At 40.1% G+C, this 72,089-nt stretch overlaps 3 protein-coding genes and 2 long non-coding RNA genes across 5 annotated transcripts; 3 read left to right on the top strand and 2 right to left on the bottom strand.

Moving 5' to 3' along the window:
• The first annotated feature begins 6,937 nt into the window (after positions 1–6,937).
• LOC130736271 (uncharacterized) lies at positions 6,938–9,759 on the top strand. The gene is made up of 4 exons (XM_057588112.1): positions 6,938–8,089; positions 8,231–8,336; positions 8,659–9,667; positions 9,741–9,759. Exons 1-4 carry the CDS (start codon positions 6,938–6,940, stop codon positions 9,757–9,759), a joined length of 2,286 nt encoding a protein of 761 aa, XP_057444095.1.
• Positions 9,760–17,826: 8,067 nt separating this feature from the next.
• LOC130737830 (uncharacterized protein At3g27210-like) lies at positions 17,827–26,667 on the top strand. Its single transcript, XM_057589685.1, has 3 exons — positions 17,827–18,278; positions 25,210–25,290; positions 25,904–26,667. The coding sequence occupies exons 1-3, from the start codon at positions 18,104–18,106 to the stop codon at positions 26,302–26,304; spliced, it is 657 nt and encodes a 218-aa protein (XP_057445668.1). The 5' UTR covers positions 17,827–18,103; the 3' UTR covers positions 26,305–26,667.
• A 17,103-nt stretch (positions 26,668–43,770) lies between these two features.
• LOC130737831 (triacylglycerol lipase 2-like) lies at positions 43,771–47,972 on the top strand. The gene is made up of 9 exons (XM_057589686.1): positions 43,771–44,014; positions 44,915–45,031; positions 45,590–45,730; positions 45,830–45,940; positions 46,176–46,319; positions 46,431–46,471; positions 46,557–46,636; positions 46,918–47,013; positions 47,350–47,972. Exons 1-9 carry the CDS (start codon positions 43,829–43,831, stop codon positions 47,670–47,672), a joined length of 1,239 nt encoding a protein of 412 aa, XP_057445669.1. The 5' UTR covers positions 43,771–43,828; the 3' UTR covers positions 47,673–47,972.
• Positions 47,973–55,979: 8,007 nt separating this feature from the next.
• On the bottom strand, positions 55,980–60,060 carry LOC130737832 (uncharacterized). Its single transcript, XR_009018972.1, has 3 exons — positions 59,446–60,060; positions 57,725–57,803; positions 55,980–56,151 (listed from the first exon to the last, which is right to left on the bottom strand). It is a non-coding gene; the product is annotated as an uncharacterized LOC130737832 (long non-coding RNA).
• Positions 60,061–66,281: 6,221 nt separating this feature from the next.
• Positions 66,282–70,046, bottom strand: LOC130735319 (uncharacterized). Its single transcript, XR_009018387.1, has 3 exons — positions 68,846–70,046; positions 68,427–68,543; positions 66,282–66,772 (listed from the first exon to the last, which is right to left on the bottom strand). It is a non-coding gene; the product is annotated as an uncharacterized LOC130735319 (long non-coding RNA).
• Between the last annotated feature and the right edge of the window lie 2,043 nt (positions 70,047–72,089).

Raw genomic sequence — 72,089 nt, forward strand, 5'->3', positions numbered from 1 at the left:
TCCAATATTTCTAGAAATAACAAAAACAAACGTCCAATGTAACACCCCGATTTCGGTGGCGTCACTTTAGTAACCAAAAGAAACTTAAAGCGGAAAAACGTAAATAAATTTTTTTTTATAATAGCACCAAAGACTGAAAGAAATAAAACTCTACAACAAAAGCTAACAGAACTAATGTACATAATATAAATACAGCCCCCGCTGTAAGTAGTAAACCACGTCACGAGTAAACCTCCAGTGACGGGAAGTAAGAAAAGGTAATGCCCGTAGGCAAAAAGTACAAACCAAAAGAAAGGTCAAGTGTCCGCAAAAGAAAGGTCAAGGCCCAGATGGCCTAACACAGGACCTCCTAGCCCAACCAACTCTCTGTAATTCCAGTAGAGGAACCACACAAAAAGCTATAGGCGGGAAACTACCCTATCCCCAAAGAAACAAATGACGGTCAGAGCTAAGACTCTACTCCTACACTAATCCCATCTCGAGGAGCTCACACCAGCACTAAAACCTACATGCTAGCATGATTGTCGTCCGAATCTGAATCTAGAACGACCCAGTCTATGTACACCATCCGTCCTCCTCTCGCAACCGCGAAGCGCTCCTGTTCCAGCATCTCAACCCTAGTTTCCCCCGAAGGGTGAACCATCGTGAATCAGTCCGCCATGGACATCTGACAAAGGGCGTAGTCCGCCAAAGCACACACAGAGGACGCGAGGGTCAACTCCAAAGAATTATGTAAATAATAAATCCAATAGGTAAAGATAAGGAGTAGCCACTTAGGCTTATAAGTTAGAGATAGCATCCTAGGGTTGTATATTTCACAATGAATATAAACGATAATAATGACAATTAGCATGCATCAAATAGGTTTAACAAGTATCAATCACACTCAACGACTAAGTTAGTATGCGTGTTGCATGAAATGCAATGCCGGTTAACCAAATGCATTCCGGAACGGATGGGCATCAACGAGTCAATCCTAGCACCAGCAACGGTGGGACCATTTCCGCTCGCGTGTCTCTTACACCACACAAAGTGTAGTCAGATCAGCAGTGAACCCGAAGGTCTGCCATTTCCGTCTGCTACTAAGAATCACCGCAGTGTTCTTATATGGAAATCCGGGTCTTATGACCATTTTGGAATCCACCGAGGTCCGAAGTTCGTCTCATGTTAATACCTCAAAATGAGTGCATGAATGCAAAGTGATTAGCCAAACAACGTCTCCAACCTCACTCGACACGTCGCCACGTGTTCTAACTAACTTATTTGTCTCTAAAAAGAATACCCTAAGGTAAAAGTCGATTCTGCGACAAAATACAATTAATCGTAAAATGAGTGCAAACACTCACGATAACTCTTCGAGTCATCAATGCTCTCACAAAGTCTCACACTTCAGTGGAGGCTTATACAATCACGAAGTCTCACGCTCCAGTGAAGTTTTATGCTTTCACAAGGTCTCACGCCTCAGTGAATTTACACACTTACACGAAGTCTCACGCTTCAATGAAGTTTCATGCTGTTCACGAGGTCTCACGCCTCAATGACGATCCATGCTTTCCACGAGGTCTCACACCTCAGTGAAGATTCACGCTTTCACAAGGTCTCACGCCTCAGTGAAGCTTCTCGGCTCATCCCTAGGATGGCTAAACAAACTGCTCAAAGAGCGAAGGAGTATCAACATACTCAGAACTTACAGTTTCCCTAAAACTTGGACTCGACGACAATTCTCATTTTCCAAAACTGATATTCAATCCTAAGCTTGCATCCGAGATTGTTATCATTATTTAAAGGTTTAGAGGTTGTTTAATATCTTATGAATTTTCCTTGTAAAAATAGTTTCCTTTTAGTCTTATCGTATTTCCTATAAGTTTTCAAAGATCCCATAATCCCAATGTAATCCCCAGAGAATGTCTCGGTCCACTAAAACAATAACAAGGCCCGAACTCCGTTCGTCCCGTCAAACTTTCTCAAAATCTCATAAAAATTTGGCATGACCTGGCCGTAATCCTCACTCTCCAGTACCACAGATATAGGTGCAATAGCATAGTTAAATTAGCACAATACAACAATCATAATCCATGCATCAACACATCCTAAATTAACCACGTAGCACTTAGCATATATAGCAGATATCACACATCCTAGATTAACCATTTAGCACATAACATGTAAGTCAGTCTCAAAAACAATTAATAGATGACTAATCATCATTGTCAGCCGAAGCCTCAGAAAACATTTTTCCCAATCAAACACAAACAAGTGCATAAACAGTAAATCAAGTCGAATTCGTCGACACCTAAAGCATTAACTAATAGTTCAGTGAGAAGCCCTCCCCTGTAGATTCTCCAGGATTCTCTTCGAATGCTCCTACACAATCAGCTCCTTGTTCTTCAGGGAATTCCTCAAAATAACCTTAGAGTAAAAACCACAGAATTCCATCAAAATCTATCAGAAACTCAGCAATCAATACTCACTAAGGTTACACGAAGTTGCATATACTCCGAGGTACGATAATCTAGCGCGAAAGGACAAGTTTTCGAAAAAGAATTTTCTTCCTCCTCCTAGGGTAGCTCTCGGCCACACATGGTAATTGTGTGTGTCGATTTTTCTTCGATCAAACTTGGTTCCTAGGTTATCATTAGCCGTAACTAAGGTTAATCTAAACTCGAAAAAATTATCGGATCGAAAACTGTCGCATGGGTATTTTGGTCATTATTTTCAGCTCAGAATTTCAAAATCAGAATTTCGAAAAACAAATTAGATGGGGTTGATACTAACGACGATTATGACGACTAATCTTACTAACGCTAAGCTCAGCCGAGGGTTTTAAGCCCAAAGGTTGGAACTTTAGCCAAAAATGGGTATTATGAGCAGAATTGAAACTCGGCGGCAATTCGGCGAGAATCGGCGAAATGTAATCCGCTAAACATGCTCAGGGGTATGCAGGGAATAAGTTTAGATAGAAAGATGAAGTTATTTGGATAGTTTTGCAAAAAGCTCAAAATTTAGAGTATAGAAAAGTATAGAGAAAAGCGACAGAATTTACGATCAGAAGAAAGGATTAGCATCAGTACCTTGAGGCCTACGCGTAGCAACGAACTATGGAACGATCAAGCAAGAATCGGCGAAAAACTCTTCTCCTCCTTCTCCTCTTGTGGCCGCGGGTTTGGGTGGGTTTTTGGGTGAGATTTTTGTTTCAAGCAACAACATATATATAGGGAATGAAATGGAAGATATTTATCAAAGATTGGATAAGGATGAAGAGATATTTATCAAAGATCGGATAAGGATGAATAGATATTTATCAAAGATATTTTGAGAAGATATTTTGTGAAGATATTTTTGAGAAGATATTTTGTAAATCGGTACAGATTTGTTTAGATATCGGAGGATTTAACTCATAGAGTTAAGATAAAAATATAAGAGTGATTCCGATTCTTTCCTACTGATTCCAACGTATTTTAGACACGATATTCTCCCCGTTGAATCTTCCAATTCTTCAAAGAAATATCAGTATGATTTTTGGTTTTCGAGGCTTGTTTTTAATGCTTACCGGCTTCAAATGCACTTTATGGTTTTGACCTCGGATGCAGAAACTTCCTTCTGAAGAAAGATTTGGAACGTCGATTAGAGTGGGCTGGCGCGGATGAAATCCTTATTTGAAGCCCCGAACAGAAAAAGTCTTCATCGTCGGTTGATTTTAGGCTTCTTGAACTATCAGGGTTTTAGTTTCGGCAAACTTCCGAGGATTGGAATCGGACGTTCGTACATGCTAGGGTTTCACCTTGAAACGATTGTCATATAAGGATTAAGAGAAGTTCTAACATTTCTCTGAAGATTTTTTTTGGAATTAATTTCCATCGTGACTTTAAGTTGAAACTAGCTATTTACTAGGGTTTCTGCCCTAGGTTTAAGCGTATATCGATCGTGTTATACCTTTTATCGACTTTGATGAAATCCTTAGACTTTTCCTGAACTTTCTCCTTCATAAATTTATTCCATTCGATAAACTCTTGTTCAGGTTTTCCTTCACGATACGTCAAGCCTAATCGTAAATGGAGATCTCTTCCACTAATTCTAAGCTTAAAAACTTGGGTCTTACATCCAAATACACAACAGTAATGATTTAACAAAGCCTGCATGGAACTTAGCAGGCAACATGTAAAAAAAATTCAAAAACCTCCTCTCATATTTGTTTTTATTTACCATATGTCTTTTCTTTCCTTCTAGAATAAACTCTCCATACTTTTAGTACATGGCTTAATTGATCCAACAAATGGTCTATATCTTCTTCGGACATGCCTTCTTGGGCTCTATCATTTTCAAAAGCTATATCATGGAATCCCATGAGAGTGACACACATACCAAAATAATAATATATGGCATGTCACAGTGAAGAGCTTGATCTTGTCCAGGAGCTAACTAGCATAAAAATGTCAAATGCATACTAGCTCTTTCAGCATTTGACATCTTAATGTCGTTGGTTTTATCTTGATATATGTTAAGAATCTTTTGTCTTTACACCCTCAATCAAGATATCAAAAAAGTATTAGTAATATAAGTGTATCTGTATGCCTCAGTGTGGCTTCTTTATGAAAGATGGTAGAGTATAGTATATAGATATATGAGGCAATGAAACCTGAAGATCCCTTTGCTGAGCAAGAAGCTTCATTTCAACCAACCTGTACTGCTGAAGTCTGCAACAAATATATGCCCGGTTCATCATTCACACAAAAAATTATGCATAAAAGTTAAATTCCCCTGAAAGCGTGATATATATATTCACACATAAGTGCATCTTAATCCTTAAAAGTAAGAATGAAATTTTGGTTTCTCAATGTCAATGCAACACAGTAAATTGTGAAACCTAGTTTCTCTGTAAAATTAACACATGATTACAATGCAAGGAGTTCCGTACGCATAAAATTCCATATTAAGAATATAAACAAGAAATGACTTAATTATACATATAGTACAACTAATGAGTCTAAAGAAGGACAACTAAAGCATGAAACTTTCCAGAGACTTAACAAAGGAATCACATCAATGGTGATCTAATAGTCACACTCAAAGCTACCCCATTCATTAATACTCCCTCCGGTCCTATTTATAAGCAACAAAAAAAAATTCACATAGTTTAAGAAATGTAGTTAAACTAGGTAAAATGCATTAAATATGTCTTGAATCAAAATAAACTTCCAAAATTACCCTTTGTTATTAATGTTGGAAAGTGAGAAAGAGAGAGAATAATTAATGAGACACATTTTACAAGTTAGAATTAATAAGGGCATCATTGGAAAAAAATAATTAATATAGCTCAAACTTTCATTTGGTTCTTATAAAAAGGACCAAGATTTTTCTTCTCTTTCATGCTTATAAATAGGACCGGAGGGAGTAGTTGTTGTTCGAACAATCATAGAACAACGTCAAAGATATCAGGCATCGAAATCACATGTACTGAAGGTTGAATTGAAAGTTCTTATTACATTATGATAAATAGAATTTTATGAGGTTGGACAATACCTTCCCTAAAGTCCAATCAGCAGAATCAAAATAAGCACGTTCATGATCCTGCCAAAAGTTAAAACTTAAAATTATTCATAAAGAAAAATCAGTTTTGGAAGAACATTTCACATTAACGTATAAACAATTAGAGAATGGAGGAAATGAAGCAACAGAGCATCGAAGAAGCAAGATCAGATAGGGAAATGACCTTGGATATTAGTGGAGGCTTCTTTGGCAACATCCCTCCATACTTCTTCATCACAGCTTCTTCCTATAGAAACACATTTACAGCAAATGATACCACAACCATAACATAGTAACATAAGCCTATTCTATGTTATTTTATATCAAGGATAGCCATAAAATTTGCAAAAAAATTTAAGAAACCGCCCCCCCACCCCACCCCCCCCAAACCATGATGGGAATGCCTTCAAAATATGCTCAAGTGATTTCAGTAATATCTAAGCCCACTTAAAAACAACTCATTTTCACATGTAAATGAAATAGTAATGTCATGAACTGATACATGAACTTACAACCTTATACTTTTCATATCAATCATACTTTTATGTAAATAAGAATATAAAGCACTCAGATTTTATTCATAAACTAGGGTTGGTAATATTCTACACCAATCACGCTAAATTAACATTCCCAAATTGCAAACTCATTCTTCTAAATGCAATTTTTCTTGTTCAAAAGCAATTCATATTCTTACAAAATACATTCTAAATGGAGAATCAGAAAAAGCAGTTTCCTCCTGCTGAGGTGAGGGCATGGGGCTTTCACCATTTTGATCTTTATCTGATTCTTTCGGATCATCCCCAGAATCATGAGAGATAGCTTCACCTTCAGGTGAATTCTTCAAATCCTCAACATCTTTAGCCTCTGACATTGCTCTGCACAGCAAACCAATTGCAAGGTTGAAGCAACAAAAAATAATGATACATGATAATAAGAATCTTGTTGATTTCAATCTTCATAACATGGATCAATTCAATCGCAATTGAGTTTGAAATCAAACCTATTTTGTTGATGAGCGGAATCAAGAGAACAAGATATGGAATGAATCGTACCGTAACGCAAGAAGAATGAACCAACCTTTAAGCAGTGAAGCCATGAAACAGTTGAGCAGTGAATCGAACTCAATCGCTCTTCAAGAATCGATTCTGCACTCAAAAACAAAAATCTGTGAGAGAAGAGAGTGAACGATCAGTAAGAGAAGAGAGTGGAGAAACAACGATTGGTTGCTAGATCTAGGGTTCCATGGAGAGATAGAGAGAGGTGAGAGTGGTGAGTTGCAGAGAGATGAGAGGTGTGAGTCGTGAGAATTTACCAGGAAAAAGGATCTGAAATTAGAAAAATTCCGCGAGTTAATTATGGGGTTTAGTAAAACCCCCCTTAACGAGTAAAAATTAACGACATTTGGAGCGACATGGAGGTTGAGAGCGAACATGACGGCGACGGCAACCCTAGTGGCAAGCCGCCGGAGCCCACACGACGGCCAACGTTTAAGGAAAAAGTTCTCGGGAAAGCTACAATAAAGAAGAGAAAGAAAGTATGCAATCTGGTGGATGTCGGCATCATGAAGAAAGACCTGATTGATGGGAGCAGTTTCTTCCCGATGTTTGACTTTAAGGACGATCGTTCTTATGAGGAAATCTACAAGCCTTGGGAGGATTGTTTGGTTGTGAAACTTCTAGGAAGGCACATAGGCTACAAGGCACTGTGTGATCGTCTAAAGCTGTTACGGAAACCATCAGGATGTATCGAGGTCCGAGATATTCTCCATGGTTACTTTCTGATGCAATTTGACTTGAAGGAGGATCGTGAACGTGCGATGGTGGGTGTCCCCTGGATGATCTATGATCATTACCTTGCTGTCAAGCCATGGACGCCAGATTTTGTGGCTGCGAATTCAGAGATCAGTACTACTGCTGTATGGATACGCATCCCGGGCCTAGGTTTTCAGTTCTATGATGAGAGTATTCTATTGACCCTAGCGTCTGCGGTTGGAACCCTTATTCGAGTTGACATGAACACAGTCGATATGCAGCGCGGGAAGTATGCTCGGGTCTGTGTAGAGATCGATTTGAATAGCCCCGTCTTGGGGAGGGTAGGGTTACATGGAGTATGGTACAACATTGAATACGAGGGACTACACTTGTTATGCGCCAAGTGTGGTTGCTATGGTCACCTTGCCCGACAGTGCACCAGAGAAAGGGTTCCCCAACCTAGCACGCAGCCGGAGACAACCGTGAAAGAGCCTAATGAGCCCCCAACGGCGGCAGTCGACACTCAGCAGGAGGTTAGCCCTACTGAAACCCTAGAAACGAGCCAAACAATGATGGAAGACGCGACTGCCGGCGCGAAACGCGCACCCATTAATTGCCCCGATTCTGCACATGGGGAATGGCAATCAGTTACGCGTAAAGCATGGAAAAATTCAAGTTCTAACCAAAAGAAGCAGGTTGCGGGAAATCAGCACGTAACGCATGCAAATAGCGGATTCCAAGCGGGGAAGAAAGGAAAGGAGCAACAAAATACTCAATTTGCCATTCAAAATATCTCAAGTGGGGCCACTCAGGTGAGTTTGGATAATTCGAAGGCAATAGTTTTGGGAGATATACACAAGGGACGTAAACGAGTCAGAAAGGATGCGAACTTCTAGGGCACACGTCTGGACAACAATGGAGCTTCCTCATCTGCAATTACTGCTTCGATTCAGAAGCCTGGCAGCCAGGGAACACCAAACACCAGGATGATTGGTAACAAAAAGATCTTTGTGTTTGGCGATGGGACAATGTCAACTCTCAATCTGCAACATAAAGAAGGTAACAGATATGCTTTGCTAGAAGATGAAGATGGGACACAAGGACAGATAAATGGTGGTGCAGCACAACCCACTTCTGGGACTGAGCCTCATGACCCGGGAGCGTGCAACATGGACACAACCCAGTTGGGCGGGACGTAGTCTCTTGCCCACTTGGTACTCTTCTTCTTGACCTGTTATGGATAGTACACCATTCAATATCATAGCGTGAAATATTAGAGGAGGAGCGGGAGCTCGGGGTCAACGACGAGTCCGAGACTTGATAAAATCTTTCCGGCCGGCGTTATTTATTCTTGTGGAAACTCACTGTTGCTTTGCGACAGTCGCCTCCTTTTGGAGGAGTGTGGGTTATGAATTGTGTGGTTGCTCTGAAGCAACTGGGCATCGTGGTGGCATCTGGGTTCTTGCTTCCATAGAAAGATCCTTTGCTGTCCAGATTGTGGATATTCACTCACAAGTGGTGTCTGTCTCTATTATTGTTAATAATAGAGCTTGGGTCTGTTCGGCCGTGTATGCAAGCCCTAACCCCTTGAGGGAGGAACTATGGGCACATTTAACCACTCTTCGACAACAAGTTCTTCAATCGTGGCTTGCTGCAGGAGACTTCAATGAGATTATATCTCCGGCAGAGGTTACTGGTGGGGAATTCTGTCAGATGAGGGCCAATCGTATGCTGGCTATGTTAGAGGCCTGCGAGTTTATTGATTTAGGAGCGACTGGAAATCAATTCACATGGGAGAGGAGACATAATGGACGACGTATTGTTGCAAAACACTTGGACAGGGCCATTGGCGATGTTTCATGGCGCCATACATTTCCTGAGGCCTATGTTGAGCACTTAGAACGGGTATATTCTGATCACTGTCCCATTCTAATTCGTTGTAATGCTCCAATTGGGGATCGTTCACACCGGCCGTTCCGGTTCCTAGCGGCTTGGTCCACACATCCGTCTTATGAGCCCTTGATACGTGATACTTGGAGGAAGCCACCTCCTACTTTAATGGGGAAATTGGAGAACATTCGGGTTGCTTCTCTAAATTTCAATACCAACGTTTTTGGCAACATTATTAGGAGGAAGAAGCTTGTAGAGCGCCGCTTGCAAGGCCTGCAACGTGAGCTGGAGGCCCAAGAGACGGAATCCTTCCTCCGGTTAGAGAAAGAATTACAGGATGAGTATGAACAGATCCTCATTCAAGAAGAGTTAACATGGTATCAGAAATCCCGAGAGCGGTGGGTGAAGCTTGGTGATCGTAATACTAAATTCTTCCACCTTCAAACTGTGATACGTCGGAAGAGAAATAAGATCCATGGAATATTTGTTGGTGATACTTGGTGCATGGATCCGGGGGAGCTTCAAGTCGGAGCCCAAGCGTTTTTTACTAACTTATTTTCTATTGATACGCAGGTATGTAGAAATCACGTGATGGAGATCATGCCACCTTCCATCTCTGCTGATGACAGGATGGATCTTATCCATCCAGTCTCATATGAAGAGGTGCAGCGAGCAGTTATGGCCATGCAATCCTTCAAGGCTCCCGGAGCTGATGGCTTCCAGGCATTTTTCTACAAACAGTACTGGCATATCTTGGGTGCTGATTTGCATACTATGGTTGCAGATTCTTTCGTAACAGGGAAGGGTGATCCATCACTCTTGGAGACCCTCATTGTTCTCATTCCCAAGGTGGAGAACCCCATGAGATTCAAAGATCTTCGCCCCATCAGTTTATGCAACGTGGCTTACAAAGTTCTCACGAAGGTGTTGGTTAACAGATTCAGACCTTTGCTAAGTGATTTGGTGGGTCCTCTTCAAGGAAGCTTCGTTCCGGGGAGGGGGAACTAAGGATAATATAATTCTGGCTCAGGAGGTTATGCACACTATTCACACCTATAAGAAGAAAGGTGGTTTGGTGGCTTTGAAAATTGATCTTGAAAAAGCATATGACAGGGTCAGTTGGGACTTTCTGCGGGCAACTGATGACCCTATTTGAGTGGTGTTTTTAGGGTCATTTCTTTGTTTCTTTTGAGTCGTTTTGTTGAGTCTCATGTAGTGTTTCATGCATTCTCATGCATTTTTATCTTTCTTTGTGATTTTACTGTGCTTTGGTAATTTTATAGTTTTATAGGGACTTTTCTTGCATTTTAAGTGAGTTTAGGACTTGCATGGTTTTCCTATTTTTAATTGAAGGTTCTCTTTGCTAATTAACTCTTGAAGCTTCTAGATATCTCCTTTGCTTTGTGCCTAAGTTACCAGGTCTGAAACTGATGAATAAGGAAGGTCAAGAAGCTTGGTGAATTGAAGGGAGGCTTAAAGAGGCTTGAAGATGAGTTAAAAGGAAGTTCTAAAGGTTTTCCAGCGAAGTCAAAGCGCCTAGGCATGCTCCATTGGCGCCTAGGCGCCAAGTGTTATGTTCCAGGTTTTGGAATTGGCGCCTAGGCAAGCGTAATTGGCGCCCTTCCAGAGGCATTGTTTTGAGCTGGAATTGGCGCTCAGGCGCTCTGGATTGGCGCTTGAGCGCCCAGACTCGCCTGGTTTGCCTATAAATTGGTTTTTTGACATTTCTCTAAGGATCTTTTGCCAATTTTCACATATTCTAATAAGATAGAAGTAAGGTTTAGTCTCTGGAGCTTGAGGAGCTTTCCCTAAGCCCTATGTTCCCGGTTTCATCTTCACTTTCTTGTATGGATTTCATAGCCATGTTTGGCTAAAACCCCTTTTGCTTTGGGTTCTTTGTAAGACTTTGAATGTTTTAGCTTTCATTCCTTTTCTATTCATGTTGTTCTGAGTAAACCCTTGAATCTCACTCCTTTGCTTTATCTTTCAAGCTTGAATGCATGCTAGCTTTTTGCTTTTCTATAATCATAACGAAAGTTTGTTGTAGAATTGGGACTTGTTGTGAGATTACCTCTTCTATGCTTGCTACTAGGAATAGAGGAAGGGTTGAGGTTTGTTGGCCTGAATTGCATGCTTAGTGTTTCTTGCAATTGTTTAGGTTGTCAAGGAATTGAGCCTATCTTTTGATTAGAAAGGGTTGTCTTTGCGAGGCATCGATAGATGACTAACTAGGCTAGAACATCAAGGAGAGATTCCGGACTTTTGAGTAGGAAAGGTTTGCTAAAACTGAATTAGTTGAGCAAGAACCCAAGGCAATCTCATTTCTGAATTTCAATCGATTTATTACATGTTCACTTGTCTTTTACATAACCAAAGAAACTATCAACCTTTAAAACTAAATTTTACTTGCTTTTCAACCTTGAACTTGAATCTTAAACTGACTTTGCAATCTAACTCCCTGAGGTTCGATAATTTAAAACCGGGTAGATTCTGTACACTTGCAGATTGACCAACAGCAACACTAGTTGATTTTGGTTTTCCTTCATCTATCATAGAATTGATCATGTGGGGAGTCCAATCAGCTGGCATTTCTATCCTTTGGAATGACTCTAAACTTGAATCTTTCAATCCCCAACGGGGCCTTCGTCAAGGGGATCCACTCTCCCCTTACTTATTTGTTTTATGCATGGAGCGGTTGTCACTTCTCATTTAGAAGAGAGTAGCTGAAGGGATGTGGCACCCGATCCGGAATTGCCAAGGAGGGCGTTGGCATTTCACACTTATTTTTTGCGGATGATGTACTGCTCTTTTGTCAAGCAAACAAAAATCAAAGGCGTGTGGTAGCGGCTACCTTGAAGGATTTTTGTGAAGCCTCAGGTATGCGAGTGAATTTGGATAAATCTAGAATGTTTTGCTCCAAGACAATTGCTCATTCTATTCAAGAGGAGTTGTCCTCCATCCTAGGCATTCGGAGAGCTTCCAATCTAGGGAAGTACTTGGGCATTCCATTGTTAAAGGGTCGTGTTACGAAAGATGTCTTTCTCCCTATCTTGGATAAGGTTAATGCCAGACTAGCTTCATGGAAGACACGCATGCTGAATAGAGCTGGTAAACTTTTTCTTGCCAAATCAGTCTTGACTTCCATTCCTGTTTATACTATGCAAACTCTTTGGCTTCCCCAAACGATTTGTGATGCTATAGACAGGAAAATCCGTAGCTGTATTTGGGAAAAGGGCACGAGTAGTCGAGGGTGGAACCTGATATCTTGGGACAAATTAATTCAACCAAAGGCACATGGCGATTTGGGCCTCAGGAGTGCTAGGTTGAATAAAATAGCTCTGCTGGGTAAGTTGGCGGATGACCTACTACATGACAAGAACAAGCTTTGGGTGACCGCGTTGTCCCAGAAATATTTGAAATCCCAATTGATCTTAGAAGGGACCTATGCGAGAGGTAACTCCTATGTCTGGCAGAGTATTATCCGTGCAAAGGAGCATGTTGGTGCTGGTTTCAAACCACAACTGGGCAATGGTTCCTCTTCATTCTGGTACGTGAACTGGCTGGGGACAGGGAAGTTATGTGATCGTGTACCGTTTGTACACATATCTGATACAAATCTGCAAGTGGCAAACCTGTGGCAAGGTGGGATGTGGAACTTGAATGCTTTATATACCGTTCTCCCACCTGCAATCATTGAAGAAATTTCTGAAGTTCCAATTCCTCGGAACTGTCCTCGTCTAGACTCCATTCGATGGCAACACAATCAGGATAGAGGTTATACACCCAGCTCCGCGTACAAATTCTTGACAGACCCTGTGGTAGATGACTTTGGAATTTGGAGGAAAGTTTGGAAGAGCAAGGTACCTGAGAAGTTACGTTTCTTTCTCTGGCAGGTTGCCCATGGTGCACTCCCTACAAATGCCAAGCGTTATCATTCTCATATGGCGATCAACGCAGTGTGCCCCAATTGTAGTGCGGACCATGAAGATTTAGATCATCTCTTTCGCAAGTGCCAGAACGCGCGACTTGATTGGAATAGCTTCCGATCAGTCCTGCCATCCCCAGCACCGTCATTGAACTTTCAGACCTGGTTCCTTGAGCTGCTGTCTCACCGCAACAGCGTTCTTGGTATTGCAGCAATGTGGTGGCTATGGCGCTGGCGGAATTGCAGGGTGTTTGAGCCACAAATACCCACCTTAAATAGCATCCTGAGATCCATCCTCCGTGATGAAGTTGTTTGGCGAAAGGTTATGCAGAAACAATCACCGAAATCTATTGCTGTTGAGCACGAGGTCGGGAGCAGCAGGTCTTTGGCCGTCACCATCACAGTAGATGGGAGCTGGAATCCTCAGCTTGGCAGAATGGGGAGCGCAGCGGTACTTTGGGATCAGAATGGCAGCTGGGTCACAGGGAAGTCCAGGAGTGTTAGCCAGGGAAGTGCGTTCCTGGCTGAGCTCTTGGCAGTTGAGCTTGGCCTGCACCATGCTTTAGAAAATGGCTATAATACGGTGAGATGTTGCACGGATTGCCCTAGGGTGGTTGGTGCTTTGCAGCAAGCAAGCGAGATGATTACTTTCTGGAATTGGGATGAAATTACTCGCATGAGATAGCTCATGGCCACCTTCGAGGATATTCAGCTGGTGCAGATTGAGCGCAATAGGAATAACACAGCGGATGCTTTGGCTCGAGAAGCTTGTAGAATTGGGTCCCCTCCTCAAGTTTGGCGACGACCTCCCTCATATGTTTATGCATTGATGTATTTAGATGTCATTAGCTAGTTTTCCTCTTTCGTTAATTTTCCTCTTGTAACAAAAAAAAAATTAACAACATTTGCGGGGTTACTAAAACCCCCGCTAAAAAACCCCCCACTAAATGACAGTTTATTTTAGTGAAAAAACGGAAGTAATATGAAACTCCTTCATTTTGAGAAGGTATGGGACAAATGCCTTAACTTTTTATCAGTTTTCCAAATATATTGTCGGTCTCTTCATCATTTAACCGTGTACCAAAAGTCACTTACCTGCGGGGAGGAGAGGAAAGATGGGGTTTATGGCTCTGAAATTGGACATGTCCAAGGCTTACAATAGGGTGGAATGGGAGTTCCTTCGTAGTGTGCTTTCTTGTATGCGTTTTCCTGACTCTTTGGTGGCCCTGATCATGAGGTGTGTGACTTCAGTTTCATCTGGTATCCTGGTTAATGGTGAGCCAACCTCCTGGTTTCAACCACAACGTGGTTTGAGACAAGGGGATCCTCTGTCTCCATATCTGTTTATTTTGTGTGTTGAGGCTTTCTCCGGGTTGCTTATCCGTCAGTTGGAGGCTAGAAGGATTCATGGGGTGAAGGTGGCGCGAGGTGCTCCAGAAGTTAGTCATCTTTTCTTTGCGGATGATAGCCTTATTTTTTCTAGAGCTAATTTAGAGGAGGCGAGTTGTGTGTTGGAGGTCATTAGAACTTATGAGAGAGCTTCGGGACAGCTTGTCAATTTGGACAAATCCGATGTCATGTTCAGCCAAAATGTGCTTGCAGATAGGAAGGAAATGATCCGTGTTAGGATGGGAGTTAAGGCTGTGAAGAATCATGAACGGTATTTGGGTTTACCCACCATTATTGGCAGGCCTAAGAAGCAAATTTTTGACAAGGTGCAAGATAGGCTATGGAAGAAACTGAAAGGGTGGAAGGAACACCATTTATCCCGAGCAGGGAAGGAGGTTCTTTTAAAGTCAGTGGCCCAAGCGATTCCGACGTATGTCATGAGCTGTTTTCGTCTTCCAAGTGGGGTGTGTAAGAAAATGGAGGCGATGTGTGCAAAGTTTTGGTGGGGACAGCGAGGGGATGAAAGGAAAATTCATTGGAGTAGCTGGAAGACTCTTTGTAAGCCAAAATCTTGTGGGGGACTTGGTTTTCGTGATTTGGAGGATTTTAATATAGCTCTTTTGGGAAAGCAATTTTGGCGTATCCTCTCTAGTCCCGACTCCTTACTTGCTCGGTTATGGAAGGCTCGATATTTTCCACGATCCTCTCTTCTTGAGGCTTCTTTGGGACACAACCCAAGCTATACATGGAGGAGTGTTTGGGGTATTCGTGAGGTTATGATGGAGGGGATTAAATGGAGACTTGGGGATGGCAGAGACATCAAGATTTGGGGTGCTAATTGGATAGCGGGACAGCATGCAGGTCCCTTGATCTCCGAAAATCGAGAGCAGCCAGGCTTGGAAATGGTGGCTGATATAATGCTTTCGGATCCTCCCAGAAGGTGGAATGAGCCTTTGATCCGTGATTTGTTTGTGGCCGCTGAAGCGCAAGGCATACTCAGCACACCATTGAGTAGGGTAGGAGGGAGAGATCGGGTGAGCTGGAAGTGGTGTGATGATGGGGTTTTCTCGGTTAAATCGTGCTATAACCAGCTGCATATGCAAAAATTATCAGCTGAAGCTGGGACTTCTGTTGCTTATCCATGGAATATGATCTGGAAATTGAAAGTTCCTATGAAGGTCAGACATTTCTTGTTTCGAGTTGTCAATAATACACTCCCTTGCAAAAAGAATTTGGTTCGTAGGGGAATTGTCATTCATGATTGTTGTAGCATTTGTCAGGGACCACATTCAGAATCTCTGGATCACCTGTTTCTTCATTGTGAGTGGACTCAATGACTTTGGTTCATGGCACTTGGTCTCCGCACCACATAAATTGAAGGCTATCGAGCATGGATAGCTGGCCTTTTGACAGTTGATGAAGAAGAGTTGCTGCAGCAGGTGGTTATGCTCACATGGGGAATATGGAAGCAGCGTAATGATGTCCTGTACAATAACCAACGAGCTACTGTGGAAGGCACGAGGATGATGGCTCGGCAAGTGCTTGGTGACTGGCTCGATGCTAATGCGCGGAGGTTTGGCGTTGCTCATGACCGGGTACCAGCTCCTAGTGTGAGTCGTGAAGGGTGGAGAGTACCAGCACCGGGAAAATTGAAGCTGAATGTAGACGCGAGGTGGGCTGGAGGTGTAGGTCAGGGGTGGGGTTTGGTTGTGCGTGATCATGAGGGTACTTGCTTGTATGCTGCTACCCACTATGTGCCTTATCGTGTTGAACCTTTGCTTGCTGAGGTATTGGCTATGCGTTGGGCACTTGAAGAAGCTATCAAACTTGAGCTCGACACAGTAGAGGTGGAGACTGACTGTAAGGAGGCTGTTTTGTGTTTTTGGAGGAAGAAGGGCATTTCCGTTGTGGAGGCAATTATGCAAGATTGTAGGGCTATTGCCTTACTTTTTCAGACTTTTGATTTAGTTCATGCTCCTAGGGAGTGTAATAAAGCAGCTCATGTGCTAGCTAGTTTAGCTTCTGAATTTCCTGATAAGTTCTGGTGGGATCACTTTCCTCCAGTCCTTAATCCAGTGTTATTAGCGGATGTATTCTCTTTGGCTAACTATTAAACCGAAGTACTTTCCATCAAAAAAAAAAGTCACTTACCTGCATATTCAATTTTTTTGTCGACATGGACGTACAGTAGTACTGTAGTTGTGAAAAAAATTGATGAGCTAAAAAAATCTTTAGCTATAAACTTTTCTTTTATTAATTCATCTTTTTCTCTTATCGAGTTTAATTTTGATGCACCGACGGTGTAAAGTTTTTTTACACCGTTAACCAATCAGATTTCAAGGATGTGTCATGTCAATTAATGAAATTAAATAAAAAGGGAGATTTTCTCACATCCTTGAAATCTGATTGGTTGACGGTGTAAAAAAACTTTACACCGTCGGTGCATCAAACTTTTTCTCTTATCTTTATTATAATAACATTAATTTATTTCCTACTATTTTAATGGAAGTACTGCTAGAATATTTTTTATTCATAGTATCCTAATCTTATTTCGTGCAAGTGAATGTTAAGTGTCTTTCTAAGAGTATGTTTCATAAGGAAAAAAATTTCAACATCAAGTATTCAAAACAAACACTTTTAACAAAGAGATTAATTTTTATGCACCGACAGTGTAAATAAGTTTTACATAATCATTCAATCACACTCATCCATTTTGATCATTCATAATTAATTTTGAATTTAATAATATTTAAAATAGAAAATTGAAGGTTATGATTAAATGATTGTGTAAAACTTTTTCACAACTAAGAACATTTCCAATGCAAGGTTCTTAGTCCTTATTTTTTAGCTTAACCACTGGAGGGGATGACGTTGAGTTCTTAGTTCTTAAAAATAAGAATTATGTTTTTATTTAAGAAGTTTTACTTTTAAGTTCTTAGCATAAAAAATTAATTTTTTCTCTTTCATTCATTTAATTTAAGTATTGGATTAACAATTAAATTTAAATCAAAATTACATGGAAATAAAAAATATAAATATAATAGTATTGTGAGATCGGATGAATTGTGTTAAGAAATAAGAACTAATGATTGGAGCAAAATCTGCAAAGAATTACTTAAACACATGTAGCAATATGAGCCAACATAAATAATGCTAAGAACTAGAATTAAGAACTAAGAAATAACATTAGAGATCTCCATTGTTTCCCCAAAATAAGTGACTATCCTTAAAATTAACATCCTGTCTAAAAATTGCTTTTTCTTTTTCCTTTGAGAGTATAGCTTTTTCACTTCCACACTAATTAAAAGTAAAAGCATTTCTTATAAATATCTAATGACATTCACGTCACGCCAATCTTTATCAAAGTCCAACAAACTGTTCGTTTTCCTAACAGCGACCCATCTTCTCAAAATCAACCCCGGTGGGATCAGGCAACAGTAACGACGACATCCCAAAATCATTGTTGATATTATTTCCCTACCAAATTTCCACTCATTCTCACCAATTTGCCGATTTTTCTTGTAAAAAGCCAATCATTTCCACGCACCCTTCCTTCTTCACCCCTTTGCTCTTCTCTGAAGTGAGAGCAGATATTGTTTTGGTTACTTTTGAGTTTTGAGTGATGGGTTCTTGTTATTCAGTCCAGAGAAAAAGTGACTCAGACATGAGGCTGAAACTTGCGTTTTGGTCCAAAACTGACAAGCTTGTGATTCCTCCATCACCGATTAAGGAGCAACCCAAAAATGGATACTTCAATTGGTCATCGACTCGGTCAACGACCAACTTCACGGACTACGGTATGTTCCTTCTTTTTTTGTTTTTATCTTCAAGGTTTGTGCTCTTCGTTTTCACATGCTCACATGCTCATAATTATTTCTGGAGATTTCATTTGAGGTGAGATCTGGGGTATATATATATATATATAGTGTTTTGCCTGTCGGTTCTATGAAGAAATTTTAATCTCAGTATGTGTTTTAAGGAGTCCCTTAATTTTCTTCTTTTTGTAATTGTAAGTTGATTTGCGTTTATGGTGATATTCAGTGTTATTGGTGCTGCTTGCTTTTTGTGAGGTCTATTTCTTTCTGATTTATTTTTTTATTTTTTTACATATTTAATTGAATTAATTCCTGTTGTATCACCTATGTTTATGTTTTAATACACGCTTGTAGGACTTTATTTTGTGGTTTGATTTGATTTTGAATCTATTTTTTTAAATATGATGTGGTTGTAGTTGTACCACCAGTTTGACTTTTTTTTTTAATTGAACATTATGAATATGAAGATGGAAATTAATTTCATTCCAGATACACGGTCTATTCAGTATTCAATTGTTATCTTTATTTATGGAATGAAAGATATTTTTCCCAGAATAAACACAATATTTCTGCTGATACATTACTGTCCCTATGTTACGGTTGATACTAAAAGATAACCTTTAATGTCTGATTAATTTGTTGAATTGTCTGGTTGTTTGTTACCACTTAAGACATCCTTTGATAGTAGATGCATTTTGTCTACTTGAGCAATGTGATGATATATTTTCTGTAAATGAATTCTTTTAGTTATGTTTTTCCTTTAAAAGAAATCAATTATCAATTATATATAACAAAGGGAAATAAAGAAAGACTACCCTGTAAGAGTAGAAACGCCCTGATAATCCTTGCAAAGGATATCAGTCAAGCCCACGGGAGGGAGCACATGATCAACAAAATTAACAGAGCTATTCAACCGTAAGGTACTTGGCGTAGGAATTAGCTGCAGCATTACCCTCTCGCAAGATATGCTTGAAACGAACAGCCCAGTCTCTAGCCGCAACAGTCTCTGAATACTACTAATTAACGAAGAGTAATCATGAAAAACAGGAACATTATTACCCACAAGCTTAATAGCCTGCTAAGAGTCCGAAAAGATTACAACCTTATGACAACCAGCACCCAGCACTCAAGCAAACCATGCCAAATAGCAAACAGCTCAGAAGGTTTTCAGAGATACCAATGTTGCCATTAAAACCCTTCACCCAATCACCAAGATCATTATGAATCAAGCATCAAACCCCACAACACCAGGAATACCCAAGGAACTACCGTCAACATTAAGGGCAACCTAATCTGCAGGAGTTCGCTCCCACGTCACCCAGCGATGAGTCAAAGAAACCCCACGCGGATGGAAAGGTGAAGCACAATCTATAAAAACGTTGCTCACGTTGCAAAAGATGACGCTACTATGCTGAGGGGTGCGAGAAAAAAATTATATGCTTATAGTGTTGGAAAATAAATTCAGAAAATCCTCTGAGATATTGAATTACAGATTAAACATTCTCTCTCATTTTGCTGATTGTGTTGCACATGAAAATAAGGTTTAGCTGCACTGTTGTTATTTCAGTGACACTATTGACTATTGCTCTGGTAGTCTGGTCTAATTATACTTTCTTTCCATAAAAAAGAGATAAGCAATAAAATGATGGGTGTCCATAAACTACATACTCTGTTGCTTTATGTTGGTCATAGTGATAAGGTAATTTATTGCTTACTCGCTGCATATATATAATTTCTGTATGTAAGAAAAATTGGTTCAAGTCCTTGGTTCCACAAAGTGAGTGTCTCTATGTATTGTGATTGATATCCTAGATTATTAGCATGTTTACATTAACGTTTGATGCACTTAGCATCACTTAGCATCTGTTAAGTAGGAATATGATGCACTTGTTAGCATCTCTTAAATAAGAATTAGAACAGCTGGCAACAAAGTAGTATAAATAAGGCCATTAGGCAGTTAGAGATGTTATGTTAGTTGTAACAAGAATTTTATCTCTCTAATCTCAATTCTCAGTTCCTTTCTCTCTCTTTCTCTCTCTTTCTCCTCTCTTTCACTTCTTCTCCTATCATTGGTATTCAGAGCACTCGATTCACGATGACCAATGGCGGAAGCGACGAGGTTGCAGATCTCAATCCGTGAGGCGGAGGAGCGGATTACGGCGACGATCGAGCCGTGCATCAGTAGGCATTTGCGTGAGCTGGAGCAGAGGTTCGAGCTCCAACTGAACGGGTTCCAGGAGGCGATGCGAGGCCTCGGGTTGCAGATGACGGAGATGTCGTCGTGGCGGAGAGGCGCGAACGACGGCGAGCACCGCATGCCGACGCGATTGACGCGATTGGATTTTCCGAAATTCAACCGCGACGAAGCTGAATCGGGGCTTGTGAAGTGCGAACGATTCTTCACGCTTGACAACACGCCGGAAGCAGAGAAGGTAGCGATTGCAAGCATCGCAATGGACGAGAGTTCTTTCCGGTGGTTCCAGAGCTTGGAACAGAGCACGACTGGTCCAGTTTCTTGGATGCAGTTCAGCGATGCAGTGAAGGTGCGTTTTGGTACTGAATTCGATGCACCATTAGAGGAACTTAAGCGCCTGGTTCAAACTGGAACTCTAGAAGATTATCAAGAGGCTTTTGATACCTTGGCTGCGCGCACAGATTTGTCAGAACCTCAGAAATTGCAAGTATACTTGGGTGGATTGTGTGCTGAGTTGAGCAATGGTGTGAAGATGTTTGCACCAAGGACGTTGCTTGAAGCTACACGAATCGCGAAATTGCAAAAGAGGAGCATCGAATTGCTCCAGAAACGCACTGTTTCGGGTGTCAGAAGCACCGGCGCGTGGTCTGTCAAGCGCGGAAACTCTTCATTTGTTGAGAAGAAGTTACCAGAGAAGAAACCAGGGGGTGATTCCAATCAGAAAGGAATTTTAGGAAAACCTAATTACACATTTCAAAGGAAATTATCTCCTAAAGAGATGGAAGAACATAGAGCACAAAATTTGTGCTTCTTCTGCCATGAGAAATTTTCTCCAGGGCATGATTGTCCGCAGAGGAAGAAGCTCCAAGTTTTCTTAATGGAGGTTGAGGAAGGTGAACCAGAAGCTGTTGACTCTGCAAGTTCTGTTGATTCTGAACCAGTTGTTCCTACATTATCCTTGAATGCCATACATGGGGACTCTGAATATCCTTTGATGAGGTTGACTGCATGGATAGGAAAGAAGAGGATTCATGTCCTCATTGATTCTTGAAGCTCACACAACTTCATTGATCAAAAACTGTGCAAGGAAGGCCTGAGCTACCTTAGGCCCGTGCATCCTCTACTGAAGCCTTTACAAGTTACTGTAGCAGGTGGTGGAGTCATGCAAGGTACAGGCCTATGTGATGGAATACAGTTGAAGATGCAAGGGTATGATTTCTTCACTAGTGCTATTGCTCTTCCTTTAGGTAGTTTTGATTTGATTTTAGGCTTACAATGGTTAACTCAGTGGGGAACTATATCATGGGATTTCAAAGCCCTTGTTATGGAATTTGATATGGGACACCTTAAGGTGAAATTGCAAGCTGATAAGAGTGGGAAGGATAGAGTAGTTTCGGCTGCTAAACTTAATCCAATTGTAGCTGAGGAAAGCTTTTGTTTTATGCTACAATTGTTTCCATGTTCCCAAGTGAAAGTGTGTTGTGCTCTTGGCTTAGAGGAACCTGAGGATCCTGCAACTAAAGAACATAAAACCACTGTCCTAGAGGAATTTAAGGATGTTTTTGAGGAGCCTACACAGCTACCCCCATTCAGAGGCATCCATGACCACCAGATTGTTTTGAAGGAAGGGTCCAACCCAGTTAGTTTGAGACCTTATAGGTACCCTCCTGCACAGAAAGATGTCATTGACAACATGGTGAAAGAGCTGTTGGATTCAGGGGTTATCCAACCTAGTTCTTCTCCATTTGCTTCTCCTGTGGTCTTGGTTAAGAGGAAGGATGGCAGCTGACGCATGTGTGTAGACTATAGGAAGCTTAATGACATGACAGTTAAAGCAAAATTTCCTATTCCTCTTGTTGAAGATTTGTTGGATGAGCTAGGGGGTGCTCAAATTTTCTCTAAATTGGACCTTAGGTCTGGTTATCATCAAATAAGGATGAAACTCGAAGATATAGCTAAGACTGCATTTCAGACTCATGGTGGACAATATGAATGTGGTCATGCCTTTTGGGTTGTCCAATGCCCCAGCCACATTTCAAGGTACCATGAATGTCATCTTTGCTAGTCTATTAAGGAAGTGTGTGCTCATCTTCTTTGATGACATCCTTGTCTATAGTAAGTCCATAGCTGAGCATGTGGCACACCTTAGACAGGTTTTCACTGTTTTAAAGACTCATTCCTTCTATGTCAAGAGAAGTAAATGTGCCTTCTTTACTACTCGAATTGAGTACTTGGGCCACTTCATTACTCCTGAAGGGGTTACTACAGATCCAGCCAAGATCATGGCAGTTCAAGAGTGGCCAGAACCTCAGACACTTAAGCAACTCAGAGGTTTCTTGGGCCTCACAGGTTACTACAGAAGATTCATTCAAAATTACAGCATGCTAGCATCACCTCTCACTGACTTACTCAAGAAAGATGCCTTCATTTGGTCTGATAAGGCTTCCCATGCTTTCAATCAGCTCAAACAAGCCTTAAGTACTGCTCCTGTATTGGCTATTCCAGATATGGCTAAGCCATTTGTAGTGGAGACTGATGCTTCCAGTACAGGAATTGGGGCAGTTCTGATGCAAGACAAGCACCCTATTGCATTTATTAGCAAGGTTCTTTCTCCCAGGAATAGGTTGCTATCAGTTTATGACAGGGAATTACTAGCACTTGTGCATGCAGTGTCTAAATGGCACCAATATCTGTCTCTTCAACCTTTCCTCATCTTAACAGATCAACATAGTTTGAAATTTTTACTGGAACAAAGGTTGTCTACACCTGCACAGTATAAATGGGTTACTAAATTGATGGGTCTATCTTATGAAATTAGGTATAAGCAGGGAAAGGACAATGTTGCTGCGGACTCCTTATCCCGGGCCAATCATGGAGAGTTGCTACACCTGGCAGTCTCTTCCATTTCTTCAGAATTGTGGGATCTAATACAACAAGCCTATGTTGCAGATTCTTCCCTCAAGGATCTTATGCAAGAGGTGAATGCTTCTCCTGACCAGCATCCTCATTACAGGGTGGTGGATGGTTTCCTTTTCCGGAAACACAGATTGGTAGTTCCCAATAATGACCAAGTCAGATTGGTTATTTTGCAATGGTTGCACTCCTCTCATCAAGGGGGGCATTCGGGTATAAGGGCTTCTACTCATAGGATCAAGTCCTTATTTTATTGGAAAGGACTTAGCAAGAGTGTAGCTGAGTTTATTCAAAGGTGTGAGACTTGCTTGAGATGCAAGTATGAACCTCATGCTGTTCCAGGTTTACTGCAGCCCTTGGCTATACCTGATGGAGTGTGGCAAAGTATTGCCATGGACTTCATTGAATGGCTACCCAAGTCCCATGGCAAGGACACCATATGGGTGGTTATTGACATGCTTAGTAAGTATGCTCATTTCATAGCCTTGTCACATCCTTTCTCAGCTTCCACTTTGGCTGAGGTGTTCATCAACAATGTTTACAAACTTCATGGAGCCCCAGCAAATATAGTGAGTGACAGGGATCCCCTCTTTACTAGCAAATTCTGGGCAGCATTTCTGCAACAATTGGGCATTTCTCAGAGCTTGTCTACTGCCTATCATCCTCAATCAGATGAGCCGAGTGAGGTCCTCAATCGTTGCTTGGAACATTACTTGAGGGCCATGACTTGGCAGAGACCAAAGGAGTGGGCTGCTTGGCTGCCTATGGCAGAATGGTGGTATAACACCACTTTTCACTCTGCAATCCAAGCTATCCCTTATGAAGTTGTTTATGGTCAGCCACCCCCCTTGCATTTACCTTACTGCCCTCCAAGCACTGTGGTGGATGCTGTGGACAGAAGCTTTGTTGCTAGAGAGGAGATGATCAACAAGTTGCAAGGTAACTTGGCTCGAGCTCAAGCTCGCATGAAGACCTTGGCTGATAAACACAGGTCTGATAGAGAATTTCAAGTTGGAGATTGGGTTTTCTTGAAGCTCCAGCCTTATAGGCAATCCTCTCTCACTTCTAGGGCTTCACAAAAGCTGTCCCCTCGTTTCTTTGGCCCATATCAGATACTACATCGTGTAGGCAAGGTTGCTTACACCCTCAATTTACCTGCTACCTCACGCATTCATCCCACTTTTCATGTTTCCCTGCTGAAACCTTGCCCAGATGCTACAGTTTCTCTTTATCCTCTTCCGGAAGATTGGGGCAGCATGGATAATCCTAAGGAACCATTCAAGATTTTGAAGAGGCGCTCTGTGCAGAAACACCATAGAGCTGTTACTGAAGTCTTAGTGCAGTGGAAAGGGGAAAGTGCAGAAGAGGCCACTTGGGAATTGCTATATAAGCTGAAGCAGCAGTTCCCCTTCTTTGATGTTACCGCTTCTCCTTGAGGTCAAGGAGAGTTTTAAGGGGAGGGATATGATGCACTTAGCATCACTTAGCATCTGTTAAGTAGGAATATGATGCACTTGTTAGCATCTGTTAAATAAGAATTAGAACAGCTGTCATAACAGCTGGCAGCAAAGTAGTATAAATAAGGCCATTAGGCAGTTAGAGATGTTATGTTAGTTGTAACAAGAATTTTATCTCTCTAATCTCAATTCTCAGTTCCTTTCTCTCTCTTTCTCTCTCTTTCTCCTCTCTTTCACTTCTTCTCCTATCAACGTTCAAAACTTCAAATCTTCCAGAATCAATTCTGCTCTCACAAAAATTATACTGAGTAGCTATTGACATGTCATATATTTTCTTCTTCCAATACAGGTAGCAAAGAGGAAGCATTTTTTGATTCCAAACCCTGGTTGGACTCAGATTGTGAAGACGATTTCTATAGTGTCAATGGTGGTAAGGATTTCCCACAACTCTCTTTGCTTTTGTACTTTTTCTAGCTGAGTATTTCTACTTGTCCATTTTGATTATTATAATTATGATATGAATGATGATAAAAAGCTGAATTTGTAAGGAAACATAATACTGTTACAATTTATAATTTATGGCTGTTTAGTCTGTCATGGTCATTGTATCATTAATCATCTTTTTTCTCAAGAAATTTTAAGAATGTGAACCTTCTTTTAGAATATTTGGAACTATTGGTAATTTACCTTCTAATGTAGTTTCTCTTTCCAATTTTTTTTCACAATTCTTCTCCCCCTTTCCAGTGACCTTAAGTACGTGTTTGGATCAACGTTTGTAATATTGATCTTGGTAAAATTAATTGTGGTAAATTTAATTATTGTAAAAGTGAGTTAAAAGTGAAGTGATTTATGTTTAGATACATTTATGAGAAAGTTATTTTTGTTGTGTAATGTTAAAAATTCAATTGTAAAATCTCACAATTCATTATGTTCAACTTAGAAGCTTCTCTCTCTAGCTTCTACCAAAATTGATTCTCAATTCGGTAAAATAACTTTCAAAGATCAATATTTTTATGGATAATTGATTTTACTCTTCCATGCAGACTTTACACCGTCTCGTGGTAACACCCCAGTTCACCACAATTTTGGGACCCCTGGTGTTAATAAAACCCCCCCTTCTAAGAATAGAACTCCTGGTTCTTCTACCTCTGAATCATCATCACCAGAAAAGAAAAAGAAACTCTTAGAGCTTTTTCGAGAAAGTGTCAGAGATGACCAACATGTTGTTGGCAATGGAAACAAACAAGTTACAACAACAACTATACAAGATGTGCTGCCTAAATCTGCAGATTCTGAAGCTAACTCTGCTTGTGGAAGTGATAGAACCATGAGTGAGGATCGTGTAAAATCTTCTCCATGGTGCATTCCAAGCTTGTCTTCATGCCGTAGCTTTAGTGAGAGGAGGAAGACAAGTCCTGCAGTAGCAGTAAATGGAAAACATTGACTTGTGTTGCAATCTGATGAAACCAAGTTTCTCTGGTAGAGATGTGCTAGCAATAATAACTTTAACACTCGATTTTGAACATTCTCTTATTGATGGGTAGGACTTCGTGTGAGACGCCACCTGAATTTCAACCAATCAATATCAGAGTGTTCAAAATAGAGTCAAAGTTAGTGTTGTTAGCAATTTTTATCTCGGGTATTCTGGAAGGTTGGAAGATAAAGTGGTTGAACTGAATTTGATGAATGTACATCATATCCTTGTAAAGAAACATGAAGCAATATTTATTCGGAAGCTTGTAAACATAAAAGGTTGAGAATTGAGATGCTGCATGTCAATATATAATGAGATTTCTTCTGCCAGTAATCCACGGATAAGTGCTTCTTCCTAATTGGTGGCTGTGTTGTTGGCCAGATATTTTGTTTATTTTGTTTTTCTAATTTAATTTGCCTTGATTGCAATTTTTGTCTGTTTGGATTTGTAGTTCGGTGATCTTGATTTCTTTACTTTATTTTTCACGATTTTGGATCCCTAAGTTTAGTCACTATGCAACTTAGGTTCCCTTTGAATTTTTATTTTTCATAATGTTGGTCCCGAATGACAGCTCAAGTGGTAAGAGGTAGAAGACATATGACTTGGGTGGAGGATGCCCAGGAATCAATCGTTGGAGGGTGCAATCTATCTTTCCAACATGATTTTGATTTCGTACCTTTTCTTTGCAATTTTGGTTTCCTATTTTAAATTATACGAATGTGGTTTAATAGCTAATTCTCTATTCGATAATTAATGTTTCTTTTTGGATTCGACTCTTTTAAAGTGAGATTTAATTTAGAGGATAAACTAAGCTACCTCAAAAATTAATTAAGAAATCAACAATTGTAATTGTACATACTTGTATAATATACTATTATGTTCTTTAAATCACAATGGTTGATGTTTTAATCAATAGCTATAATAGATTATTTTTACCTTTACCTGAATTTCTCTCTTTTAAAAGAGCCAATTCCATTTCTTTTGAGGTGTCATATGCTTACTGATGTGGCGGTTAAGCATGTTTATGTGTGAGGTTGATTATATTGACATTGTATTATCAAATTAACAGTCTGTTGACACTTGACAATAGTTTTATGCAATCATGTCTTGAAGGACCGAAATTCGTCAGTGTAGAATAAATTTTGGACCTAGAAAAATAATGTTACCAGACACTCACAACTCACAGTTAGCAGTGTGATCATATTTTCTCAATTAAAATAAAAGGTTAAATAAGCTTTTAGTCCCTTGAAAATACGTGAGATTAGATTTTTGACCATCGTTGTACTAAAGTCTGGAAAGAATCCTTTCATTTAGGGTTTAGTTACATTTTTTTCCTTGTCAAAGGCGGAGCTCTAATGACTTTGCCAAATGGCATCACTAGAGCTATGTGGCAATATCACATATTGAATGAACCTTACATGTCAAACAAAACCCATAAATTTTAATCTTCCTCCCTCACACTTCGTCATCTACATCCTTCATTCTATCCATCTCCCATTTGGTTTCTAGCTGATGCAAACCCATAAAAAACCCTCATCTCTCTTTCACTCCATCTCCTGCCCACCCTGATGAAAATCTAGAACCACAACCATCTTCTTCATCATCCAAACCCCATGACCCTGATGCAAACCCCAAATCAAAATTTTTTTGTTGGTTTACAAATAGTTTTTGGGACTAAATAGTCGTTTAGGTCGGCTAGGAAACTAACATAATGATTCCCTAATAAGCTATTACTCGAGGAATAAACTCTGTTCCTTAATGCAGGTTCCTAAGACACTCTAAAAAGCACTTAGAGTTCACTATTGAAGAATTTGTATCGAATAGGTGGCTACTAACTAAAACTAGACGAACATGAATAAAGAAAAGACTTAAATCGGCTGGAAATAAAGGGCATAAAGCCGAACAAGTAAAGTGCTCGTAAGGTGAATGGCTGAAAGATTGTAAATGAAACTTAAAGCTGAAATGTAAAGGCATTGAAAAGTATAGGAAAGGTAAATGTGGGAAATTTCTAGTTTGTTGATAGATGAGTTGTGTGTTTTACAAATAATCCTTCCTCTATTTATAGAGGAAAATTCGGCTAACCTACAACGGTTAATAACTCTCGCCACTGCCCGCGTTTCCTAGGATAATTACATTTCGTGGGGATGTTGGAAGTTATTTCCTTTGATCAGCCTAGATGCTTTGGGTTAAGCCAAGCTTCTTGCTTCGGTTGGTTTTTCAAGCTTTAACTACTTTCTCTATTTTCAAGGAATGAACCGCTAGGTGATTTTCTGCACGTACAAGCCTTCTAGTACCCCTGAAAAGTACCTCTATTGTGGGCTTAAGGCTTGTGTGCCTTTTCTCCAATTTTGTCCAAGTTCAAATCTTTAACCTATCTCTGGTCCCTTCAATCAGTCGCTTGCTTTCTTCGGCCAAAAATTGTCTTGGCTAGTTTGCCACCCTGGCATGTGAGATAATTCAATTGATTTCTTATTGTTCCAAATTTTTGGGTGCCAACATTTTTCACCCCTGCATTCTTGAGTTATCTGTTACTCGATGACTCAGAATGTAATCATGATGGTGCGCCTTTTGTGGGGATTAGTTTCTTTTTAATTCAGCCAACTCGTTATGAGCAATCAGACTCTCTTCTTCCCTTCACACCCTTTAAGCTTTCGTCTGCCATCATGTCTACTTCTAATTGCTCTAGCAGCCTTGCCTCTCATGGCGACTCTGACTCTTCTAGAAGCCGTGAGAGATCTAGCATATATCAAGCTCAGCTTCTAGTGCCTTGTAACTTGTCGCGGTAGCAATACCTGCTCGGCCCTTACACCGAACACCAGGTAGATTTTTATTTTGCAGTCCCTGACTTTATCGCGAGAGATCATCATCGTCTTCCACTGTTCCATGCGTCCTTCGATTATCAAAGATGCCCTCGTCGTTTAACCAACTGGCCTTGTTGTTCTCCTTCTTATCAGGATTGGGCTACCCAGGTCGCCGCATCACAAGGGGGTGATTAGAAACGATGGGATATTTTTGACATGATCATGCTTTCTATCGAAGGACACCCATGCTACCTTGAGCTCCTTTTTGGCTTTGCCGATTTTTTGTCCACATCTATCAATGGTTTTGTTTATCCGTCATGCATGATGACACTCACGTTATTAGATGTAGCTAACATCTCAGGATATCCTCTAGTTGGGGCTGAACTTCCTTGGATGACGAATGAAGGTAGTATGGTTCCGATGAATCTCGGGATAGTCCTTCCCGACGCCGGCGCTTCCTTTAATGAATTCTCCAAGAGAAACTCTAGGACCGTAGGTGTGGTGTCTAACTCGGAACATAATGCTTTTCTACTCCTATGGTTATGCCAACATTTTGCTCTGTCAGCCGAATTTTGCTATGTCGTTCACTGGTGATGGAGTGGTTGAAGCCGATACCTGAGGATGAGGTACAACTGTTGCTCATTCTCTGAATACTTGTAGGATCCATTTTGCATCCAGACCGTCATTGCACACGCCAATTTTGTTAACTTAGCAATAGCGAGACAAGTCCCACTAGGTATGTCAATTTGTTGGTTTACAAATAGTGTTTGGGATTAGGTAGCCTTTTAGGTCGCCTGGGAAAGCAACGTAATGATTCCCTAATCAAGCGATTACTCGAGGAAGGGACTCTGTTCCTCAACGCAAGTTCCTAAGACACTCCAAAAATATCTTAGAGTTCACTATTGAAGAATTTCTATCGACTGTGTGACTACTAACTAAAGCTAGACAACAATGGATAAATAAAAGGCTTAAACCGGCCGGAAATAAAGAGCATAAAGCTGAATAAATAAAGTGCTTGAAATATAAATGACTGAAAGACTGTAAATGAAACTTAAAATCTGAAATGTAAATGCATTGAAAAGTAAAGGAAAGGTAAGTGCGGGAAATTTGTAGTTTGATCAATTGATAAGTTGTGTGTTTTACAAATCTTTCCAGATGGAGTGGTAGAAATAATCTTTCGTAGTATGTTAAAATTATTTATTAATTTTTGGGGGTTTTTTAATTTAAAAAAACATGCTAACTCGTGAAGAGGGTGTGTTAGTAAGTCCATTTGATATCCATTTATTTGGGCTTGGATAACTAATGTAGGCCTTAACCGGTAGGTCCAAGATGAGAAGAGGCTAGAGTTATATATGTTCTTTCTATGTCTCCTTGTAGTCATCGGTTAACATCTCTAGAAGTTGTGCCGCAGCATTTGTGAGAGGGAGTGCAATATACTTTTGTAGTCACTTAACTGTTGCATGATGTAGAGACCAAAACAAGATAATTTTCATGGGAGATCATCCATTCTTCGATCAATTACACGTCATAAATCTACCTCTGTATTTTTAGTGTTCTATAATCATATATGTGATCTCAATTTATTTCTTACATTTGGTATCCGATGATTTTCAGTTTGATTGTGGATTGTGTTCTTCATATACGGTGTATTGGAATAAATTATCATGGACTTTCATAAATGAAGAAATAAAGTTTGTATTTAACCAAATCGGCCAGAATCAAATAAGTTTGTATTTGTATTTCGTTTTTCTAATATAAATTGTGTTTTCACAAATTAATATCCAAATCACCAATAAGCAATGCGCAGAAAGATATCTCCTGAGAAAAAAAATTCAAATTGGGGGGATGCCTTATGTTTTGACAATTTTATGTGTATCAAAAAATTATATAAAGTGATCAAAGGATGGATATGATCAAACCTATTGGAAAATTAAAATCTTAGGCTCTTGTCATCATCCCATAGTCATGAGTTCTTTTTTATAAATTTGTAAAATAAAAGGGAAAGCTACCTAACATATTGGGATAAGGAATCAAACAGAGAACCAGATGTCTAATGCATGATAATTTCGCCAATTGCATTGCAACTTGGTTATTATAATATATTGCACCCTAATTTCGCTACAATTATTTAATCATTTTTCTTATTTATTCATTTACTCAAAAACTTTAAATCACATTATTTGTGAAATCTTTTATATTACAAATAATGTTTTAGACTACTTTGAAATTTGCGATTTTACTCGCTTCCTTAATTGATATTCTTTGTTCTTTTGTATTGAGTTGTATGTTTCACCTAAAATGGAATACCTTGAGATTCACTCATGTGAAGCACTATTTTTTTTGGATTGTTTGTACACTACACGGTTAAGCCAGTTAATGATTTTGTTTTTAAAGTATTCTTACATATTGTTATTGGACATATTCTGCAGAGACCCAAATGGGAGAGTTGCACTAATATATTTTTTGTTTATTAAGAATAGTAAAAATATGTTGAGATTTATTCAATTGCCTTGAAACTTTTCCTTTTAACATGGTGCATCATGTGATGAGTGGAAAAAATGTTTATTATAATCTTATTTTTTCTAATCCAACTCTTTTGATAAGAAAATTTACATTATAAGTAAGTTTGGACATATAGTATCATTAAACCTATAAATATTTTAGTGTTGCAATTTTGTATATAGTGCATGTTTGAAACTCATTTTACAATTTATTCTAAATTTAAAATCAATTTTGTAGTAAATATTTTGGTGAAAGAACTGTTTCGAAGAAAAAATTATCTGATACTAATTGGGTAATTGAATTATTTTTCCTAAAGCAAGCCCAGTTGAAACCCATGGGAACTTAATGTTGAAGCAAGAAAAATGAGAAGCTCCGAGCCGAGAACATTTTGACGAAGAAAGCCATGAACACTCACATATGTAAGAGCTATGGTAGCCCAACCACATCTAGCCAAATTTCATTTGATCGAAGTGCACCGGATAAGAACTGGAAATGCTCGCCTGAAGGATAAACTGAAACATATATGCACCTTAATAAACAATTTTATTGGAAGGTCATTCTCATAATTTTCTAGTCCCATTTGTCTTCCAGACTCAAATTCCAGTCTTAAACTTGGCATTGGAAGGAATGAGATTGGTGGTTAAAGCACTTTCAGCATCGCCTTGGGTCTTGGGTACCAATCTGGAATGTCGTCTCACATCACCAATGGTATTGATGGGAAATGATCTTCAGCTTGACAAATACATGCTCTTAGATCTTGCATTCACAACAATGGAGGAATTGGTAAAGATGACACAGACAAGTAGCCCCTTTTGGATTAAGAACGTGGATGGTCAGTGGGAAATATTGAACCATGAGGAGTATGAAGGTTTTTTCATCCTTGTATTGGTCCAAAAGCCATTGGCTACGTAGTTGAAGCTTCAAAAGAATCTCGACAAGTCATAATCAATAACTCAGCCATTTCAGAAACTATGCTGGACACTGTATGACTATGATGCTCAACTTCCTATTATAAATTTAATCGATTTTATTTGAAATTTAATATTTTAAACCTCAATTGAAGAATTATAGAAATATCCAAAATTCTATTATATTTTGATACATTATTTTTCTAGGATGATACTTTAGCATGATTTGTTTGTTCTTGATAGACTTGATTAATATTTTAGTCTAAAATTTGTGTTGGTTTGTTTAATGTCTTATTCATGTTTCATGCATGGATGGCCTTAAATATAGTCATAGTTCATTAAACAACCCAACACAACTTCCCAACAAAAATAGTAGTTCAGTCATCGGCTTAACCCAGATTTGCACTAACAAGTTTCAAAGACTTCTCCTACAACAAGTATTCGACAAGACTTTTCCCTCAACAAGTATTAGACATGACTCCTTCCAACAAGTATTCTATAGAACTTCTCCTAACAAGTATTATCAAGGACTTCTCCTAACAAGTATTTTTTTTTTTGAAAATGTAATATGTCTGGTTTATTGAATATAAAAGTGTGAACCACATACAGATTTGACAATAATGAAGTCACAGCGCAACCTAAAAGACACCCCCCCCCCCCCAAGGCAAGTAGAGATAGCACATGAGCCTCATCAAAACCTTACTAGGAAAAACCCAATGGGAAAAACCCTAGTAAGGAAAAAGAGTACCCAAATACTAGTCTACAAATGTGCCTGAAATACATAACCCCAAATAGAAGCTGCTCACTAGACAAACAAAGTAGAGCCTTAAACCAGGAAATTCACACCCTCATAACCACAAGGCTAGAGCCAATGATACCCCGTGCAACATCCCCCATAACTGCAAGCTCAGCCCAGGTCATCCTGATTTCATAATACAACCTTTAGTGGCACCTCACGATCACAACCCTGTTTAGCTAGTTCATCCGCTCTGTCATTCGCTTCTCTGAAGACATGTACAACATCAACACAGTTCACATCAGTCCGCAAAGCATCAATAGTGTGTAGTTCATTCAACAATTTCCATGGTCTATGGCTCCGATTATGCATCCAGCCCACTGCAAGCATTGAATCTGTCTCAATGACAATATTCAGGAATCCAAACTCCTTACAGAACTTCAGTGCTGTCAAAATGGCCATAATTTCCGCTTCATACGCATATGCCATACCCAAAGAGATGGAGAAATACCCTTTCACTTCCCCCTTTGAATCTCTGAGGATACCACCTGCTCCTGCAACACCCGGCGCCCCACGGGCTGCTCCATCCACGTTGAACTTAAGTATATCATCCAGCGGAGGCACCCACTCCACCGTCCTTACTTCCTTGGTCCGGCGTTGCACCCTTACTTTCTCAAAGTGCTCTTTAAAATCATAAAGAGAATAGTTGCACACCAACCTTGATGCTCTGACCCACCAGTATAATTTTGTAATATGATCATCCCACACTATCTCCAACCTCGCCTCCTTTGCTCTAAAAATAACATCATTTCTTGCCATCCACACCGTCCACGCCACTGCATATGGCACCATCATCCACAATTCCAAATCAGAGGCTACACGCAACGCACTCCACTGTTGCAATAAGGCCATCAAACTCTCTGGCACACACCAAGCACCCCCTTCTCGTCCCATAATTCTGTACCATAACTTGGCAGTGAACGCACAATGAAGCAGTAAGTGCTGCACCGTCTCCTCTTCTTGACCACACAAAACACAGATGCCTTCCCCATCCACCTCCACGCCTCTGCTCCTCAGGCTAACCATAACAGCCACCTTGTTACTCACCGCTTGCCACATGAATTGCGACACCTTAGGAGGTACCAGTTTTGAAACCTCCCGAGGCACCATCCAACCTGCATTCCCAAACATTAGTTGCTCCACCCCTTGACAGAAAACTTTTACTGAGTACTTACCAGCCACATCCCCCAGCCACAGCAGCGCATCTTCTTTGCCACTCGGGACAACCCTGTTCATTACTGCCAAACATTGTAACCACACCTCAAGCTCCCACTCAAACATGTACCTACGCCACTCCAGTTGCCACTGCCATCCCCAATCCGAGTATGTTCCAGCATTTGACAGCAAAATATCAGGATCCAACGCAATTCCATAAAGTCTAGGGTACATCTCCCTCAGCGGTTTAGTTGCGGCCCATGCATCAGTCCAAAACTGAATCCTGGTACCGTTCCCTATCACACAAAGACATTGATCTCGAAAGAATGTCCCTTCAATAGAGTCCTCCATAAGTACCTGCAAAATATCAAAAATATAACGTGAAGGATTGTTTATACGCCCCACGACATTCTGCAGCAATAGATTTGCTTCTGGGATGTTATATTTCTGGCACAACACTTTTCGCCACAACCCATCTCTTTCCAACCCGAACCTCCAAGGCCACTTCATGAGCATACCTTTGTTCCTCACTCTCAAGATTCCCACTCCCAGACCTCCCAAATCCTTCCCTTTACACACATCATCCCAAGCTACCCACGGAATTCTTCTCCCACCGCCTGACCTCCCCCACAAATACTTCCTCATAAGTTTCTCAATTGCTTTAATTACCCCCACCGGTGCTTTGTACAGGGCCATATGATACATTGGTATGGCACTAGCCACCGACTTTAACACAACCAATCTCCCTGCCAAAGTGATCGAGCCTGGTCCCCATGCAGAAAGTGCGAGTCGTATCCTTTCTATCACTGGCTCCCAAAACCTGGCTCTCCTCGGGTTCCCCCCAGTACTGAGCCCAGATATGGCAATGGCAACGTCCCCATGCCCACCCCCAACCCTTCAACCAGCCTTCTCACCATATCCTCAGTGACGTTGCATCCCACAACAACTGATTTTGAGTAATTGAGCTTCAGGCCTGATCCCCATAAAAAACCCAAAAAAACATCAAACATCTCCTCCTCCACTTGGCCTTCATCCGCTTCACAAAACACCAAGGTATCATCTGCAAACTGCAGATGATTGAGACACAGGTCTTGTCCAACTCGAAACCCACACGCATCCTGTCGATGAGCCAAATTATTCCACAATACCGATAGGCCCTGAACACAAATGTTGAAAAGCATTGGCGATAACGGATCACCCTGACGCAACCCTTTTTCCATCGAAAAGAAGTCTGTAGGGGAGCCATTCACCAGTACTGCTAGTGTAGCAGTAGAAACACAAGTATATATCCACCCCCTACATTTTTCCCCAAAGCCCATATCCTCCAACATGTTCATCAAGAATTCCCACTCAATATTATCGTATGCTTTCGCCAAGTCCAGTTTCAATAGAAATCCTCCCCGCCCTCCCCTCATCATGGCATCCACCACTTCATTCGCTATAAGAATACAATCAGCAATTTGTCGTCCTTTTGTGAAGGAGAATTGATTTTGTGATAATAGGGACGCCATTACACACTGTAGTCTTGCGGCCAGGACTTTTGATATTAATTTGTAGATACTGCCAATCAAACTAATAGGACGATACTCTGTGATCTCCACCAGTGCCTCCTTATTTGGGATAAGAGATATGAAAGCTGCATTCAGACCCTTTACCAGTTTTCCTTGTGTATAAAATTCCTGGAACATTTTCATTAGATCATCTCTAACCATAGGCCAGAACTCCCGAAAGAACGTAAAATTGAAACCATCAGGCCCCGGAGCCTTGTTCCCATCACATGACACCACTGCTGTCCAAATTTCCTCATAAGAGAAGTTTTCCTCCAGTCCCCCTACCTGTGCCTCGGTTAGTCTACACAAATCTGTTCCCGCAAAGCTAATTCTTCCTCGAGGCCCAGATTTGAAAAAGTTTTGAAAGTGATTGAAGACCTCTTGTTTGATTCGGCTAGGCTCCATGCAAACCTCCTCACCAACCCGTATGCACTCCATATTTTTACGAGCAGCTCTCATCTTACACCTCTTGTGAAAGTAGCGTGTATTGCGGTCCCCAACTTTGAGCCAGTTCAGTCTAGATTTTTGTAGCCACATACTCTCCTCTTTTCTATACTCTACCCACAATTCGTGCATCACTCGCATTCTTTCCTTCCTCATATTTTCCGACACCCCCTCATGCTCCATACGCACCATTAGGTTATGTACTTTTGTTTCCAAGATACTTATTTTTTCAGAGCCCCAAGGTCCTCGGTTTTTTCTCCATTCCCTAATTTCCTTTCTCAGACCCCGGAGCTTATGCAGCAGCACAAAGCCAGCCCATCCTGTAATCACATTTGTATTCCACCACTGGGTCACCATGTCTTTGAATCCATCTTCCATCAACCAGTAATTGTAAAATGTGAATGGTTTTGGACCAAAGTCTCTAGTCCCCCAGTTTAGTACCACCGCCCGATGATCCGACACTCCCCAATCTTGAGCAACCTGTGCAACACCATCAAATCCTAACAGAGCGTCCTCATTAATTAGCCAACGGTCAATCCTACTCCATAGCCCACCAGCCCTTGTACTCCCCCATGTATGATCCCCATTCTGCATAGGCAAGTCTATTAAGAACAGGTTAGAGACAAATTCTTTGAATAGTTCATTCCCCACAGTATCCAATCCCCTGCCTTGCCTTTCCCCATCATTTAGGATTACATTGAAATCTCCCCCCACCACTACTCTCCCCCCACCACTACTCTCCCCCTCTGCTCTTCTAAGTCGGCCTCTAGTTGTTGGAACATATTTTGTCTTCCCATGGAATCATGAGGCCCATAAACATTACATACAGCACAAACCTCATCAGTTCCTATGATGGTTAAAATGAACACCATATATCGTTCCCGTCGCGTGACCAATTCACACACATATTTTTCCTTCCGCCATAACGTCATCAAACCACCCGCTGCCTGGACCGCTGGGATACTGCATGACTCCATATTTTTGGAGCGCAACCACCCTCCAAGTAACTCTTCTCTTCCCGCATTCAATTTTGTCTCCTGTAGCAATATAATGTCTGGTTTCAGCTTGTCTATTGCCACACGAACAACCTTTCTCTTCTCTGCTCTGCCTAACCCCCTCACATTCCATGTAACCCACACAACCGACATCCTCTATTGTCGTATGCCTTGCTTGATTTGTTTGATTAGCCCTTGTACTGCCACCTCTTCTTCACACTCAAAAGTCAAGCCCGCGTTCTTGCTACGTATCAGCGCCCTCCTAGCTCGTGTAATTATACCATCCTCACTATTAGGGAATGTATGCATAAGGTTCCATTGATTGGCATCAATCTGAATTCTTGTTATTTCTGGGCCGCCAGCACTCTTTCTTGGTCTTCCCCTACTATTTTTAGGTAAGCATTCTTTTACCGATAGCACCTTTTTCTTTGGCCTTCCACGTCGCCTTTTCACGCTGAGTTTCTCCTCAATCTCTGCATAATAATCGTTAGTTCCAATTTGAGGTTGGGTGATATGCTCCTGATGTACACTAATGGCATCCTCCTCCTGATATTCTTGTACGTGAGCCTTTCTCTCATCATCAATTGTCCCGGATATTCTCCCCACGTGTTTCTGGTTTAACGGTCCCCAAGTCAGTGTAGAGATATTATTCGTATCTACCATAATTGCCTCCTTGTTAACTGCCCAGCTAGCACTAATTGAGTTGACCTTATGAAATTCAATATGTTTTTCCATACTGAGATTGGGCCAGGCATTGATTGCATTAAATTGTTGGCCATCATTATTTAAATCCAAATTTGTCCAACGTATACCTTGAAATTTTCCATAATTGGAGACCGCCAGAGTTGCACATTGATTGAGAGACACGTTTTCAAAATTCATGATTCCTCTAATCTCGTCCCATGTATAGCCAGCATCCAATAGGTCACAGGCCTGATACACCGCAGCATCCTCCTTGATTTCCTCCACATATTCATTCTGGAAATTCAGCTGCTTGCTCGTTACGTTTTCTGGAGCAATCACCGTAGTTGTAGTTTGTAACAGCTCCTCCTTCTTTAATGACCATTGATTCAGGCCCCATACGTTTTGGTTTCTCTCCTCCGATCCGGGCTCCGCCTGTTCTGCACTAGACACCGGCGAATCCTTCCACCATCTCCCTGGACTCATCTCACCTCCATGTTGATCCTCATATTCGGGTTCCTCCTCTCCTTGATCGGATTCCTGTGTTGGAGTATGATACACCTTTACTGGCGTGGAAGGCATGACAGGGACACACCCATAATCAAACTTGGATATCTCTTTCTCCACCAGAAGCAAGTGTTGTTGGCCATCAATCTCCATTGGCAACGTGCATGGATGCCACAATGGGTGATTAACCTCCACTAGAATTCTCGCCATATCCACCCGTTCCCTTGCCATCGTTGCTTCATCCACTCGTACGAAGCGTCCCAGCCTATTTCCAATTTTCCGGAAAAAATCAATTCCCCAGGCTCCAAGTGGAACTTGCCAGACCACCATCCAGTTTAACTGGGAAGCACCATATGTAAGGAGGCTACAAGGTCGTATATCCCCCAGTTTGTGTTCCAGAAACACCCGGCATTCAGATATGGTGCTCTCCATATCCTCTGGGCTCTCAAACTCCAGCACTACCTCTTTCGCTCCCAATGGTATCAGCCGAAAATTAAAGAGACCAATAGAGCTAAAGTAATCCTGAAGGAGATTTACATCATATACCTCCTCCACTCTCGCCACCGCACATCTAGCCACCCACTGTTTTTCACTCAGACATGATGTATGCTTCTCCATTATGGTCTCTTCTATCATATCCTTGGTTGCATTATTCCTCACAGGGTCTTCTTTTTTCGGACTCCAAAGCTTCCCACGGATTGCATATGTGACAGTTGACCTGCAACTCCCCCCTTTCCGTGGAGGCCTGTCATACCAAGCTTTTCTCACTTTGATGTAGTATCCCTCAAAACGTATTCCATTCAAACGTCTTATTGCTTGCCAGGCTTCAGCATCAGTTGAGAACTGCACAAAACCAAAGTTGAACCTAGTCATACCTTTCCTTCGCCGTAGGATTTCTGCCTCTACCACCGTTCCAGTTTTGGAGAAGGCCCCAATAAGTTGGTTCTCAGTCACCCTCTGTCCTAATCCATCCACAAACACAGTGAACGATCTCCCCCAGACCCGATGATGATTTGAGTTGTCTCGTGTCCACCGTGCCCGGTTTTCCTCTGTCCCAGCATTTCCTCTTCTTCCATCTCGGCCTTGCCGCCATCCACCTTATCTTCTCACCCCGGAGCTTCTCACCCCAGAGCTCCTCTCTCTAGATTTCCTCTCTCTAAACATTTTGAAGGTCCTGAAGTAGACTATTCATATCAGTCTCCTAACAAGTATTGAACATGAATTCTCCCAACAAGTATTCTACAGGACTTCTCCTATGATCTTTTGCAAGAACGTTTGACTCTATAGGATCTTCTCACAAGAGGGATTGTAGACTTTTTTAACACAATGAACTACAAAGTTGTTTGAATAAGATTTGACTCTGAGGTGTACTTTGTGTTCTAACTCTAGAGAGGATTTGACTCTTAGGTGTCTCTCTCTGCAACAGACGATAGAATTTGACTCTTAAGCTTGTCTTGAGTTTCTAGCTTCTTGTTGGCTTGGATCGATGATAATATTTCAATTGAGTTTCGATCGTTGGCTTTTGAAGTCTTCAAGTTCTCCTTTTATATTCCTTGATCTTATGTGTGAGTAAATATAGCCGTTGATGCTTGTCCTTCATGAAGACTGTAGCCGTTGAATCAAATGGTGCTTTAGTGTACCTTTGTCAGGTACATTAAATGCATGACACTGTTTAATGAAGACCTTTTACCCAAAAGAGTAATATGTCAGCTGGTAAGTAGCTTTTGGCCTTGCCTTTTATCCGCTGCGGAGCAAATATGGCAGCTTGATGATTTCTTTAGATACGTTGGGTTATCTTATTAGAAATAAGAATCGATCAGCTTTAAACATGTTTCTCCCCTATAAGGCCGAGGGAGAGAATCAATCAGCTAAGAAAACTATAGAGTCGGTGCAATAGAGGAGATAAGATTATAATATATTTAATGTGAATTTTCCGAAAAGGAAGGCATAATTCATGTAGTAGTTCCTCTTAGTAAAATGGATTAACCGGAAAGAAAAACAGACCATGGAGAAATATTATGACTGCAATGGTGAGAAGCTATTTTATCTCTATGTTTGCTTTAATTATGATTCCCGATGAGAAAATTGAGAAGACACCCTATGTATTTTTGAAAGACTATCAATCCCAATTGGAAGATTTTAAATATATGGGTGTATTGCTGAGGTAAGTTCATGCATGATTGCCATTGTATCACCAAAATTGTATAGTTGATGAGCTTTCAGCATATTTCTGTTATGAATTGATCATATTTCTCACTGCTAATTAAAGAAGTCTAATAACTATTGTCATGAATCTTAACATGATTATGTTAATAATAATGTCTTTGTTCATAGAGCTTGCTCCACCAATTCACTTGTGTGTCAAGTCTTATTAATCTAGGTCTGGTTCATAGCCCAAAAGACACCGGATTCGAAACAATTACACTCTTGGAGGTTGCCCACGAAATTTATTCTTCTTATTCCCTTGAACTTTTGAAATATATGGGGGATTGTTGGAAAAATAGTTAGTATTTCAAAAGTTCAAACACACTTTACATGTGCTCACAGGTCACAATAAATATCACCGTCCAACTTAGATTGTAACACTCTTGTTTAGTGTGCTGACATCCTTCAATTAAAGGCTTGCCGCCCAACATTATCTCCCCATTATCTTGTAATTCACAAAATCCTTGCCTATAAATACTAAGCCTATTTCTCATGATGTATGTGACACACACATATTAGCAACATTTCTCACATTCCTCTCCCCTCTACTTCTTGGGCATATTAAGAAGTTGATGTCGCTAGTTTTGTGACCCGGTTTACTATCGGAAGAGGCTGTTTAATCCTGAGGGAGCATTCAGAATAATATCCGGATAAAACTCTCGAGGACAGTGAATCTAATTCAGGATTCAGCATATAATCTTCTACTTGTTGTTGTTCTCTATCTATTAGTGTTCGTTCGTGTTCGCGTTGTTCATCCTCATATTTTCCAAGACCGAATACGGCGAATAATATGTCGTTGGAAAATCTAACTCGAAGCCCTACAAATTTCATGTTCAGCAAAATTCGAGAATCAACCTCTAACTTGGTCAGAATTTCCTTGCAAAGTTGCTGCCACTAATCCAACGAGTCTGGAACAGTCTGCACTAAAATGATCATATCTGGGGATACAGAACTCTGAATTAGGATCCAATTGAAGGCCCAATAATCTGAAGTATAGAGCTCCAACTCTCATGTCCACCACGGTTGAATATTCAGCCTTCTTGTGGGACCCCTGAATGCTTGAGTGTTCAACAGCTTACTCCTCCTTGTGGGTCCGATTTTGTGAAGATTTAGGTAACAATGGATTGTTACTTCATGGAAAAGTTTATCTATTAGTATAAATAGGCTAGTTGAGACTCTTGTTAGGCACCTGATCCTACCTTTTCTTTTCTTATCCTTAGTTTAGTTATTTTCTTATTGCTTGCTAAACTTTTCTGTTAGTCCTAGGGTTCTTAATTTTCATGTGTTTGCATACCTGAGGTTTTGTTCTTAATAGTAATTCGTCTTTTAATTCAAAGTTGATTTATGATCTTTACTCATGCTTGAATATGCTTTCGGTTCATGACGTCTGAATTTGAAGTCGTATTACGTTCTAATTGCCGTATTTAAGCGAGTGAATCAGTTGAAGCGATTGTGAATTTTGTTCTTAAAGGTACGTAAATCTCTAACATCAATTGGTTTTTAGCTTTGAGGATCATGTCTCTTAAGATTTTTCTTGTACTTCGAGGGGGCAATGTTTCTTTCTTAACTTGAACAAATCAAATTCTGGGCGATTGTCTGGTAGATGATTTAGGATTCTAACTCACGATTGTCAGTTGAGTTTCCACTCAGAGACTTGAATAAGTAGTTGAATTAATCTCTTATGATCAATGAAGGTATGCTGCACTTGACTATTATAACCTAAAGGCTAATGTTTTTCTTATCTAATTATTCAATATTTTATTTTCCTGCTTGATAATCAAACAATCAACCCCCCTTTTACTTGCTTTCGTTTCTAAATTTGGTTTATAATTCACTTTAGTCCTCGTAAGAACGATCTTGGTATTACACCTTGTACTGCACTAACAAATTTTATTGCAGGATTACTTTAACACGCACACACGACAATGCGTTCGTCAAAGTGTTTGCCTGATGGTGGCCTTCCTTTGAGAACTCTCACGGGAGTGAGATGGGTGTCTTAGACTGCTCCTCTTGATGGTTGGCTGGAGTTGAACACTGATGGGTCGTCCTTGGGGAATCTTGGTCGTGCGGGGGTAAGTGGTGTAGTCTGTGATGCTGTTGGTCGGTGGGTCTTTGGATATACCCAGTTCATTGGCATTTCAGAAATCCTGAAGGGGAAGCTTTTAGCGGTGTTATTTGGCATGCGAAGTTTAGGCAGGTTGTTATGTACACCGATTCCACGGCTGTTCTTTCGTTGCTCAAGGACAGGGACTATCGATTTCATGTCTATGCTCCTATCAATAGTTCGATCCGGGCCTTCTTAGACAGGATTGGCGCATTGAGTTGAAGCACACTCTTCGTGAGGGTTATGCAGTGGCAGACCGTTTTGCAAAGGACAAAGTGCAGGGGTCTCTTCGCTTGAGCTTTCTTGGCGGATGACTATCGCGGCACCTCATTTTTGAGATGCTATAGTGTTGTGGTCTTTTTCTTTTTCCTTAAAGCTTCGTTGTACCAAAAAAATTATAAAAATGTCTCTACACAATTATTTTTTTATTATATTTAAGAATCTAAAAATATTTTTTAATATTTATTTATTTATTCAAACATTATAAAAAATTGTAAATAAATCCGTGCAGTGCACTAACTTTATATCTAGTTTATCTTAGTACAATGCACTAACTTTATATCTAGTTTGACTTCATTGCGATGCTTAAATTGGTAAAATTAGATTAGTCATACATGCTAAAATTTATTAGGTTCTCTGGTTATCTAAAACAAGTTTACTCCTAATATTAAGGGATTAAGACTCAAGAAAGATAGAAAAACCTTCAATAGATTTTCCTCTTGTGCCTTACGTGCGTTAAGCCATGTTTTCTGTTTGACCTCTACTTTGATCTATATAAGGGGAATCGTTCTCCTTAATCTCGCATAGATCTTCCCTACACAAACAAAACCCAAAAACCTGGCTCCCATGTTGAACTTTGTTGCTTTGAGCATTTGTCTCTTAGTCTTAGCATGGGAGCCTCATCATCAAGCACAGGCCTCAAGGATTGGATTCAAAGATAAAAAAACAATCTTGGGCGGTGAAATTTCAACTGATCATGGTTTGTGTGCCTCTTCGGTCGTTGTCCATGGCTACGAATGCCACGAACATGAAGTAAGAGCAAATTTGCAACAGTTTTGAACATAATCTAATAGATGTGAACTATAATAAAAAGGTTGTCTAAATGACCTATTAGAAAGTTTGGGTTAAATAACTTATCATTCAATTACATTGAAAATAAATGAGTTAGAATTTTTATACTTTATTTATGAAAAATCCTATTAGTCATCTGATAAAATTAGACATTAATTCAAGAAAAAAAATGTTATGGTGGCATTTGATTTTATGTCGTTCATCGGAGCCTGTAGCTAGAATTTTATTTTTGATATTACTGTTTTTTTTTTGTTACACCTTGTTGTTAGTTTAGAATAAACACAAAAGAAAAAATTAAGTTAGGACCTGTTTGATTTTTGTTTTGGATTTTTGTATTTAAATTTGCTTTTCATAAACAATTTTTAAAATTGGCTTTGGAAGAAGATAACGAAAGAAAATAGTTTAAACCAAAGATTAAAAAAGAAATAGAGAACATTTCTTAGCTGTTTTAAAATTTTATTTTAAAAGCTAAAAGTAAGAACTGTTTTTAAAAATAGTTTATGAAAATATTATGACAAAAAAGTTTTTATTCAATTTTTAAGAACAGAAAAAAATTTCAAAAACCGCAAATAACAAGACTTCTTTTCACTGATTTTTTTTTAACTCTCTTTTCACTGAATTATATTAATAAGGTTCCCCAAGAGAAATTTTCTCCGTAATATAATAATATTAAAATTTTCCTCATTCCTCAAAATTTTCACTGACTCCTAATTAACTTATGGCTGTTATGCACTTATGCTTGATATTTTCAAAGTTCGCCCCCTAACTTTTTTTCTGGTTCCATCCCTCTCTGTGTCTTTGATCCAACAGCTTAATACTTTATAATGGTTTATGATAGATGTTTCATGCAATCGTTTTCAGGTTACAACCGAAGATGGGTACATTCTTAGCCTGCAAAGGATTCCTGAAGGTCGAGCTAAAACCGGAGGCAATGTGACTAAGAAGGAACCAGTTATTGTACAGCATGGAATTCTGGTGGTAAGTGAGCAATTAATCCATTTCTCTTGTATCAAATGACCCTTTAATTTTTATTTTCTCAAATTAAAAAGATAGTTGTAAATTCATTGTGAAGAAATAAGATTCAGTTTCATAAATAACCTTGATAGCTGCAAGAAAAAAGATGGATTGATTCTTCTAATGGTATAATCACGGCTTAGATGTTATTGTGTTGAAACAAAAAGAAAGTCAATAATGTTGGGATGAAGAACATAACAGTAATTTTTATGTGAGAATGGTAGAATTTTAAAATGTCTAAATTCTATTTTGAACTACAACCCACAATTTTAAAATGTCTAAATTCTAAACATATTTAGCCGGCAAGATGCAGAAAATTTTGTGAGATCTCCATGTTATGGTAAAAGAAAACAACACAACCCACATCTTTCACCTAAAAATGAATAATTATATATTCACACAGTAGGACTTGTTACTCACACTCCTCTTGTAACAATTTTTTCAAAACATGAATGCATATATTGACTTATGCTTTTATTCGTCAAAACCACAAGCAATTAATTTCAAGACCTGAATGTGCAGGATGGAATGTCATGGTTTTTGAACTCTCCAGAGCAAAACCTGCCCATGGTTCTAGCTGATAATGGCTTCGACGTGTGGATTACTAATACCCGAGGAACCAGATTTAGCCGCCGACACACTTCCCTCGACCCTTCTAGCCAAGTTTGTTTTCTTACTTCATCTTTTTACATTTTGTTTCATAAATCCCTTAACATTTAACAATATGCTGTTTGTTTTATTCATAATTTCTGTTCTGTTCAGGCCTATTGGCAATGGTCATGGGATGAATTGGTTACTTATGAGCTGCCTGCTATTTTTGATTATGTTTCCAACCAAACAGGGCAAAAGATAAATTACGTCGGCCATTCTTTGGTACTGTATAACAAATACTTAAATTGTTAATTTAATTTGAAGTATATATTTTGTTGCTTTCTCATAACCAATAAATAATCAAGAGTGAATACTACACAAATTGCACCAGGGAAATTATTTTCTTAACACCTGCAACTTGTAGTGGTTTTTGACCGACACAAGCTGCAAACTCTGCGGGTGTCGCCGCGGGTATCTCAACTTTTATAATACTAACCTTCAATACCATGTTTGTCAGGGGACTTTGGTGCCTTTGGCAGCCTTCTCTGAAGCGAAATTGGTGAATCAGCTGAAATCAGCAGCACTGCTTAGTCCCATTGCCTATTTGAGTCACATGACCACCTTAGTTGGAGTTGTTGCAGCCAGTTCCTTTGTAGGAGAGGTAAATAAGCTAACCAATTAGTATTAGATCTTGATTATTGTAATTTTAAAAGCCTGGAATATTTAGTAAAACAGTTTGCTAATGCATGGAATGTTTTGTTTTGCCTTATAGGCCTTAAACCTAATGGGTAATGCAGAATTCGATCCCAGAGGGTAAGAACATAAGATTTACAACAATTACTTTGTGGTATTCCATGATACATAATTTGATGCTCTTTCAACAATTGTTTATGGTTAGGTCACTTGCTGATGAGTTTTTAGGAAATGTCTGTGCTCAGCCTGGGGTAGACTGCAGTAACTTGTTTACCGCACTTTCAGGTCCAAGTCTTAGGCCAAACTCTCAACAATTTCCTATAAGGCACTAGATACATATTTACTACATGGCGAGCTCTCGGCACAACTGTAAGGTTGCTGCCATGTGACTTTACGGTCACAAAATTCGAGCCGTAGAATCAGCTTCTTGCAAAAATGCAAGATAAGACTGCCTATTAGATCCACAAAGTGGGTTTAACCATTCTTTGGGCCTCGCACATAGTGGGAGCTTTATAGTATCAAGTTTGCCATTTTTTGACCACATTGTGTATGCTTGTTCTATTCAGGTGATAATTGCTGCATCAGTTCTTCAGCTGCTGATGTGTTCTTGAGAGATGCACTTCAACCAACATCAACAATGACGTTGGTACATTTGTCACAGAGTAAGATTTCCCCTTCAAGCGATACCTAGTTCAATTACTTCTGTAACCAGTAATGATTTACTTCTGCCTAATAATTTTTTTGTTAGAAACTATAAGGTAAACACACACACACACACACACACACACACACATATATATATATATATATGGGAACCTCGCACGATGTTGTTTAAACAATTAGTCATTTTTCTCTAAATCTCTATGTCATCACATCAGATCAACTATCATACAATTTATTTCTCTCCTACTGTGGTTGTTTGCACTATGCGAATATCCACAAATCATTTACTTTCCTAACAGATGAAGGAAGCATCATCTAATTTAATTTGTGTGCAGCTGTTAGAACTGGGGTTCTTTCAAAATACGACTATGAGAGTCTAAGCAGAAACTTGCAACATTATGGAAGATTTTTCCCTCCAAAATACAACCTCCCCAACATCCCCCATGACCTCCCTCTCTTCATGAGCTATGGAGGTTTAGATGCGCTCTCCGACGTTACGGACATCGCGAATTTACTTAATGATCTTAAGTATCATAACAAGGACAGGCTAAATGTTCAGTACATCAAGGAGTATGCTCATTCTGACTTCATCATGGGGGGCAATGCCAACGACCGGGTGTACAAAGCTATGATTGCATTTTTGAAACGCCAATTTTAACACTAAACTTGATGGGGAGCACGTGAGGAGTTTCTTATTGTCCAAGCTGGCTCATTGAAGGAGTGAAGCTGTTGTACTGTTAGTTGTCTAGTGAAGTTTACAGGTGTTACGCCTTACAAATCCCCCGAGTCTTTTGTGTTCAAATTGAAATTGGATGATCTAGAACTCATTTCGATGTAAATCATTGAGTACTTATTGGAACTTATCCGGTATTTTTTCTTGTAAATAAGCACCATTAAGAACCAATAAGCCTGTACGTACTCAGTCATTAGAAGAAAATTGTACCCCACTATTAACTTCTCTGGAAAGTGTGTATCGCATGGGTGTTTTTGTATATTGAATTTTTTTATAACACAATACTTTATATTATGAGAAATATAAATATTTCATTCTTTTAATTTATGAAGACAAAACTATCTAAATAATAAAAACTAATTTAATCCTAATTTATAAATATAACATTAGATAGAAATTGAATGGCGCTAAAGAATGAGGTATTTAATTTCCTTTAAGGTTTTCACAACCCTCTTTTCTTAAGCGGCGACGATGAGGACTTTTGGTTCCAGACGACGTGATCCCACTCTCCTTGCTCGTTGTGGTCCTTGTGCGAATCAACTTTCTCTCCTTCCATTTGTGCTCGCCTTGCTCCAACTAATTTAGATGAAAACCTGTCCTCTAGGGTTTTGTTGACACTTGAACTTCGAATTAAGGGATACCTTATGATTGTAGGGGGAGGAACTAAGTCCTCAAGAACAACTAAGGGCTTTGAAGGGGTAAGTTCGAGCAAAAGTATGACTAGGTCTGAAGCACAAGGGGATTTTCGGAACACTCCAGTTCTGAGAAGTTTTGAAAGCCATAGGGAAACCCTGAGGAGTTCCCCACTCCTATGTGATTTTCTAATAAGGCTTCGAGAGAATAGTCTTCGAAGAAGGATTTATGCTTGGCACTACAATTTTTCGAAGATGAAGGTGTTCAAGGCGCTTTCGAGCGCGCAACTGTAGTTCAGGCTCGAACCCACACTTTAAAAGAGAGGGATCCATAACCCACAATCTAAAGAATCTAGAGGTTTCACGAAACATCCTTCCCCGCGTTCACAAAATCATGCATTTACAAGAACATGGGTGTGTGGAGATCAAGTCAGGACTTCGAAGATAAGGATTCGAGGAGCTTCAAGGCACGTCGAGGGAATGGCTTAGATCTACGCAGTTACTTTCCATGTAATCTAGCCCCCTAGGATCAATTAGTTATTTTCAATTCAAGTATTATAAATAGATTAATGTAATTCTTGAATAGGGGTCGGAAACTAAAATACTAACACTACAACAAGGTATTAACCTGTAGCTGAGTGCACAACGTTGTTATAAGAGAATTCCACCTGAGGAAGTGCTAGATCACACTGCTTCGGTTTGTCCCCGCGGACACTCTGAATCATATTTGCCAAATTTCTATTGGTTACCTCAGTTTTGATATCGGAAAAGTATCACAAGAAAGGCGGATTTGAATTGTGTTCAGTTAAAATCAGAGTTTTTCCAAACGATTATAAGTTTATGAAAAAAGTTTTCGCAATCGTTTAGTGCAACAGATATAAAAAAGAGAAAGAGTAGACGATAAGCACACAAGAATATATCCTGGTTCACCCACAAATGATGGGGCTACATCCAGTCTTTGGCATAACCAAGACTTCCACTAACAAGTATCAAGGACTTCTCCTACAACAAGTATTTGACATTACTTCTCCCAACAAGTATTCTAGAGGACTTCTATTCTACATGACTTCTCCTAACGAGTATTAAAAAAGACTCCTTCCTCAACAAGTATTTTTCAGAACTTCTCCTAAGATCTTTTTCAAGATCGCTTGGCTCTACACGATTCTCTTCTCACAAGAGGAATTGTGTAAATTACAAAGCTTTGGAACTACAAAGTGTTTGAGGATTTGACTCTGGGTGTATACTTTGTGTTCTTGATCTAAAGATAGTTGGATATGAAGATTTGACTCTTAAGGATATCTCTCTCTGAAGTAGCCGATGGCTAAGGGTTTGACTCTTAAGCTTTTCTTTGAGGTTGCTTCTTTCTTGGTTGAAGAATATTTTCGACTTGGATGAAAGTTATAGCTCAGTTTCTTGTCTTTAGAAAATCTTCATGTTCTCCTTTTATACTGCAAGAGCTTCTTGGATATGTTGAGAGCCTTTGGAGCATGTAGAACCTCTTGAGTACTAGTCGTTGGATCAAACGATCTTCTAGTCAAGTGCATCAAAATGCATTGTATCCTTTGTTGAACCCAATTGCTAAAAAATGTATCTTGTAAGTTGGTTGGTAGCATCAGCAACTGTGATCTAGTCCTTTGGTGAGAGATAGAGGAAACTCTGATGGTGACAACGTTGTACTTGTTTCCTTGTCAAAAGTGCTTTCTGAGATATCACGTGATCTATTGCACTTGACTTTATCTTTCAACAATGTCAGAGAGCTTTCAATTTGAAAGTGCCACTCTTTGTTTAGACATTACTTCTTCCTTTGAGATAGACGATGTAGATCTTAATTAGTCATATGCTTCTCAAACGATTTGTCAGCTTGAATATATCTAGCATACTTCTGGTTCTGAAGCTTTGACTCTCCTTCTTTCTTCAAGCATTCTTCTCTTCATTAGACAACTTTGCAGATTTGGCTTCTTATTTGCTTGAGTCGTCTTTGCAACTTTGACCTTTCTTGTCTTTGTTCAACTGTCTTCTATCTTGATATGTCTTCTTTTTGCTTGTTCAGACGATCTAGTTGATTTAACTTTCTTTGCTTGTGTAGTCTGCCTTGAACGTCTTTAAGCTATGCTTTGTTGGCATCTTCTGGTATGTCTTGTTGTCATTAGACGATGGGGATGTGAAGTGTAGAGGTTAATTCCTGAAATGAAGTTTACATGAGATATTTAACCAATTGAAGATGAAGGTGTTCAAGGCGCTTTTGAGCACGCAAGTGTAGTTCAGGCTCAAACCGACACTCTATGCGAGAAGGATCCATAACCCACAATCTGAAGAATCTAGAGGATTCACGAAACATCCTTCCCCATGTTTGGAAAATCATGCATTTACTAGAATATGGGTGTGTGGAGATCAAGTCAGGACTTCGAAGATAAGGATTCGAGGAGCTTCAAGGCATGTCGAGGGAATGGCTTAGATATAGGAAGTTACTTTCCATGTAATCTAGCCCCCTAGAATTAGTTAGTTATTTTGGATTCAAGTACTATATATAGATTAATGTAATTTTGGAATAGGGGTCGGAAACTAAAATACTAACACCACAACAAGGTGATTTTTCTGTAGCTGATTGCACAACGTTGTTATAAGCGAATTCCACTTGATGAAGAGCTAGATCCCACTGCTTTGGTTTGTCCCCACTGACACTCTGAATCATATTTCCCAAAGTTCTATTGGTTACCTCAGTTTGTCCATAAGTCTATGGATGTGTCGTAGAACTTCAGTTTAGCGTTGTTCCAAATAACCTCCAAAGAGTAATCCAGAAATGACTGAGAAATTTGGTGTCACTATCTAAATTAATCGACTTAGAAACCATGTGAACACGCACAACCTCCCTGAAAAGCAGTCTGGTAGTATTGGATGTGTCAGCAGACTCCTTACAGGCAATGAAGTGCGTCATATTGAAGAATCTTTCTACAATAACAAACACAGAATCCACGCCTCGCTGTGCACGAGGAAAACCCAACATGAAATCCTTCGCCAAATCTAGCTAGATATCATCAAATTAAACAACCTCAAAAGAACCAATAAATGGACACAAAACTTGATTCATCAACCTCATGAAGGTGTTGAGGGCGTTTGATAACTCGAAAGGCATCACCAACCAATTATACAATCCATCCTTGCTCTTGAAAGCTATCTTCCACTCATCTTTAGGCCTGAATCTGATCTAAGGATAGCCACTTTTCAATTTTTTCATTGAAAACACCTTAGAACCTGCTAATTCATCAAGCATATCGTATTGATGGCTCTACTGTCAAAACACATTCACCACTTACATCCTTTCTTAGGGACAAGGAGGACTGGTCCAGCACATGGGCTCATGCTCTCATGAATGAATCCTTTCTTCTACAAGTCTTCAATCTACTCCTTTAGGATTTCATTCTCTTTAGGGATCATCATGTAATGAGGAAGCTTTGGCAAGCTAGACCCCGGAATCAGATCAATGTGGTGCTGAATATTTTCATTGGAGGCAACTCGCTGGGTAGTTCATCTGCAATCAGCTCTTTAAAGTCCTCTAGAATCTCTAGTACCTCTTATGGAATTGTTGATTCCTCTTTACAACGCTCATAAGTTCTTTAATCACTACTAGACATATACATTTAGTTTCTTTCGCATCTTCATCAAACTCCTTTTCATTCTAAGTTATCAAAAAAAAAAATTAACTTTTTTTCTAATGGACTCTTATCAAAGTGTAAAAAAGGAGCCATAGTAATTTTGTGTGTTCCCCACGTAAACAATATCACATTATCCCTTCCTTTGTATGTAATATCAATATCATACTGCCAAGGTCGCTCATGTAAATATGACATGTTCTTGCCATGAACATTTAGAGATGGTATAGTCCTTACAGTAGAGAGATGTAGAGAGATCGCACTTAGAGAGAGAGAGTTAGAGAGAGAGTGTAACTGAATTTCATGTGTTATTTAGCGAATGAGCCAAGAGTCATTTACAAATGGTAACCGCTCCCTATTTATAGTAGGGGAGTTGGGCCTAGTATGCTTAACTACCTCTGTTGGGTCGGTTGGGCCTCGCTGGAGGAGGCCCAATCTCCAGGCTTGGCGACCGCCACTTGGCGGGTAACCCCTGGGCGTAGGCCCCCTAGGGGCTCGCATAGTCCTCTAGACCACAAGACACCGAGCACGAAACATGAGGGCTAAGCATGTCTTTAAGGATCAAAATGACTAACTACAAATGTTGTCTAAGATATTTAAGTCGCCAACATGGCGTTTAAAAGCAGTAAAATTTCACAAGTCTTTTCACAAGTCCACGAGCGGCAGTCGTGGTGTGTTTGGTCGCCACGCTTTAGGGGCGATCGTGGTGAGTTTGGTCGCCTAGTGTGTTCACACGTCACAGAAACAGAAGAGTCAGCGTATCTTTGAAATCCCAACTGTCATTTTAGAAATGTCACCTCATGTCATCAAGTCACGAAACCCGAGCCAATCACGCACAATAACTGCACGCTGCCTACCACTCGCACGCTCCCTTCTAGGGGTGTACAAGACCCGGCCCTACCCGCCAACCCGTCCCGACCCAAGCCTTTCGGGTCGGGTTCAACCCGGCCCGATCATTAAAAGATGTCGGGTTAGGGTTGATCATTGAGTTATCTGGCTTCGGGTCGGGTCGGGTTCGGGTTGACATTCGGGCCACCCGACCCGTCCCACATATATATTTTATAAAATTTTAATTTGTTATAATGGTCAAAATGTGATAGATGGTGCTCAAGTTTATCTTACCATGTGGATGATATGAAAATGTTTAACATTTATCTTACTAATTAAATAAACGTTGGTTAAAAGATGAACACTTTCATGCTTTAACAAGAGAAAATCATGTAATTCACATGTGAGACAAGTGAAGAGAGATCAAACAAAATGAGTGACACGTGCATATAGATCAAATAAAATGTAAACCTCTCAAGTGCAATAGATTATGACATAGATTATGCAAGAATTGGATCATTTCAAGCTCTTTGTTCTAAAAAATAGTTCTAACTTGTAACCCTTTTAGTATGTTATTGTCTTTAAATTTTATAATTAGTATTAAATAGTCTTAGATTTATTGTCCCTCGGGTCAACCCGGTCCCGTCCTACATAGACCCGTCATAAATTGGACCCGCATATTGTCGGGTTTCTTCGGGTCTAGGGGCGGGTTAGGGTCTAAGAATTGGCCCGATCAATATTTAGGGCCGGGTTAGGGTTAACCAAAACCCGTCCCAACCCGTCCCTTGTACACCCCTACTCCCTTCAATGCAGCCACTCTCTTTCCTCATCATGGGGCATGTTCCCCCACCAACCGTTGCGGCTGTTCACACGTCCCTTCCCATTTCTCTTTCGGACCTATACAACTCCCATCACTCCAACCATTCCCTTCTTTCACAAACTTATTCTCCATTCCTTATTCTTCCAATCTTGCCACTAGGCAACAGATATTTGACCACCAAGTGAGCTGTCGAGATTACAGAGCACATTCTGTTCAAGTTGTTTCGCCAATGATCAAGTTGTAGGACCCCACCACTTGCAATACAAGATACCGTACCCTCAACACTTTGGAGTTTTCATTCTCGCCGATAGTCGTGTCAAAATCAAGGAAGCCCCGCACCCAAACTTGCTCGCTGGAGAACCCCACGAGGGTTCCTGTGTACGGAGTCAAATCGTCATCCGTTAAACCAAGCTGATCAAATGCATCCCCATAGATGATGTCTGCTGAGCTGCCCTGATCCAAAAGTACACGCCTGACGTTTAGATTGTTGATTCGCAGCAGGACCAAGATTTGGTCATCCAAGTAGGCCGGATCCCAGCGAAGTCTTCTGTTGAAATAATAATATCGGGGTGTGAGAAACCAAAAGGGTTCTTCTGGATGGAGTTCACCGCCCTCATATGTCGCTTCCTTGTCGCACAAGTGTCTACACTGTCGTCGAACCCTCCCGCTATCGTGTTGATGTCTTTGGCTAGCGACTATAACTGTAGTTTCCACTCGACAACCTCTAAGTCTTCTTGTCGCCCTGATGAGGGCCGTCAGTGATCGCCTCGGTCATGACGTCTCAAGCGTCCTGCCTTAACCAACTTCTCCATGCTCTTTCCCAAGGCGTGGCAATCATTGGTGTCATGGCCTACTGCACAGTGATATTCGCACTTCGTCACATCAAGGTCTCTCGGCGGGCGCTTGGGAAACCCTGGTTCACCAATCATATGCCCAGCCTTTAGCTCCGGAAAAATGTCTGCCCGGCTGGCGTTGAGCACCACATCTGCCTTGTCCCGCCAGCTAGTCCCCTGACGTTCCCAGCGGCGACGTCGTTCCACGTTTTCTCGCCACCATGGTGGCGCTAGTTGTTCCTTGGTCGGTTTTACCGTCAATTTTTTTTTCTCGCCACCACGCCTTTGCTTCTCAGGTTGTTAACCTGGAGCTCCCATCTCTTCTCTCGCGCGGTTATGCTTGAATGTATCATCCTCTTCATCCAAAATGTACACACTTGCCCGGGAGCGGACCTCGGTCATGGAACGAGCCGGTTTCCTGCTTAGCTTGGTGTTTAATGGTCATGGCAACAGTCCATTCTTGAACGCTCGCGGGGAAGCGCGTGGCTCAGATTCCTCTACTTTTACAGAAGCTGCGCTGAAACGCGCCACATACTGCTTCAAAGTTTCTCCCTCTGCCTGGCAAACATTATACAGATCATCAATCGTAACTTAATCAAGAACTTTGATGAAACATCGCGAAAATTGGTGATGGAGCCCCGTGACAGGGTCGTTAACCATGCCATCGTCGTTCGTTTGAACGTTGAAGGAAACATCCTGCACTTGACCGCATCCGATGCCGCACTGATCATCATTTTTGTATTGAAATAGAGAAGGTGATCTTTGTAAGACCCAAGATTTTAGAATTAAATAAATAATTAATTTCCAACTCACGCATAGGATTATGTGTAAGCGTGAGAGGAACTTGACTCGTGTTTAATGTTTGGATTAGCGTTATGAAGAAGAAAGTTCAGGAAATGGTTAAGAATAGTTATATAGTCGCTATAGGTTATAGCACGAGTTTCATTCACTTCCGCCTTAGGGCGAAAACGTTAGTAAATGACTAATTTGCTCTTAAAGCACTGTAGAAACGATATTCAAAAGTATTCAGAGGAATATAAGAACTTCTCTTATTCCTTTCCACGACGAGTGTTTCGACAAGGAACCCTAGACTGTACGAACTGTAACACCCCGACTTTCGGGAGTCACAATTAGTAACCTATTAAATAAAATGGAGTTATTTTCCAACAAGGATTTAATAAAAGCGGGTATATTTTATTCCGTTTGCTTTCTTTCCAAAACCTGATATGTATACTCTTACCCAAACCCTTACATCCGGCCTTGACAAGGCAAGCACCCGTGAGTGACGACGGATGTTCAAGACGTATAAAATATACAGTGAATTAATGTCTTAACTGACAACAAAGTTCAAAATGCGATAACACCCTAAGTCCAATATACTTCCTACAATCCCCTCACTGGAGATTCGCAGAAGAGTAATGCATCGGAACCTACCCAAGACCAAAGTAAGTAATACAATCATCCCTACGAGCTTCAACCAATGACGGTAAGCTTCTCTACCCAAGACTCTAGCCTTACATCTAACTATTACTTCCACAAGTCTTCGGTTGGTTCACTCACTCCAAGGAAGTCTCATCGTCAATCAGTCGAATCACCTTCTTGCAGCAATCAGCAGCTCCTCAGAGACACACCTGTTAGGGCCTGGCAGTTTGCCGACCGCCCAAACACAAACAAAGCAAACAAGGCAGAAAGGGTCAACTTCCTAGAGTAATGTAATATAAGTCCTAGCTTGATTTAGCATAGTTAAGTAGCGTGTGAATAATAATTAGACACAACATAAGTCAATCTCTATCCTTTGAACGTCAAGTCATCAATCCATCACTCGCCGTCTACGCATAGATGGATCTTCATTTCCTTGCCAGGGCAGCATCACGTCTCACCAATGGAAACGCACGACTCAGCGGTCAATCATCTAGCACGATGAGCTCTATACTCTCTAATCAACAAATAGATAACAGGATCAAGGACTAGCCCCTTAATCGATCCAAGTAATAGGAGTTAAGGTCTAACCTCTTAAGCAAATAACAAATAGTATGACTAAGGTCAATCCTCTAAATCAACTAACACATAATAGGATTAAGGTCCAGCCACTTGAATTCAAGGACAAATAATATGATTAAGGTCCAACCACTTTAATCAAATAGCAAAAATAGGATTAAGGTCCAGCCACTTTAATCCACAAGCAATTAATAGGATTAAGGTCTATCCTCTTTAATCCATAAGCAAATAATAGGATTAAGGTCCATCATCTTTAATCCATAAGCAAATAATAGGATTAAGGTCCATCCTCTTTAATCCAATAACGAATAATATGATTAAGGTCATACCCCTTAATCAAGAGTAATTAATAGGATTAAGGTCCAGCCACTTTAATCCAGGGGTAAACAATACGATTAAGGTCCATCCTCTCTAATCGATGGATAAATAATATGATTAAGGACAAACCTCTTAATCAAAGAATAATTAATAGGATTAAGGACAAGCCCCTTAATCAAGTCATGCAGGTATGCAAGAGCTAGCAAACCACGATTCGTCCTCACCCGGATACGTGTCTAGCTATGGTTCATGTCACTATCGTTTTTCCCTAAGGTAAACGTCGGTCATTTGACCAATCACTTCACACAAGGAGTAGCACTTGCACTTAATGGCGGTTCCTCTTCATGATGTTCACAACTCAAATCATTATCTTTCCTCGAACCTCGAATCTTTGACCATTCCCATTTTCGAACTCATTTCATATCCTCAAAATGGGTTATCTTTATTATTCAAAGTGTTCTATTTTGAGTTAATTCATTATGGAATTTATTCTCAAATCAAGTCTTATGCATTCATTTGTTTCAAAATCTAACAAGTCAAAACATCAATATCATCCCCAAGTTCTCTTTCCTGAGAAAGCCTCGATCCATCACGTCAGCAGTAGCTCAGACCTTCCGTCGGATCCTACTTGCTAATTCTTATAACACTCCGCATTTACAATCGATATAATCTCAGTAAATGTTTATGTTGTTTTGGCATAACTTCATGTTTATGCACATACCTAATTCAAGAAATAGCAAATGTCTATCCATTAAAAGAAATAAGACTGAAATCTCAGTAAACGGCCGAAGCCTCAGCAGTCAACAGAAGCATAAGGCTCACATATCAATATCATTTAACAATTGCCGATTCTTCGACACCTAAGCATATAGCTAATAGCTAGGAGAGTTGCCCTTACCTTAGCCAATATTTCTTTCTCCTTCGCCTTTCCTCAAACGTTCAAATTTCCTCCAGTCCCAAGCTTGCACGTCTCAAACCTTAAACAAAAGTACGATTACTTAATCACTAAGTAACAACTCGACTTAAAACGACTACCAAAACCGGAAAAGCTTTCTAAGCTTTAGGAATGCAACACTTAGGCACGAATAAGAGGATTACCCCGAATGAGTGAAATTGACCAAAACTCAAGTTTCAAGTAAGCAAGTAGCAAGTACGCAATTAGTGTTCTAACTTAAATTAAAAAGCATGAAACTTGTCAACAACCATAATTGATTATCCTAATCATGCTCCTAGTGCATTTGGACATTTTCTCTACCCATTTTCTACTTTAAACTCACGGCCTCAAGCCCCCTTTTTAGCATACAATTTCATATTCATTTTTACGCATGCCATCACCGAAACATGGTAACAACAACAATAAGTAGCAACAGCAAAACAGCGACAACAGTTACAGCAAAACAGCAACAATAACAGTAATTACAGTAGGTCAGCAACAGCAATTACAACAAAAACAGAAACAGTGACAGCAACAATAAAAACAGAACAGCAGCAGCAATTACAGCAAAAACAGAAACAATGACAGCAACAACAAAATCAGAACAGCAGCAGCAGCACTTGAAACAGAACAGAAACAGCATCAATTAAAACAGCAAAGTCCCGTTTCCTTTCTCATTAATATAAAATTCATGCAACTTGATCATGCTTCAAACCTGAACAGGTCTCTATAATTTTTCCCAAAGCTTCAGCTCATTTTTAAATCACCATGCTTATAGTTGAATCTAAATTTCTCACCATGCATTCATGTATGCCATAAAATGCACTTACTTAAGAAACAAGTAGCACTAAGCATGTTTGAAATAACACAAAACATATTCCACATTTCCATTGCTTCTCACATAAGACATGATACTTAATTACTTAAAGGAAAAGTAACATTTAGCATGCTCAACCATTCATCCACAAAACTCTACCCAAAATTTCCCCCGAAATCACCCTAAACATCATGCATCATTACTAGAGTTTCAAGAAAAGGTTTTTCTCCCCCAATACACATGCTAGCTCTCGGCCAAAAATGGATAATCCAAGATTGATGTTTTCTTTTAATACAAGCTAATTCCTAGGCATCATGCATCATTATTAAGGCATAAGAATTGATTACCGCATGCTTATACTCTCCCCAAGGCGCTAGAATAAAAAGCCCCAATTTGGAACCCTAAAATTTCAATGTTATGATTTTTCTGAAATTGGTTTTACATAGCTCAAATTAAAGCATATATAAACAACTAATGCAAAGACCCTAAGCATGAATATGACTCTAACATAATCAAAGTCCAATTTTTTTGTAAAATTTCAACTTTTCCACACAACATTTATATTAATAGAAACCTACTCCTAGTTTATAAATATACATTTTGATAGCCACTCCAATTTTGATACAAGTATTCAACAGATCAATAGAAAAGCAATCCGCAACATGAAAAACCCACATCATCAATTTATTTGTCTAACTACATGTATCCACTTAGCCTAAGACGAATGAATTAGGTCCATAAGCCATCAAGAAAACCAAAAGGCAAGCCTTATCACATCTCCATGATACAACATAAACAGGGGAAAAACAATTGAATACCAGAAATATAAATGTAATGAAGGTGAAATGAGGGACTAGGGAGTTCATACATGGTGATCTTGGTGAAGAAGAAATTGGAGCATGGCATGGTGTTGGTGGTGCTATGGCTAGCGGTGGTGATTCTTTGCTGGCCATATAAGGAGAAAACCATGGTGATGGTGATGGTGTGATCAGCGGCTGCAAGAGGGAGAGGAAAGCATGATGATGTTGGTGATTTGTGGTGCTGCAACGTGAAGAGATCAAGGTTGTATGGGTGCTGTCATCATGAAGAAGAAGAATGAGGCTGGTTCTCGCATTGATGGAGACACAAGGTGGTGGCGGTTGCTCTCGGTGGAAGGAAAGGTGGCCCTGGCTGTTCGAAATAGAGGAAACAGAGGAAGGCACACGAAGGTGTTGCTTCTTGGCAGCAAGGGAGGCTCGTGGTGCTGTTTAGTTAATGGAGAAAAAGGAGAAGAAACGGTGATGATGTTAGTGTTTCATGAAGAAAAGAAGAAGGAAATGGTGCAGCTATGGGAGGGAAGGAAGAAAGGAAGGTTTGCTGGGGAGAAAAGAAAATGAAGAAGATGGGAGTGAAGAGAAGAGTTGTCGAGGGTCGGGATAAGGATTGGTGGATTAGATATTTCCCTTAGATATTTTGTAAAGATATTTTGAGAAGATATTTTGTAATGCGGTACGGATTGGTTTAGACACTGACGAATTTAACTCATAGAGTTAAGAGAAAAATATAAATGTGATATATTATTATCTTAAAAATTATGAGGAACTTTATGAAATAATAAGATATAAATTAGGATCACTTTGAACAAATTAAAATGATCCATGAACCAAGAAATGAATCAAAACTGAACTAAAGAATAATTGTGAGACAATTAGAATAAATATGATGTTATCATATTATACAACTAAGCTAAGTATCCCTTTATAAAAGGTCGATACTTGCTTCGGAATTTCATTTAAGTGAGAAAATTGCTTGAACACGATCTGCTTCAAAATATGCCGCAGAACTACTTTTTGCAAATGACGTCGAATGAAGAAACTTCCTTCTGGAAAGAGATCCCAAACATCAAAAGAAATGAGGTTACCCGGATGGAAACTTCGTTAGAAGCTCCGAATAGAAAAACTATTTGTTCAGGCTCCTCTCACGCTTACACAACATCTTAGGCGTGAGTCGGAAATTAATTAATTATTCTAATTCAAAAATGTGGGTCTTACATGAACGATCGATTTCGATTCTCAGAAGTTTGCCGAAACCGAGTTCCTGTTAGCTCAAGAACCTTAAAGTAAACTGTTGATGAAGACTTTTTCTATTCGGAGCTTCAAACGAAGATTCCACACGCATACACCCATTTCTTTCGATGTTTCTAATCTTTCTTCAGAAAGAAGTTTTCTCATCCGACATCAACTGCAAAAAGTAGTTTTTCGGGTAAAATGGATTTACACCGACTTTGGATCGTTTGCTTTAATTCTGAGAAACCTGTTTTGAGTTCTGAAATTCTGTCGCCAGAACCTATCTTAGAATTCACGGAGGAATGTGCAGGAAAAATCAGAATCGCGAAATATTCATTTTCCCGCGTTTTCCATTTTCTATAAATAGCTTGAAAAATGAAAAAAAAAAAAAACATCACCACCAACACACACACACGGCTGTGGGTTTCAAGGAGGAAGGAGGAGAATTGATTTTCGTCGATTCTTGTCTGATCGTCGCACAGTTCGTTGCTACGCGTAGGCCTCGAGGTACTGATGCTTTTCCTTACCTCTGATCGTAAATTCTGTCGCTTTTCTCTTTCTGTGCTCAAAGTTTTGAGCTTTTTGTAAAACTGTCCAAATAACTTGATTTCTCTGTCTAAACTTATTCCCTGCGTGCCCAAGAGCATGTTTAGCGGATTACATTTTGCCGAATCTCGCCAAATTGCCGCCGAGTTTCAATTCTGCTAAAATACCCATTTTATGCTGAGGTTCCGCTTTTTGAGTCAAAAACTCTCGACTGAGCTTAGCGTCAGTAGGATTAGTCGTCATAATCGTCGTTGGTATCGACCTCATCCAATTTATTTTTCGAAATTCTGATTTTGAGTTTCCGAGCTAAAAATCTTGACCAAAATACCCCTGTTCTAGTTTTCGATCCGATAAATTTTCTGAGAGTTTCCCTGGCCTAGATATCGCCTAAGAATACCTAGGAATTGATTTAAATCGAAGAAAAAGTTCGGAAACCCTATTTTTGAGAGTGGCCGAAACCTGTTTAATAGGGTACCGCGTCCAAAAATAATTTTTGGGTCTCTATGACCTGAGCTATAGCGTAGCTCTTTCGATTTTCAAAATTTTGGCTCCGGTTTCATGTCATTCCGAGTTCTGTAGCTCGAGTTATGCTCGTTTTAGCGAACGAAGTCTCCGTTGTCCATTCGTGCCCAAATGTGAACTCTGAAGCGTTAAAAGCTTTCTTTACGATTTCGATTAGTATTATTAGATCGTGTTGCTCCTAGTGAGGCTTGTGTTGATGATTGTGTTTCCTTGTTCTAGGTTCGCAACTTCCATGCACAACTTCTACTCACGAAGGTAAGGGTAACTTAGTTTTAGCGCGTCTTTGAGTCTTGCCTGCTTTTATCGCATTGCCTGTGTTTGAGATGAAGATGTTTAAATTGATTGGCATTGGATTATGATTATTATGCTTGCAATGTTGTATGCTTGCTTATATTGACTGTTTCTGAGGCTTGTGCCAAATGTTTTCTGAAGGCTTCGGCTGAGTGAACTTATTGAGACGTGTGTCTCCGTTTTCTGAGAGGCTTCGGCCGTTTACTGGTTTCTGTCATTACTGCTTCCTAGTGGATAGAACATGTGGTTACTTTGGATTGGTCCTTGGTTGGGCTTTGTGGTTGTCTGACTTGGCATATAGGGCTTAACTATAAGTGGCGATGAGGAGGTGTGTCCTATCATTGTCCCGTCTTGTGAGACGCTGAGTGGCGATCAGGACGTGTGTCCTATGATTGTCCCGTCTTGTGTGATGTTAAGTGGCATCAGGAGGTGTGTCCTATGATTGTCCCATCATGTATGGCGCTATAAGTGGCGATGAGGAGGTGTGTCCTATCATTGTCCCGTCTTGAGAGACGATATTGATCGATCCATTTTGTTAGCAACATATAGTTGCATCATAAAGCACTAACAGTTGATCTACGTTGTCGACATTTGATCTGACTTGTTGAGGTTATTGTTATCTGAGTTTGATATATGTTGTTAAGTTGTTAATACCTGAATTGTTTTTATGTTGTTGGATATATGTCGTCATCTATCTGGAATTAAGTTACTAGCTTATGTGCTATGTTATGCTCTTAAATTTTAATAGCATGTTTTCCCCTTTTTACGTGGTAATTGCATGGAGTTAACCCTTTCTATTTGTTATTTGTTGTTTGGGCGCTTAACGCTATTAGGCGATGGAGATCCTTCAGCCGAAGCTTAGCTGCTCGAGTTGGAGATCGAGTTGTAGGCGGTGGAGTAGAGGTGTAAAAAGCAGCTTTGCTTCTCTTCTTGTGGAATATGTTTGAGTCTCCTTTTCTATATGAGAACTCTGTTATTAAAGCCTTGCTTCCGCCACTGTTAAAGTGCGCATGTTTATTCTGAACCTTACTTATGGTATTGTAAACTATTATTACTTGATATCGGGAAACAGGTTATTTAAATAAAGTTATTATGTGTTTCCAACCCTATGGTATTTAGTCATTTTCAAAAAAAATTACCCTTGGATTTTAGGGATTGCAGAATAGTCCTTAGACTTTGTTAGGTTACTTAATGTGATTCCTCAGTTGAGAAATTAGGGCGCTACAATCTTTCAGATCAGTTCTGCCGCTGTAAGATTCCAACACTAGGTTCTTCATATTGTCCTGCATAGCAACTTCCCGCGCTTTCGCCGAGAAAGTCTCAAATTCGGCAACCGCATCCGCCTTGTGAGCGCCTTCATCTTGTTGCTCCAAGAGATAATCATTCAGTTGCTGGATATTATCAACGCTGCGCATCATTCATCGCCAGTTCCTCTGAGTAACTGTCAACTACGGCGGTGGAGTCGGGGAAGGTGGAGGAGGCGGTGGAGCCGGTTGCTCTCGCCACACCTCCCTGCGCTGCTCTGGTTCTGACTGAACACGTCGTCTTTGACCGCGAGCTTCCATCGGAGATTGCTATAAGAACGCCGAGAATCAAGAAATTTCCTCAAAATTAAGAAATCCAATAGTGACCACAACCTTTTCCACTTGTTCAACTGTGCAATCAATCCACGTGATCCGGGAGTAGAAAGTTTACGGTTCCCCACAGACGGTGCCAAATGTTCTTGCCATGAACATTGAGAGAGGGTATAGTCCCTAGAGTAGAGAGATGTAGAGAGATTGCACTTAGAGAGAGAGAGTGTGTAACTGAATTTCATGTGTTATTTAGCGAATGAGCCAAGAGTCCCTTACAAATGTTAACCGCTCCCTATTTATAGTATGGGAGCTAGGCCTAGTATGCTTAATTACCTCTGTTGGGTCGGTTGGTCCTCGCTCGGAGGCCCAATCTCCAGGCTTGGAGACCGCCACTTGGCGGGTAACCCCTGGGAGTAGGCCCCCTAGGGGCTCGCCCAGTCCATGAGATACATCCATACCTAGAACGTCACACAATGCCTCCTCTTTATAGTGCTTCTGAATGAAAATAGGTACCTTGCAAGTTCGTGTAAGTTTCACCTATGGCCCTTTACACACGCACCCTAAGGTGTATGGTTTCTCATGAGGCTCTATTATCAGCTTCAAGTACACTACCAGCTTTGGGAAACCAGATCCTCTGAGCTGTCATTGCCCACGATCAAGTTACACACCTTGTTTTGAACAGAACAATGTGTTCAGAATAGATTCTTCCTTTGACCTTCTTCTTTGGATGATAGCAAGATCCTCTCGAGCACAAAGTTTACTCTATCGTCACATTCCTCTTCAGCAAACTCAACTCCCTCATACTCATTGTTCTCCTCTTCCTCCTCTGTTTCCTCTTTCAGAATGGCGGCAGTTCTCCTGCAAGGAAAAACAATGGATTGATGACCTTGCCCACCACAATTATCACCGGTCGGTTTCATATAAGGGTTAGTTGGTTTCAGGTTGGGTGTCTCTGTTGCAAACTGTTAGAATTGCTAACTCCTTTGTTTCTAGGATTGGGATCCCTGATTGTTAAGCTCTTTTCTTTATCGCCTTCTGACTCAATGTTGTTATGGGGAGGTATCTTAAAAAGATGAGAAATTTTGAGGGGATTTCTACATCAATTCAACCATCAAAGCTAGACTCGATGCTTCAGCCACGGTTCACACAGTTTGCAAACCCATCTTCTCTTGCAACAAACCCTTTAAGCCACTGATGTATCGAGCCACCTTCTGATTTTCATATTCTCTCAATTACGCTCAGAAAGATGCAGGAACTCATTTGTATACTTCGTCACATACTTATTTCCTTGCTCACAGTCGATACACATCTTATAAAGAATCTGCTCATAATCTTCCAGTAGAAATCACTCCATCATCAATTGTTTCATTCTTCGCCATGTTCTGACTAACCCTTTTCCCTGCCTCTTACTTTGGATAACAAGTTTATCCCACCACACAGAAGTAGTGCTCTTCAACCTGATTGTCACCATCTTGACTTGCTTGTTCCCAGAGACGCCCATGATGTCGAAAAATTTGTCAACGTCAATCTGCTAGTCTAGAAACTCCTCCACTCCTATAGTTTTGTAGAACAATGGAATATCAGCTTTTACTCGGTAGTCATGGTTATAATACTAATTCCTTGGGTCAACTGTTTCTTCTTCATCAGATTCATCTCCTTCAGAACTTAAATTTCCCGTAATTATGACATGACCATTGTTGCCTCCATGCAGAATCCTACACGATTCTCTTCCCTTGTCTCTTCGCTGGTCCCCGTTGTTGGTTTTGTTAGTTAGAATCGCCATTAACGTCGCCATCTACTGTGTCATAGCAGTTAGGGTCGCGGTAACACCCTCCAGGTATGCTTTGGTCACTGGTTGATCAAGCTAAGAAAAGAGATAGGAGAACGTCTGCTCTGATGCCACTTGATGCAGTCGGAAGCGTAATAAGGATTAGTAAGCGTTAACCCTAAGGACAAACTTTGGAATCCACCGGATTAGAAAACTTTAAACTTTTTTATAATGAAAAAAATTGTCTTATGACTATCCCTTACAATTGCTTGAATAGAAAAAGAGAAAATCTTAACCGAAAAATAAATAAGATTGTAACCAAAAAATAATAAGATGCTAGCAAAAAATAAATAAAATTAGGCTTAATTGCACTTTTGGTCCCCCCAACTTTAGCCTTCCTGCGAAAATCGTCCCTAAACTTTAAAAATAGCAAAAAACGTCCCTAACGTTTACACCCGGTTACAAAATTGGTTTTCCGTCTAATTCCATCCAAAAACTAACGGAATATTCCTCAAAAAATTAATTAAAAAATTAAAATATCCCTCCTAGAAGAAAAAAAAACTTCAACTCTTAGACATCTTCATCTTTTCCAGTTTTAACTAGAAAGTCAATATTTTTCAAAGACTCAGATTATTGATGGAACCCAAAGCATTGAAATTTCAGCAAATAGCCATAACCCAGATCCATTAAGGAGGAAGAGGAAGCAACACCCTCAACCCCAGAAAACGAATATGCTTGTCTCTAGATCTAGCGATCTTCTCCTCCTTTTCCAAGCCCAGATCGCGAACAAGAACCCACTTGCTTCCAGATCGCGAACCGAAATCTGTAACACCCCGATTTCGGTGGCGTCACTTTAGTAACCAAAAAGAAAATAAAGCGGAAAAACGTGAATATTTTTGTTTGATTTGTTTAAATAAAAATAAATACAATGACTTGTCGAAATAAAGACTCAATCCAATCGCGTTTAACAACGACTAATATACGATATAAGTACAGTCCTCGTTGTAACTAAAAACATTGTCACGAGTGTCCTCAAGTGACGGAAAGCAACACCAAGTAACTGAAAGTAATGCCCGCAGGCAAATAAGTGCGACTCATAGCTAGAGTCATAAGTTTTATAAATACAGTCCTCCAAGAAAGTAAGAAAGCCCAAAACGGCCTCCGAAAGACTTCCTACGTCCGACAACTCCCTGTGATCCTCATGGAAGGGAATCACACAAAAAGCTAATAGTTGGGAACCTACCCTAACCCAAAATAAGAAATGACCATCAGAGCTATGACACTAACGCCCAACCTTAGTAGGCTCTAAACACCCATACCCTATACTTCCATCATCGACCCTCATCTGGTCATGCATTCAGTCCGAGTCCACGTCGAAGGCTCAGTAGTAGTCATTTCGCTCCGGGTCCTCCCCGAATGACGAAGCATCACGAAACAGCTGTTGAGCGTCTGGCAGCAGGCCGACCGCCCAAATACAAACATACACACAAAGCCAAGGCGCGAGGGTCAACTCACAGAATATAATAGATAATACAAACAACATGTGAAGAATAAGGGGGTATATATATATATATGTTGTATATATACATATAACTTATGTATTGCCTACCCTAAGGTATATACATAGCATATTTATCAACATCAAATCATCAAGATATATAACGTCATAACGATGTTTATCAACATCAAATCACAAATGACAATTGGATCTTCAACACAACAACAAATATAGTTAGGTGCATGACGTGACAATGCAATGTCATGCTCAAAAGATGATCCGAATAAAATGTCACCATCTCGATGGATGGGACAAGCCAAGCATCTAGCTCCGCTAAAGCACCTCGCTTTTATGAAGCAGCACACTCCTGTGAAGCAGCACGCTCCTGTGAAGTCCGATATGAGATCGTCCTTCGGAAAGCAGCACACTTTCCAAGAAATGTATGCATGGATGCAATATGGTTAGCCAAACAAAGAAACGTCCTCACCAAGGTACGCGTGTCTAGCTAGAGTACATTGTCTCTACAATACCCTAAGGTAAACAAGGAAGTGCTAGTCGCACTTGGTAACTTTCCTAGTCACTTTGGCTCACCGCCTCGATGGCCAACCAAACTGCTCAACGAGCAAAAGAATGCATCTGGCACTTAGTGACTTTTCAAGTTACTTTGGCTCACCAGCTCGATGGCCAAATGAGTTGTTCAACGAACAAGGGGAATGCTGCTCGCACTCAGTGACTTTTCAATTTACTCAAGCTCATCAGCTCGATGGCCGAAAGGCTGCTCAATGAGCAAAGATGGTGCACTCGCACTTGGGGACTTTCCAATCATCCCTGGCTCATCCTTTGGATGGCTAGATAAACCGCTAAATGAGCAAAAGGTGCTATCGCACTCAAGGTTTTCCTCACACTTAGATTGTCGACCCTTCCCGTTTTCCAAACCATTTTCACATCCTAAGTCTTTTCCAAGAGGTTATCATCATTATTTAAAAGTGTTCTATCTTTGATTAGTGTATTATGAATTTCATTCACAAATCAAGTTCTGGTTTCGTTTGTTTCAAAACTCTATAAGTCGAAAGATCCCAATAAACCCAAATAATTCCCGAGAAGGTCTCGATCCTAAAATGGCAATGGCTTAGACCTTAGGTTAGAGCCTGCCTAACATTTCCCAAATCTCGTCATTAGCAATGCATAACATCACGTTTTCCCACACTCCGAAGTCATATAATCATGTACTATCTCAAGTCAGTACAATTCAATAGAGCATATGCAAGACATTGTAAACTCAACATAAATAATGACATATAGCTCAGTTCAATATTCAAACCTAACAACAGTCAAATCATAAACACATATATCAACACATCCTATGATTAACCATATAGCACATAGCATGTGAATCAATCAACAACAATCAAAACGATAAGTAAATCCCAATTGACAATGTCAGCCGAAGCCTCAGAAAACGGAGACACACGTCTCAATTAGTTTACTCGGCCGAAGCCTCCAGAAAACATTTCCCAGTCAATCAACAATCAAGTGCATAAACAATAAATTAAGTCGAATTGATCGACGCCTAAAACATTAGCTAGCAAGGTAAGTTGCCCTCACCTTTGCCAATTTCCGTACTAAGGTGCAACTCCGATCCGATTACATCTTTGTTTGCCTGCGTCGGCTCGATTCCTTCCATTGTGTAGCTTCGATGCAAGGTGTTTCCGTTCATCGTACCTTTCACAAGCATACATAACGAAATCACTAATCGAGCTACTTACTACTCAAGTCTAGAGATATGACTTCAGACAATTGACTCGAAACGAACGAATGTTAAACGATTCTTCCTCAGAACACAGCTACATCAATTAGTAGAGTATTTATCTCTTTTTGAAATTAAAACCATTTTGTAAAGCAAATCGCAACTCCTCCCTAATCAACAGTTAAACTTCAATTTTCACAATAACAATGAAAATATTTATTTTTCTTTAAAACTTGCTTACTCGAGGCTAAAACACATACAATAGTTGAAGGCTTACGAAAACCAAGTTTTAGAAACTTGTCGGCGAAGAGTCGTCAGAAAAAGTTGCGGCTCACGAGGTTGACGGAGGAACTGTCGCCGGAGACACAAAGGAAGGGTGTTCCTTCATCCTTTCGCGGCCAGAAGCTCAACGCCGTTTCACCAAAGAATCGACAGTTTGCCCAGAAAGTTCAGCCGAAGGTCGACGGTGGTCGTCGGGATCGTCGAATGAAATAACCCAAATATGAAATTGAAAATAGGGATTTACTCTCCTCGCGACATGGATCGTTGCAGTACACTCCATTTTTACATTGGTCGCCGGAGTTGACCGGATAAAGCTCCCGAAGGCGGCAGCGGCGACGGTCGACGGCGACGGAATGACGATCCGGAACATGGGTTTTGTTGTGGTGGTCGCAAGGGTTCCAATGGGACTAACCTCGCTGTGAACGGAGGCCCGAGGACACCGGAATCAAAGAGAAAAGTTGTTGACGCCGGCGATGCCGGCTTGGCGTTTCAACTCTGTTTTCACGTTGCTTTCTCTTCTGTTTTTGCTCACGTTTTTTTTTCGTGGTCGTTGAGCTCATGGTTGTGGCTAGCTGGAGCTCTCTGCGATGGTGGTTGGTGGCTGTCCGGAGCGGCAGTGGTGGCTGCACAAAAAGGGGAGAAACTCGCGTGATGGTGAGGTGGTGCTTGCGGCCTTAAGCTCGCCGGAAAACCCCCAGATCTCGTCGGTGCTTGCTCCAACGGCTTCAGTGGCTGTCCATCTTCGTGTTGCTGGTCATAACCAGCGTTTTCTTGGGGTTTTGAGGTGACTCTCAAGCAAGAACAGACATGGGTCTTGGTGTTGTTCTCGTCGGAGTTGGAGATGTGCTCGCGTGGGAGAAAGAAACATGGTGTGCGTGGTTTGCACGAAGGAAGGAACGTGGTGATGTTGTTCCTTGCTGCAGAAAATAGAAAAGAAATGGGGAAGAAGAAGCATGATGTGCGTGGTAGCTTCTCGTGGGAGAAGAATTGATGATGGTAAGAAGATGGCATGGTGATGAGGAGATGATGAAATATGATGATGATGAGCGGCTGTAGTACCAAAGAAAATGAAGAAAATGGAGAATGGGTTTGTATTGTATAGGAAAGAAGAAGAAAATAATGTTGAAGGTATGTGTGTGCTGCAACGAGAGGAAAATGAAATTGCAAAATTAGAAGAGAGGGAGAGTGAGTCGAGTATGAGAAGGAGAGGATAAGTATGAAGGGAGGGATAAGGATGGATAGATATTTTGAGAAGATATTTTTAAAACTGGTACGAATTGATTTAGACATCAGAAGATTTATCTCATAGAGTTAAGAGAAAAATGTAGAGATGATATATTACTATACCAAAAATTATGAGGAACTTAATGAAATGATAAAATATAAATTAGGATCACTTTGAGCAAATTAAAATGATTCATAGATAAAGAAAAATAGTAAGAACTATGTCAACGGATGATTTGAGATAGTTAGAGCAAATATGACATTGTCATATTATGCAATTAAGCTAAGTATCCTTTCATAAAATGTCGATACTTGTTCTAGGTTCATTTTAAATGAGAATGGCTTGAACGCAGTTGCTTCAAAATGCCGCAGAACTACTTTTTGCAATTGATGTCGGATGAGAAAACTTCATTCTGAAGAAAGATTAGAAACATCGAAAGAAATTGGTTCACACGTGTGAAATCTTAATTTGAAACTCCGAATAGAAAAAGTCTCCATCGACAGTTTATTTTAAGATTCTTGAGCTATCAGAGATTCAGTTTCGGCAAACTTCCGAGAATTGGAATCGGACCTTCGTACATTCCAGGGTTTCGTGTCGAAACACTTGTCATGGAAATGAATAAGAGAAATTCTTATATATCTCTGAAGATTTTTGGAATTAGTTCCTATAGTGCTTTAAGAGTAAATTAGTTGTTTACTAACGTTCTTGCCTTTTGCGTAAGCGAAAAAGACTCGCGCTATAACTTTTATCAATTTTAATACTATCCTTAGCCTTTTCCTGAACTTTCTCCTTCATAAATTCATTCCATTCGATAAACACTTGTTCAGGTTTTCCTTCACGATACATCGAACCTAATCGTGAATAGGAATTTCATTAATTGATTCTAAGCTTAAAAACTTGGGTCTCACAAAATCCTTCGATCTATTGCAAACCAGAACGGGAATAAGAGAGATCTTTTTGTTCGGAACTTGCTTCCCACCAGAAATCAGAAACCCAACCCCTTTCCATCTCAACTTCAACATTGATTGTTTTCGAAAGTTGCGATCTTTACCATGGTCTGCACACGAGATTCGGGGAGAAGAAGAGAAAGTAGCACCGGAACCAAAGGGTATGAATCAGTAAAAATAAGAGGAGTATAACCTCTTGCCAGACGAAGAGAAATTTGAGAATTTGGAAATTTTTATTTGCTGGTGTTGCTATTTTCTTTATTTTGATAATCTCTTCCTTCCGTGTTGTGATAATCTCATGAGTTGATGTAATATTGGAACTATATTGCTAATAGCGTGGTTAATGGGAAGAAAATCAAATATGTTAAGGTGTGTTTTGTGTGATTGTGAATGAGATTTTGGTTTGTGATGTTTCAAAAAGGAGATGAAGATAAATGTTATTGTTTATGGGTTTTTGATTAAAAAAAAAGATGATGAAGATGGTGAAGGAAGAGTCATGTTGTGTTGTGTTTTGGGTTTAATCTGAAATTTTTTGGGTTTGAAATGGGTAAATGGAGTAAAGGGAAATGCAGATTTGGAGAAACTGGTTCTAGTGTTTGTGATCATCTTCAATTGATGGTTGATTTGAGATCTGAAATTGATGTTTGGGGGTGGGGTTGATGATTTTTTGTGGTTTGCTTCTGGGTTTTCTAGAGAAGAATATGAAGATGATGATGAAAGTTTTTTGAAGAAGATGAACATTCATCAATTTCTAGGTTTTTGTTTTATTTTCTTATTTTTTATTAATTTTTATCCCAAAATTCGTTAAATATTGGATGGAATTGGACGGAAAACCAATTTTACAACCGGGTGTAAACGTTAGAGACATTTTTTTGCTAATTTTAAAGTTTAGGGACGATTTTCGTAGGAAGACTAAAGTTGGGGGACCAAAAGTGCAATTAAGCCATAAAATTACTAAAATACTGCTTTTCGTGCTACATCAGGATTAACAACTTGAATTCATAGATAACTCATTTGCTAACAACTTCGTCATTATCAAAGATGGGAGAAAGGAGTGGGAAATGGGA

This window comes from Lotus japonicus, chromosome 2 (assembly GCF_012489685.1).
Source record: "Lotus japonicus ecotype B-129 chromosome 2, LjGifu_v1.2".
In the NCBI taxonomy this organism is placed as follows: domain Eukaryota; kingdom Viridiplantae; phylum Streptophyta; class Magnoliopsida; order Fabales; family Fabaceae; genus Lotus; species Lotus japonicus.

Excerpts from the sequence above, each read along its gene's own strand:
- LOC130737830 (XM_057589685.1), top strand. The coding sequence starts at position 18,104 with ATGGGTTCTTGTTATTCAGTCCAGAGAAAAAGTGACTCAGACATGAGG. Across the intron at positions 18,279-25,209 it reads GACCAACTTCACGGACTACG|GTAGCAAAGAGGAAGCATTT; the intron begins GTATGTTCCTTC and ends CTTCCAATACAG. Across the intron at positions 25,291-25,903 it reads TTTCTATAGTGTCAATGGTG|ACTTTACACCGTCTCGTGGT; the intron begins GTAAGGATTTCC and ends TCTTCCATGCAG.
- LOC130736271 (XM_057588112.1), top strand. The coding sequence starts at position 6,938 with ATGGAGGTTGAGAGCGAACATGACGGCGACGGCAACCCTAGTGGCAAG. Across the intron at positions 8,090-8,230 it reads TCTCAAGTGGGGCCACTCAG|AAGCCTGGCAGCCAGGGAAC; the intron begins GTGAGTTTGGAT and ends GCTTCGATTCAG. Across the intron at positions 8,337-8,658 it reads CAATCTGCAACATAAAGAAG|TCGCCTCCTTTTGGAGGAGT; the intron begins GTAACAGATATG and ends GCTTTGCGACAG.
- LOC130737831 (XM_057589686.1), top strand. The coding sequence starts at position 43,829 with ATGTTGAACTTTGTTGCTTTGAGCATTTGTCTCTTAGTCTTAGCATGG. Across the intron at positions 46,320-46,430 it reads CCAGTTCCTTTGTAGGAGAG|GCCTTAAACCTAATGGGTAA; the intron begins GTAAATAAGCTA and ends TTTGCCTTATAG. Across the intron at positions 46,472-46,556 it reads GCAGAATTCGATCCCAGAGG|GTCACTTGCTGATGAGTTTT; the intron begins GTAAGAACATAA and ends GTTTATGGTTAG.